Source organism: Schistocerca cancellata, chromosome 6, assembly GCF_023864275.1.
Source record: "Schistocerca cancellata isolate TAMUIC-IGC-003103 chromosome 6, iqSchCanc2.1, whole genome shotgun sequence".
Lineage (NCBI taxonomy): Eukaryota > Metazoa > Arthropoda > Insecta > Orthoptera > Acrididae > Schistocerca > Schistocerca cancellata.
Genome location: NC_064631.1, coordinates 74,600,226 through 74,672,314, shown reverse-complemented (window position 1 = coordinate 74,672,314; position 72,089 = coordinate 74,600,226). Strand labels below are relative to the sequence as shown.

Genomic DNA, 72,089 nt, shown 5'->3' with positions numbered 1-72,089 from the left:
CTAAGTATATGACATGTTTGACTTAATTTTTTGTTCAATGATATTACATGCTTTTCCCATCTTAAGTGTTCATCAAACCACACTCCCAAGAATTTAGTGGAGGATGCTTGTTCAGTCTTACACTTGCCCAGTTCTACTGTAAGGTTAGTTTTTATTTTATTTGTAATATGTCTGAAGTTGATTAACGTTGTTTTTTGGCATTCACAACGAGTCTGTTTTCATTAAACCATCTGTCTGCTTCATCTGTTGCTAATGTGACTTTTTCCTGTAAGTTAGCTTCACTATTTGCTTTAACAAACAAACTTATATCATCAGCAAACAGTACTGCCTCTGCTTCAGATAGTTGACTTGGTAGGTCATTGATAAATATTAAAAACAGTAATGGCCCTAATACAGATCCCTGGGGTACTCCGTACAAAACTCTCTCGAATCTTGATTAACATGTTCTACCTGCATAGCTTATCTCCACCTTCTGATATCTGTCCGACATGTGATTCAAACCATTTGTGGGCAACTCCACGTATCCCATAGGCATATAACTTCCTAAGCAGTAACTTTGGTTGATGACATCAAAGGCCTTTGATAAGTCTAGAAACAATCCACAATTTAATTCCTTTCTATTTATGGAATTTAGAACAAGTTGCAAAAAATTGAAGATAGCTGTTTCAGTTGATTTACTTTTATGGAAACCATTTTGCGCATTAACCAATATTCTATTCTAAGTAAGAAATTTGTATAGTCTATGGTACATTAGCCTTTCTATTATTTTTGAGAAACCTGACAACATTGATAAAGATACTGTTTATTATACTTACAAGAGCGACGACAAGATACGAACGTTTACTAAGTTAATATTAATTACAAAGGAAACTACTAATTTCAGTTACTTTACTCGTCAGCCACTTCTACTTCAATGAATATTCCGCCGATTGTATATGGCACTGAAAGCAGTCCTTGTTTCCTGTAACTTAGGTACACTCCAGATATGTTTCTGAGGAATATTGGGTGAGTCTCAAAAGTTAGAATTCTCCCATGTAACCGCAAACTGTGGAAGTGCAGATGTTGGAAGAGGTACAGTTCGTCCCTGTCTTCCGATCGGCCCTCTCTTTTAATGGACAACTCCACATTTTTTCCACAAATGCTCTATATTCTGTGTGTGGCCGTGTGGATAGTCAAAAGAGACAAATACCACAGAATGATTTACAAATTCATGTTTCAATCCTTCTTTCTTCAAGTTGTTGTAGGGCTTAAAGCCGTATGTTATCATTTTGGTCCCAGGCAAGATGAATTACTTTATGAGAAACACTAAGGTTTTCTTGCTGCTCGAATAAGCTTAAACTATGAATTCTGAGATTCCCTTTCAATGTTACTGAAGTTCTACATGTGTTAAATTTCGTTTTTTAGCCTTCGTCCTTTCTTGTGTTTCCAAGTGACTATATGCAATTCGTCTACTTCAACTATCTTTTTTTGTCCACCGATAGGAATATGAGAGTAAAGCACTACTCTATTCGATGGTCATCTTACAATATTAAACCACGTGTTTTTCCCTAGCAGTGACCTTTTATGACACTACACACAACACAAATGAAATGGGTAATCAGCACTGACACCTTCCTTACAAAGTTTCACACAGCTGTCTCCATGCCAATTCATACAATTCCTGAAATTGATGTTCGTTGCCATCCATATTCCCAACAGCAGGCGAAACAAGACTGTAAACTACACAGGTAAGAGTATCGGAATTCGAGATTGCAGCGGATGTGTATTGATTGTATGGAACTGGGGACCTAGAAACGATGGAGAGGCTTTGTCCCCGCCATAGCCCTCAGTGGTTCACAACCCCACAACAGGCGACAGCAATCCACTCACCACACCGCCGCCCCACACCAAACCAAGGGTTATTGGGTTATTGGATTATTGTGCAGTTTGGCCCCCAGGCGGACCCCCACACCCGGCGAGTTTAACCTCAATGTTTGCGTGGTAGAGAAATTATGGTGTATGTGGAGAAAAGGGTTTGCGCAGCAACCGCCGACATAGTGTAACTGAAGCGAAATAAGGGGAACCAGCCCGCATTCGCCGAGGCATGTGGAAAACCGCCTTAAAAACCATCCACAGACTGGCCAGCACACCGGACCTCGACACTAATCCGCAGGGCGGGTTCGTGATGGGGACAGGTACGCCTTCCTGCCCAGAAAGCATTGCGCAGCGGCTTTACTCATTCCTATTCACAACGCTAAACATTACATGATGTTCACTTGTCAATGCACTAAACTCTTTTTATATCTTCCGCCACCATGCATTCGATGTATTTCGTCGTTCTATGTATTTCGTTGTTCGATATACACTGACAGATAAAAAAATCACATCACCAGAAAGGAACTGTGCGACGTAAACGAAAGTAGGTAAGTGTGCTCCTACATGTAAAAGATGATGTATATTCAAATTTGTGCATATCGCATAAGAGTGGCGCTAGTAGCGCCATTATGGGGATGCAAATCCGATTTGCTTTAAACATACACTGTGTCGGTCGTGAGGTTGTTTACCTTTGAGATTGGATGTGGCGACTTGATGTTAGGCAAGAATGCCTTTAAGGCGATTAAAACTGTGTGCCGGACCGAGACTCGAACTCGGGACGTATGCTTTGGTGGGCAAATACTCTACCAACTGTCCTACCCTAGCACCCACTCACGCCCCGTCTTCACAGCTTTACTTCCGCTAGTACATCGTCTCCTACTTTCCAAACTTCGAGTCTCGGACCAGCACACAGTTTTAATCTGCAAGGAAGTTTCGTATCAGTGCACAATCCACTGCAGAGTGAAAATCTCATTCTGGAAACATACCCCAGGCTGAGGCAAAGCCATGTCTCTGCAATATCCTTTCTTCCAGGAGTGCTAGTTCTGCAAGTTTCACAGGAGAGCTTCTGTGAAGTTTGGAAAGTGGGGACGAGGGACTGGTGGAAGGAAAGCTGTGAGGACAGGGCATGAGTCGTGCTTGGGTAGCTCAGTTGGTAGAGCACTTGCTCGCGAAAGGCAAAGGTCCCAAGTTCGAGTCTCGGTCCTGCACACAGTTTTAATCTGTCAGGAAGTTTCATATCCGCGCACACTCCGCTGCAGAGTAAAAATCTCATTCTGGAAACATCCCCCAGGCTGTGGCAAAGCCATGTCTCTGCAATATCATTTCTTCCAGGAGCGCTAGTTCTGCAAGTTTCGCAGGAGAGCTTCTGTGAAGTATGGAAGGTAGGGGACGAGATACTGGCGGAAGTAAAGCTGTGAGGACGGGGCGTGAGTCATGCTTGGGTAGCTTAGTTGGTAGAGCACTTGCTCACGAAAGGCAAAGGTGCTAATTTCGAGTCTCGGTCCGGCACACAGTTTTAATCTGCCAGGAAGCTTCATTCCACAGGGTGTTTTCCAACGCTCGCTCACATAACGCTGTTGTAACTCAACATGGTCTACACAGCTTCGGCATGTTGCATCAGTCTGCTCGATCACCAATATGTCTCCAGTCGAGTACATAAAGGGCATCATCGGATGACAACTCCAGTGTCATTCAAAAACAGCATAGACTGTCCCTTTACTCTCCAACCAAGTGCAACAGGTATGTAACTCCATCCCACAAACTGACATCTGCATGCACGTTTGCATGCTTGAATCCAGTTCTGGCGTTTTCACCGATTATTAATGTACCAGCATTTCAAATTTGCAGTGTCTTATCTCGCACTTGCATTAACCTGTGATCTTGCAAAGTTAGTCACTTAAATATATTACGTAGACAAACGTATTTCCGAAATTTCATTCCTCTACGTTAATTATTTTTTAGTGTTCCGATTTTTTTCCATCAGTGTATATCGGTCGGCGCCTGCGCGTTCGATAAGCAACGCTTCTTGGAAATTATCCATTTGAAAGTCAGTATATTCTAAGAAGTTAGAGGTGTGCTCAGTGAACTATAGTTTAATTTATTTGTGAGATTGGTGTTTCAATTCTCTGCCTTAAGTCAACCAGCAACCAGTTATAAACTTTTACTGCAGAATGTAAACCTCCGTTCTGAACTCTAGATGTGGATTCATAGAATATCTAGGAAGTTTTAGTATTGTGATAGTACATTCTACAGTTCAACTCTAATTGGCCCTTGTTAGGAATCTCGTATTGTATTACGATTTCGTTATTTTGCTTAGCCCTTTGCACTAAACTGTCCGCAACAAATTTTATTCTTATTATTAGCGATTCCCTGTTTGGCGTAGTGTTCACCGCTCGTATTTTCTCTGTTAATAAATATAAGTAGCTGCCTTCTTACGTCAATCGCTGTATTCCTTGCTCTTAATGTTCCGAAAACATGTATGACTCCAAAACATTTCAATATATTAACTTTCTAGACCACTGACGTGTATTTGCCACTTTAAAATCGACGGCGCACAATTAGCTTACATATGAGAGGCACGTTTCGTGCTTCAGGTTTGCGGCCTTTTCTGTTCACACGACAGGATTTATCTGCCCAAATACTGTTGATACTCACAGATTTTTGCGATTTTTCTCAACCAACCAATTCCAGTTTCCAGATTTACACACGACACGTAGCGTCTTGAGCAGACATTTATGCAGAAAGACCGTTGGGTGCTAAATTTCCATTGAAAATAGCGACTACGTATTTCCGCGTCTTCGTAATCTGCACTAGCGTCTAGATACTCAATAAATATTTCCAATGAGGCTACCATAACAAAATGGCTAGGAAAAAGTCCTTATGCATGGAACAATCACTATCTCTAGTAATCTATATATTAATTATACTATCTTTGCATTGGTTTCACGCACGTGTTGCGTGACGTAACAGAGGAATTGTTTTTATGTAGTTTTAGTACATGTGTCTCTATGTGGACGCATTTGTGTTCTGGAGGGAAATAGCAATAAATCTCCGAAAAGATAATTACTATGGCTAATGAAAAGAGAGCTATGCCTAATATACTTGTCACTGGTATGTGTCACTGTTTTATTATATTAGCAAAACTGACCTCTATTAGGAACACTACACAGTTTGTTTTGTTTTTACCAGGGACTCCGGGTGTTGGGAAGTCAACACTTTGCCAACAATTGCAGGAACGCACTGGTTTTGAATGGTTGGACGTAGGTAATATTGCGAAGGAGTTTGAATGCTTTGATGGTTTTGACGAAGTATATGGATGCCCTATACTCGACGAAGAGAGGGTGAGTTTCAGTAGAGAAAAAACAACATTGAGTGAGTTGAACAATGCAATTTAACTTCAGTTTGTGTTTTGGTTGTTTTTGAAAAAAGCAGTTAACGAACAAATCTTTGGAAAGTGTGTCGCTGCGTGGAGTTGGCTTAATTTGGCTCGCTATGAAATTTTGTGTTTTGGAATTGACTGTCAGATTTCGCATATTATCGGTTTCGGTTGTCACTGTCAGCTATTTTTGTATGATGTTTCCACCAGTTTGGATTATTGCACATTGAAGAACATGTCTTGTAACACGCTACATAGAGTAAGTTTCGACAACATGCTTGAATTAATAAATGTATGCCTTGGTATTCATTATCTGACTATGAAGATTCATGATCAGCTAATATGTTGGTGTGTATATAAAGCTATACAGGAACGCATTAGCATATTATAATTGCTCTACAGTTACAACAGAATTTCCTTTGATGATAGGTCTAGTGTCAGAATACATAGGTGCGTGTATTATGTGATCTAGCACCAGTTGCATCTACACCCATACTCTGCAAACACTGGGAAGTGCAATGCAAAAGGTATGTCTCATTGTACTGTAATTAATCAAATCTTGTCTTCGCGATCCCTACGAGAGCTATGTAAGGGTTTGTTGTCCATGATTCACGACTTGAAGTTAGTTCTCTAAACCTTCGTAGCAGATTTTCATCGTATAATCTGTGTCCTCAAAGTGATTGCTAGTACAGGTTTCTCAGCCTCTCTGTGGCATTCTCCCATGGGTGAAACAAACATATGACCATTGATGCAGCCCTTCTTTGTATACATCAGTATCCCCTGTTTGTCCTATTTGGTATGGTTCCCTCACACTTTAACAATATTCAAGGATAGATTGCATGAGTATATTGTAAGCAGTGTTATTTGTAGATTAATTGCATTTCTCATAATATTCTACCAATGGACTGAAGTCTTTCAGGGCTTTACGTGTGACTGATTGTGATTGTTCCACTTCATATCCTAAGTATTTGTGAGAGTTAACAGATTCATTGATGCTGTATCCATCAGTTACTATGTTTTTCCCATTTGTGAAATGTACAGTTTTACATTTCTGTGCTTTTAAAGCAAGTTTGCAATCTTTGCACCAGAAGTATTTTTTTGCAATTATTTCCAGCTTCATAATAGATGACTGCATCATCTTTGATAATTCTGACATTGCTAGTGATGATAATTTCTGCAACTTCATTAATATACAGCATGAAAATCAAGGGTCCCATCTTGCCAGGGTCACACTTGAAGTCTCCTCCTTCTTGTGTCAATTAATCCATTCGAGACAACATATGTCCTCCCTACCAGGAAATTCTCAGTCCAGTCGCAGAGTTCACTGGATGCTCCATGTGATCATACTTTTTATAAGTATGGTACCGAGGCAAATGCTTTTAGGAAGCAAAAAAATAAAATAAAATAAAACATCTACCTGAGTGTCTTGCTCCACCACTTTCAGGATGTGATGCGAGAAAAGTAGCCTAGTTCAGTTTCACATGACTGATGTTTTCAGAATCCATGCTGTTTGAGATGGAGGTAATTGTGTTTGAGGTGCCTGGTCACATTTCAGTTGAGACTGTGTTCTGAGATTCTACAACAAATGGATATCAAGGATATTGAACAGTAGTTTTGTGTGTCACTTCTGCTACCCTTATTGTAGATGGGTGTGAGCTATGCTTACTTCTAAGCAGTGAACAGTTTTTTTTGTTTGATGGATCTATAGTAGATTTTGGTTAAAAGTGGGGGTAACACAACAACAGATTATTGTCTCTGGTACCAGTTTGTATGTCAACATCCTCAAAGAGGTCTAGTCTTTCTTGCTGCCATTGGATCCTATAGGGGGTGTTCAAAAATTTAGTGCCCAAACAGGGATGATGATAGTGACAAAAACAAATATGTTTCGTAAAGCAACCACATGTTGGAAATATTGCTGGAATACTGAGTATGCTGGTGGTTATTGTGTGAGATTGTGAATAAAACTTTTTTTTTTTACTAATGTGTTACAATAAATGTTCAACCCCAGTGCAGAGCCAATTTTGAGGTGAGGGGTGCCCTGTTTATATGGTCTGTATTTGCGGCATGTGTGGCTGCTGTAAGAATTCTTCCAACCAAATCTGCTTCCAAGTCAACAAGGGTAGAATACACTTTGGCTTTCAGAGAAAGAAATCTAATGGGGTTAGGCCTGGGGCTCTTGCAGGTCATTGTGCATGCTCTCCCCAGCCGATCCACTGATTGCCAAAAGTTCTGGTTATTACTGCTTAGACTGGTTCTGCGAAGTGCACTGGCCCCCCATCATGCCAAAACCACATCCTATTATGTCGGCCTGTGAGCTTCAAACAACACTCTTATAAAACTTCCTGGCAGATTAAAACTGTGTGTCCGACCGAGACTCGAAATCGGGACCTTTGCCTTTCGCGGGCAAGTGCTCTACCATCTAAGCTACCGAAGCACGACTCACGCCTGGTACTCACAGCTTTACTTCTGCCAGTACCTCGTCTCCTACCTTCCAAACTTTACAGAAGCTCTCCTGCGAACCTTGCAGAACTAGCACTCCTGAAAGAAAGGATTTTGCAGAGACATGGCTTAGCCACAGCCTGGGGGATGTTTCCAGAATGAGATTTTCACTCCGCAGCGGAGTGTGCGCTGATATGAAACTTCCTGGCAGATTAAAACTGTGTGCCCGACCGAAATTCGAACTTGGGACCTTTGCCTTTCGCGGGCAACTGCTCTACCATCTGAGCTACCGAAGCACGACTCACGCCCGGTACTCACAGCTCTACTTCTGCTAGTACCTTGTCTCCTACCTTCCAAACTTTACAGAAGCTCTCCTGTGAACCTGGCAGAACTAGCACTCCTGAAAGAAAGGTTAGTGCGGAGACATGGCTTAGCCATGACGAGGAGACGAGGTACTGGCAGAAGTAAAGCTGTGAGTACCGGGCGTGAGTCGTGCTTCGGTAGCTCAGATGGTAGAGCGCTTGCCCACGAAAGGCAAAGGTCCCGAGTTCGAGTCTCGGTTGGGCACACAGTTTTAATCTGCCAGGAAGTTTCATACCAGCGCACACTCCGCTGCAGAGTGAAAATCTCATTCTGGAAACATCCCCCAGGCTGTGGCTAAGCCATGTCTCCGCAATATTCTTTCTTTCAGGAGTGCTAGTTCTGCAGGTTCGCAGGAGAGCTTCTGTAAAGTTTGGAAGGTAGGAGACGAGGTACTGGCAGAAGTAAAGCTGTGAGTACCTGGCGTGAGTCGTGCTTCGGTAGCTCAGGTGGTAGAGCACTTGCCCACGAAAGGCAAAGGTCCCGAGTTCGAGTTTCGGTCGGGCACACAGTTTTAATCTGCCAGGAAGTTTCATATCGGCGCACACTCCGCTGCAGAATGAAAATCTCATTCTGAACACTCTTATACCTTGCCAAACTGAGCTGATCAGTTAACATGTAAGGCCCAAATAAGTAGTCGCCCATGATACCACCCCACATATTTACTGCAGAACGTCTCTGATGATGTTGCACAACTGCAATAAATGGGTTTGTAGACGATAAGGATGAAGCAGCTGTTCACGCAACACATCCCATACTGAGCTATGCGGAATACCAAGCACAGCAGCAATTCTTCGTGCACTTGCCTCTGGATTGTTCTCAAAGTGTAACAGTACTTCTACCTCAATATTGTGTGTATGCACTGTCGTTAGTCTGCCTGCATCAACTCTGCATACCATCACTGTGCTGGTATTTCCAAGTCGAGCATGGTCTGCAGTAAATGTCTGATAATGTGGACATCTGTATGCAGGGAAACATTCATGGTACATTCTCTTGGCCCTTGGAGTTTTGCCTTCGGCTGCATTATTAAAAAAGTGCATGTTTCACAGTTCTCCCCATGTGTAGTGCTGCGTGTTGACCCTGCAAGTGTCATGCAGGCACTAGCACTACCCACTGTTCACTGATTGACTGTCAGAGAGCACGCCATCACAACATACTATGTATCTCAAATTAAGATTTGGTGTAAAACACTAGACAAGACTTTTATCTTCTCCACTCATGAATTACCTACATATGCTCAGTGCACATGCAATATGGGTTTCATACTAAAGATTACAAAAGAACTGCTCAGTATTCAGATAACAGTTGCTAGCCTTCTATGCGAGTTTGAATAAAGTTAAACGTGTCCCCACTGGTATAGCACTTCTGTATTTTCCTTTACTATCCATGGCCCAACAAGATGATTTATTACTTCAAAATAATGAGTACAGTTATTAAACATCTTCCACCACACTCACATTTGGATTATGCAAAAGGTATTAACTATCTCAGTATGAGAGCTTCTTTCTACGATTTTGTCTTTGTTTCGAAATTACCAGCTGCAGTGACAGTTGCTGTTGGCAGGGCATAAATCTTGATCACTGGAACATTGTATGTAGTTTTGTCTAGGCCTAAATGGATCATATGTGCACAAGTGTCGAAAAAGAGTGGTGCACAAACATATGTGCTTCTTCCTGTACATGAGGCAAACATAGGCGAAAGGCAATGAGGCAGAGGCACACAGGTGTAAATGCACCGTAACAGTGAACTTTGGGAACACCATGTGTTACCAATTGTAAATTAGAGCAGACACGTATTACTAAAAATTTTGTACCTCTAATTCATCATACTACTTTAGCCTTGTTTTTATTTTTTTCTGTGAACTTCTAAATTGATAAGTAACATCTTTATTTCTTTATTAGGTGCTGGATGAAATGGAAGATAAAATGGCAGAAGGTGGGAAAATTGTGGACTATCATAGTTGTGATTTCTTCCCAGAAAGATGGTTTGACATAGTATTTGTATTGAGAACAGACAACACTGTTCTATATGATCGTTTGGTCCAGCGGTAAGTATGCAGCAGAAAGAAAGTCAGTTCTCTTTTTTATGTCCTGATTTCTATATATAAATGCTGGGTAGTGGTCAGTGATGACTCATGAAAAGCAGAATAATCTTTTAAGCCATTAAGGTTACTACCCACTACAGTGAACGTATTTTTGAAAGATATGGCCTGTAATTGCAACTAGAAACTCACAAATTAATTTTAATTGAGTATTTCACATCTACTGCTGGCAGCATTAATGGATTCATATCTACCCACCTGTTCTCTGTTGTCATGTACATACCTTCCATTAGGTCATCATCATGATCTTTTCATCTTTTGAAATTGAGTAAAGAGTTTCCTCTGTCCATTTACCATCCATTCACCTGATTACTAAATTTCATTTTCACCAGTTATAGTTACGTCAGGGGCATTAAACATCAAAACACAATAATTCAAGGATTTGTTACCCTCTGTCTTAGATTTTCACAAAACTTTGCACACTAGCTGATACTTATAACATAGGAACTTCTGCAAAACCTTTTAGGTCTCAGACTACAACTTTATTTTATATCAGATTTTAAATGTAATGGTTTTCTGATTACTGAGTTCTGCAAGAATGTCAATGCAAAATGGTACTTATCTATATAAATGCCCATAACTCAGGTATTTATGAAGCTTTTGGTTCAGTTATTGAAGCAGTGAAGTACAAAGAAAAATTTAAAAAAATGTTAATGTATGCCAGTTTTCAATTTCAGAAAAATTGTGAGATGTCGAAAAATGCTTATATCACGTTTCTCCAACTTGCTGGGAATCAAAATACTTTTTGCGGTGATAGAAAAGGGTCGTTTAAAGTAAGTTCATCCACTTACTGCCTCAGATGCAAGGGTATCAAATTAGCACATTTAAGTATAACTCATTCTAGGCAGGCAAGTCAACTTTGTGTGAAAATGTATTTCCTTTCATTTGACTAATTCAGTAATTTTTTAAAGACTATAACATATGTGATTCGTGTGTTCAGCCAGTGTTCAGCCAATCACGTGCTCACAGTGATAAAAAACTGTTCTTAGGCAGCAGTAGCACGTTTGAAACCTTCTTGATGTGCGACCCTATCATTCCACTTGTGTGAAGTATGTTTTAAGTGAATTAGTGCTCAGTTAGCTGCAATGGAAAATGTGAATTCATGCAATGTTGGAAAATTGCTAGAAACACCATGTCATTTGACAATCTGTAACTTAGTAAAAGCTCTACAAAAAATCGAAGAGCTGAGCAAAGACCAACGAGATTTGATATTGCTGCGATCCAGTGTAAGCTTTCCAGAAGAGCAAGAAAGTGCTGCAATATGTGGTCATCACAGATACTGTTACTTAAAAGTTTTTGAAAGTCATCAAAGAATTTGTTGTAAACCTTTCAAAAAGCACAGACAAACAGCTAAAAAAATCTTTGAGGTCAGTTTGCTTGTCTTATCGTGTTACATGATTGGTGAAAGTAGACGCCCAAAGCAGCCTTGCCATCTCCACTGCATCAGCCCGAGATCATCTTTCGTCGACTTTACTATAGTCAAAAGTAGAAGTCTGCGTGGGTAAGAAAAATGCTATCTGCAGAACTCTTATCTGCATCTGCAGTTTAGTAAAGCAATTTAATCTGCTGCTGCTGTGGCAAAAGACTTGTACCTGGCCTGAATTTTCATCTTCTCAACTCTGCACTCATTTGATTGAATCAAGGCTGCATATTTTCAGTGATACATTAAATTTAAACATTCATTATTATTATTATTTCCCCTATTTTCATAAGAGTGTGGCACAAAGTGTATTTGTTCATTATTTACATAGAAATCAATTTGATGAGATGAAATTTTATGCCAAATGTTTAACATTTTATGCACAGGATTCATAATTTAGATAACTATATTGTAATATAACATGACCTGCCACGTTACTGATATGGTTGGCAAATAATAACGTACTGTCAGTTATTGTTGTGACGGATTGTCACAAATGAATTCCAAACAGGTGGTAAATGATATGATCATTGCACGCATAAAATGTAAGAATTGAAATATATGTACAGTTAAAATGCACACTTACCTTTTGTTGTCTGGGTGTATACACTCAGAGACAACTGAGGAAAACTCAGGAATTGTTTCATCTGGGAGAAAACTGGAAAAAACCCAGGAGTTTTTCATTGTTTTAATCTTCAGTTACATTTTTGTAATTTGGCTGGTAAGAACTGACATTCTCACCAAGAATTTTACTGTATCCTGCTACTGCAGAACAGTATCACAACAATAAAACTCAAAACTAGAAAAACTGAAGTTACAAAGGAAATGTGTCATTTACAACAACAAAACACAGTGCACATAACAAGTATTTGCTAACAGCAAAATGTGTCAAAGGCTTTAGGACAAAGACAGTGGAATACTTCATAACAACAAACTGCTTCCAACGAGTGTGACATCACAAGTGTTTACATTAAGTTCCTTTGAGCAGTTGACAGCAGGCTTATGTGAGCGTGCACAGTTGAGTTGCATGTGAGCAGTACCTTCTCCCGATCCTGGCTACTTTAACTGTGTATCAGCAGTAGCAACAAGCATCCAGATGTGATCCAGAAAAATTTTTCTGGCATGTCCAAGTAGCCAGATTAGCATGTGTGCAGATTAGTCTGAGTTGTAGTGGGGTGAGGGTAGTCTCCACATGACCGATGTATATGTTTAGTGATTTTGCTGTTTCTTATTTGTTTACAGTTCTCACGTCAAATGAAAACTAAATGGATTCCTGTTGCCAGGAGCTATCAAGGAAATTTAAATACATTCTTATAATTATGGAAGGCTAAAATATTTCAGTTTTCTGATTTTATTTTATTTACACGTTTTTGGCAGTCTGGCATTAATTGCCTTGCAGAATAATAGTTATTTTTGTCAGTTTTCTAAATAAATGTCACTTCTGTTCATCTTTTCCGCAGAGGCAGTCAGTTTATCAGAAACTAAGTGTTTCATTTCTCATTGTTGGCTAGTTTAAACTGTACACAGAATTTCAAGTGCAAATTTTCATCTTCTGGCATGTGTGGCATTATGCCATATTAAAGAACCAAACATTAGATAATACAGTACTGGTACTCCAAGAAAAGATGCATCTCAAAAATTGCAGTGAGAAGCTAAATATCAAGTTGCAACCTACTTCATTGTGAATCTGGACATATGAATGTGCACTTTAAGCTGAATTATGCATTTTAAAATGGTTTATGAAATTCTAATGTCCTTAGTTTCCTTTAATATCTTATTTCTTTTATGATGTAATGTAAGATCTCTTAATGCTATATGCGTATGAACGTACAGGCTTCCTACATCACTGTAGCTGCCCATGCGCAGTAATGCCTGTTTTCTGGTACACTCTAGCAACTGCTGAAATGGACCTATTTCTTAACAGTTTGCAGGAAAATATTGCGAATGGTGCTTTGTAGAGATGGGAAAACTGAAACACGCAACTGTTTCGAAACAAATGAAACAGTACAATGTAATGTTTCGATACGCTGTTTCGAAACAGTGAAACAGTTTGTGTTTGGTAATCTAATAAACCTACACATTTTATCATCTTGAATGTCTACTCTATAAGTATGTCCATATAAACACAAATGAGGTGCGAGAGCGCTAATCATATCGCAGAAAGCACGAAACTATCACTTAGGCGTCTTGGCAGTTTCGTATTTCCTGCAGCAAATGCACTGCTTTCGTGTCGTGTGACTTTCATACTTTTCAATTGGCTGAGGAAAGCCATTGCTGAAGACAGAAGAACCACCACGAACGGAACTGGAGGTAGGAGCAAACTGCAGAAACAACTATTCCGTTAGTATGGGTAATATACCCATCCTGCTAATTTCCATTCACACAAAGAGAATCATTGTGGATAATAGGCACAGTGACTATAGACTCACAAATAACGCCAAATAATTCGAATAAATAACAAAGTATAACAGAAAAAATTTTTGTCTTTCAAGGTTTTTCCAACCGTTACTATAAATTCACCATGCTTCCCAGCCTTTCCTGTTCACCATTACACTATCAGTGATACGTCAAACAGATTGCTTGCAATTATACCTACATCAAATTTATGTATATGTCTAATAACTGTCACTCTACGCCTTTTTTTATTCAAAATGTTGTAGGCTTATTTGCGTTTCTTAATGTCATTACTGTACATGAACAGAGAAGCTTATGTTATAAAAAAGTGCAATTTAACTGAATGATTTTCACATATTTATTATTTTGAATGTGAATAGTATGCGTTGTTTTATTGTTTGGTTAGTGTTTATAAAGCAGATGTTACGCCATTTCGTAATAGGACAGTCAGCTAGAAACGAAGCTTTATTTTCGGATATCTTCAGCTTCACGTTATTGCTTCTCAAAAAGATTTCGACACTCTTGAAAGTGTTTCATGAAGTGTTATGTTGTGTTTCAGTACCTGTGCCAAGCCCGAATCTCGTCCGACACAGAGCGGAATGAAACATCACTGTTTCGATACAAGCACAGGTGGACTGAAACAGCCTTATTTTGAAACAACGATACAGTTTCTGTGTCTGGCTCGAGATCGAATCTGGTCCGGTTGTCCGAGACAGGGGCGGAATGAAACACCACTGTTTCGAAACAGTGAACCACAGCCGTTCCAAAACACTGAAACAGTTCCATGTATCGATAAACTGTTTCGAAACATAGAAACAGTGGCCAAGTCTAGTGCTTTGAAAGGCATTACTTTCAAAGTAAATTTACTTTTATGCAAGATTAAATTTTGTTCCTGTGAGACTGGGCAGTGAATTTCTTAAATCACAAAGCATTTGACTCTAATTTAAAACTTAACACTTTGAGGACGAGCCACTTAGAAAAATTTCGAGCTCAGAAGACTAGACATTAATGTCATCACTTGAAATTTCACTGGCACATTTGTCTGAGGTATCTTAACTATACCACATGCAAAAAAGACTAATATTATATGTGAAAGCTTAGCTTTTCTTGTGGATTCTCTGTGTACATTAATTCAAACTATTAACTTTTCCTATTTTTATGTTCATGCTACTTAACAATGATGTTGCTATTCGCTAACTACATCACGTGTCCCAAGTTCTGAATATCTGCTGTCATTGGAGGCTGATATGATGTTTTGTGAGCTATGACTGGCTAAAAAAAGTGTATTGCAATCTCGATTTCAGTGCTTCGGAAACTAATGTGCTATGTTTGGTGGAATTCGAATTTATACTTTCATAATATGAAAATTTGCATGATATCATAATATAAAAATATGCAAGGTACATGTGCATTTTTAACCAGGAAATCTGGGACTTTTTTTCCCCCCATGTCTGTGTATACACCCTGGTCATACAACTTTTTCCTTGCCGTGACTGTGGGCCAGATTGTAAGTACATTTATAGATATTGATATAACCAGTCTAACACTTGTGATGTAGGCTGTTGTTGGGAATACAACTTGAAGTACTGTTCAGTAGAAACTCTTTCTCATAGCACTGTTCGAAGGCGAAGTTCACAGACACAAGCAAGGATTTGCTGATTAACTTGAAGAGACTAACTTTTTGTCTTGAACTTGGTTTTTGCGAGACAGGGTACTCTTCTGCTAACTGTGGACTAGGCATTAACTGGATTGTGGTCTGGCATAGAACTAACCAAATGTCCATGTGTTGGTCTGTTTGAAGACAGGCCACTGACAGGGGTGCGGAGAACTTCTGTGGGCATGTCTTGCTACTTTCGCCTCATTGATGTGGCCAGTGACGCTCTGAGAGTGAAGAGCATCTTTGAGGTGTCAATAGCAAGTGCCAGCACTATGCCTATTGACTACACCACAATTACTGAAATATATTTTGCGAAGCCCCCAGGGAGCTAGCTGCTTGTGGGTTTGCGCTTGGTTACCACAGGGCCCCAGCCTTTGCAGCATCTTTTCCCTTCTGTGCTGCTTGTCTATCCTCTTGCTATCCTTTTTGCCCTCCCTTGGGGAACATGTCTAGGATGTTGTTGGAAATGTGTTTCGCACATTCAGTCGATATCAGAACAGTCTTTCGCTATCTTTCATTTCTTCTTTCTTTTTTTGTTCCCCTCTTTTGTACAACTTCTTGCACTCTTCAGCAAAATAATAAAAAAAGGTGTCCTGAGCAATTTGCATGTGGATAATTTGAAGTAAAGTTGACAAAAAATAGATGTTCGGAAAAAAAAGTGAAATTCAACATTTTATATCTCTCGAAGTAATTGCGAGATGCCCTCGATACTTGGCATGTAGTACTTATCAGTACAAGGTTTTAGCATATAAAATTTCACTCTCCTACTGCTTGCCAAGAGTTTACAAATTCAGGGCAAAATTGATGATTTTTCTAAAAAGGCCAGAAATGTCATCGATGATGTTGACCCACAGTAAGGCAATATTTTTTAAGAGAATAAACTGCCATGTGACTATATTACTTGTACTATCTAGATTTTGCCTTTCTGTCATCAAGTACAGTACTAAAAGTTATTAGGCCATTAACGTGTGCCAGCTGCTGTGGCCCAGCAGTTCTAGGCGCTTCAGTTCGGAACTGCGCTGCTGCTGCGGTCGCAGGTTCGAATCCTGCCTCGGGCGTGGATGTGTGTGATGACCTTAGGTTAGTTAGGCTTAATTAATTCTAAGTCTAGGGGCTGATAACATCTGAGGTCAAGTCCCATAGTGCTTAGAACCATTTTTAACATGTCATATATCTGTTAAGGCAGCAATACACAGTCAAATAGCTGTTTTTATTCTCTCCAAAAATGTCTGATTTGGCTCACTTTTACAAAAAGACTTTTCTGCAAACTATTTTATACTGTTTTTATTAGAAAGAATATGTTCTAGATCACCTGAAAAACTATATTTGGTTTTGTCGTGCAAGCATACAAGGCCCTAAAGAAGAACGACAAGGTGGAAGTGCACTGAAAATCGGCCCATATTCTGCTGGTACTCAAGTTAACTCTGATGTCTCTTATAGAAGTGGATCATGAACTTGGGATCCTGTGTAAAGAAACACTCATGAGGTTTGGGAACCTGTGGTAAAAAAAAAAGTAACCCATGGCTGCTGTTGCACAACTATCGGGCAGGTCCCTGTGGTGATGGGAATGCTTGTTTTCTTATTTAAAACCGAACCAACAGTGGTTTAGCCACTATGGACCATACCAAAACATTTATACGATTTTTCATGTGTACACTTATGTTCCACAATAGCAGTAAACTTTGCTAATACTAAGTATGCTATACCTTAAACCAGAATTAAACTGGTATGTAGTATTGAATTAATGATCATGAAACTTTAACAATGTTCATTGGAAATATGTGCAGTTGTTCATGCAATATTTCATCAAAATCCGTTATGGTTACGCGGGAACCTCTAGGCCACTTGGCCCTACAGGAAGATAATATTGTCAGTTGCGCTAATTTGTCTGGCAATACAGAGCTCCTCGCAGACAGTGCAGTGGATGCTGAAATATAATGTTCAGGATCTTTATAAATTAGTTATACAAAAGTAACCTTTAATTGTGAAAATTGTTTGATACATCAGTGAGTGGAGTAAATCTTAAAGTTTCAGTCATTCCCCCTCTCCCCACCCCCCTTTCCCAACACTGTTAGTTTCCAACATACCTGCTAGGTAGGTGGTATGCACAAATGATTTACTCCCAACAGTCATGATTGAGTTGAATAACAGTGCAGTATTTGCACAACGTTGTTTAGCTTTCTTGAAACCAAATCCACTACTACAGTTCTGAGACAATTAAAGATGGCGTATTTATTCTCCTACTTATGGGGAACATCAGTGAGCTGCAACGTTGGAAAACACAAGCAGTTGCCCCCATCTACACATAAAGATTTGCTTTGTAGGATTTGCCTTGAAATTGATTACAGGTGGAACATTCGTCGTGCTACGAAAGGTAGCTACATTAAACATTGTAAATAAAACTTGGAAGATATACTGCAGTCAGTGCCGTATCAAACATTTTTGCAAGTTATTTACCTTTTTCACAATTAAAAGTTAGTTTTATATAATTAAGTTATAAACACCCTGTGTAAAGCATACCAGTTTGGAAAGAGATGTATCTACGTTTTACACCACACCACCAGGCTATCGGGTTGCAGTCTTCCACAAATTCGAGTTTGCTGTTGATATATTTCAAAATTTCCTCTTTGGAAATGCCAGTGTCTCTTGCGGATTCTTCCTCCAACAAATCTTCAGATTCACCAAAAAAACCCATTAAGTTTCTGTTCCTTTGCAGGAATGTTAGATGTGATCTACTCGTTATATTTGAGTTGTGGAAACTTCCTTGCAGCATAATTCCCAGTGTGCTTTAGAACTTAATATTTCTTGGCTCTGCCAAGAAGTTTTAAGCTTTCGTATTTAGGATTAAAAAACATTTGTGCGTTGTTATTGTTTCCCAAATGTTGATTAAATGTGATTTTATAGTCTTTAAATCTTTCAATCTCCCCCCCCCCCCCTCCCCCCTAGTAAAGAGAGTAGTTCAGACTTCTACAATACACCTAGGTCGTTGGTGCTGAGGTGGCTTAGAGATCACATGGGACATGTTTAAGTGCTATCAGAAAGTTTACTATCTCTTCCAAATTTTGTCAGCAATCAGTTAAATTGTCTTGATTTTTCTCGGGAGAAATTCCTAGAACTTGTCGTAGATTGCTGTTCCATTATGTGTGCCCACATTTCCTTGCAACTACTTCTGTGAAGGGTTCTTTCAAAAAAAATTGTGACAGTTTGACAAGAATTTATTAATCGCTGCTCGTAACTTTTTATTATTATCCTAGAGTCGTGTGTTCCAGCACAATGTTGAGGATGTATGCTGAGAATGAAAGCCTGTTATATTGATGAAGTATGGCTACACTGTGTGGATCTCTGCCTTTAACAAACATGTTGTTTTGTACAGTACTGAATAAACTGAATGGCTGTAGTATTTTTATCAGTTCATCTTTAACATTTTCTCCAGGTTTTTTAATCCCTCTCACCATCTCTGGTGCACAACACTCGATCCTCAAGTTTTCCGTCTTCACTACTAATGTAATGTGTAATCACTCTGATGCTGTTTACTTTATGGTGTGAATCACTCTGTAGCTTCATTGTTAGTGCATATCCTACATCTTGGAAAACATTCCTCACCTCTCTAGAAACAGCTTCATGCGGACAATCAATAGTTTCTTTTAAGTTTTTGAAAATGTAGCAACCAAGTAATACACGAAACCGATCCAAGTAATACAAACGTGACTTCACTCTTAAACCTCTGAACAGTAACTGAAATAAGCTTCTCATGACTCCACGTGTAACAGGAACAGAACTATTCATAGACTTCCGAACAATAACAGAAATAAGCCTCTCGTGACTCCACATGTAACAAGACACACAACAGTTGATGTGAGCAGTACAATCTGGAAGAACATAGAGAACATCAGTTAGCATTACTCGGTGAATATATAGGCAAAAGTCACTGGCAGATGGCTCAGTTGAGTCCATACATTTATAGGTCATTGGCAGATGGTGCGGCAGAGACCACATCGTGTGCATGCCTCCCATAGTCGGTCTCCAGTGGCTCGACCACAGAGACAGTTTGCAACTGATTCAAGCACACAGGTGCAGTGACACCACACTTGGTGTGCTCACACTCACATGCACCAGTAGCAGGATACAGAACACCTCTCCCTCCTGCAAAGTGGGTGCCCAAGCGGCAGAGGAGATGCAGGCTGCCTGACAAGAGAGACAGTGGGTCCAGAGCCAGTGTCGACTGCAGGGGCAGGACTATATGCTGAGCGGGCCCTGGAGCGTAGGGCTGGAATGTGTGAAGGTACGGGCATGCTCAAGGGTAGTAGACCCATGCGGCACCTGACGACAGTACCGGAAGAAGGGTGCCGTTGCCATCTCTGTCATCATCAGCAGGCAGGTCCCCGTATGGAGGAGATGGGGCTGGACCCACAGATATGATGGTGAGGGGGCCGGTGGAGACAGCCCAATGGGAACAGCAGGCAGCAGCAATGGACCCGAGGCTGAAGATGGACTGTCGTCCAGCGCCAGGGAGCTGGAACCACGTGGAAGAGGCAGGAAGTGGGATAGGGGTTGCCTCCACAGCAGGCAACGATGGGATTGAGGTGAATGGCGGCAAGGCAGGTTGTGACGACAGGGCTTGCACCCGCGAACCAGTAGCTTCCAGCAGCAAGCGGGTGCACAGCTGATCAAAGGGCATGCCACCAGCCCATCGGCCATATGGTTGGCGCAAAGATGGCACCCCTGACGGCAGACAAAAGTGGTTGGTAAGCACTTGGGACAGTGGTCAAACCCTTGGGTCCACACTGGCAGTCTCGGTGTGAAGCAGCAGGATGAACCCAACCGTGGCGGGTGCGACACAGACCAAAAGTGTAATGGAACAAACCACTGACTTGTAAGAGGCAAATGCCATAAATTGCCCCAACAGTGCTATGTTCTTTTTGGTATAACTGATCAGCTTCTGCATGACTGGTATCAAAGACAGCGAGCCTAAACTCTCATAGGTTTGAAAATTCAATAATGTCACTGCAGCTCTCATCTTGGTCTGGAGCACCCATGTTGGTCTGTAGCTGGAGCACTTGGTAAAAAACATGTAACTTGGTAAACAACTTGGGAGAAGTCACAAGCATTGGAGACACAGTTCACGGCCACATCCATATCCTGAGCAACGTTCGAAAAATGGCACGAAGGCGATGTGGCCTTTCTTCTGACAGGCATTACAAGTAACCTAGTGCCTAGGGCACGCCAAATGTTTTTGCTGGACAAAACGGAAAGGACAAGATGAAAATGGAAGAACATTGTTGGTGGTGCTGTGGCAGTTGCAGATGCTTGGGCTGGCCTTGCCCGTCACTGGGCCTGCATGTTTACTGTCACCACTACCGCTTCTTTGTGCAAGCTATCTGTTGTGGTAGTGGGCACATCTTGTGACACGACTGCCACATGACCCCACGATTCAGTTTGGTCGCCCGCTGCCAAGAAACTTCAAAAGATTATTCTGTTTGCAAAACTTTACCAATTAGATTTTTCATAGTGTAAACCCTTCTGGCACACTTCCTTGTCTGGAGCTAAACTGGTAATTGTGTTGCACATCATAGAGTCTGCATGAGAGCCATTACAGGCATCACTAACTAATTGACACTTGCAGCTAAGGCTGTGAAGTTCAGCCAGGCCCTGTGTGACTGGTTTTTTTTTTTTTTTTTTTTTTTTTTTTTTTTTTTTTTTTTTTTTGTGGCATTGGTAGAGTTAAACTCGCTCTGCTGTGATAGACGTTTGTTTGCGATGGTAGTTGGACAATCAGCTGTACATGTGATCAAAGTAAGAGCTGCCAGTTCTTGTAAAGGAAACTTCCCAATCCTTGACTGAATCATCATACGGAGGAAAAGTAGATGGAGAAACTGGTAGAACAGTACCTTGTCTTTTAATGGAAGCCGACAAAGTGGTCACTGCCGAAGAAAGCTATTCAATCATGGCCAGTAGCACAGCATCCATAATGACTAAACCTGATGAAACTGCACATAAAGACTATACGGAAATCATTCCAAATTTGTCGCCAATCGTTTAGTAACCAAGTAATACACAAATCCAATCCAGGTAATACAAATATGTCGTTTTTCATAAACCTCTGAACAACAACAGAAATAAGCCTTTCGCAACTCCACATGTGACAAGAAACAGAACGACTGATGTGAGGGGTACAAACTGAAAGAACATAAGAGACCATCAGTCAGCAGTGCTCTGTGTGTGTATATAGTGGGTCATCGGCAGACGACGGGGCGCAGACTGTGCTGCGCGCACACCTCTTACAGGTGGCCTCCAGCAGCAGGCCCATGCTGATACAGTTGGCAACTGATTCGAGCACACGCACAATTTGACACCGCACTTGGCACACTAACACTCACTTGCACTAGTAGCATGATACAGCACATGGCACTCACTGCACTATACTTTGGCTTCATATCAGTAAGGAAGTGTGCCATCTTTGGAAATTTTGAAAGATAAAATGTCTTTGCGGACAAAATGCCGTAACTTTCACATCTCTCTTACTAGTCAGTTATTCACCTCTGCTCCCCTCCTCCCAGCACAGCCTCCTGATGCTGCACGTAACAGCCCTATCCTGTCACCATCACATCCCTGCATGCACCCACAGGCAGCAGTATTAATTAGCTTTAATTTTTTTAGGTGGTGATTTTTATTCTTTTATATTTTTTATTAAGCTTGCTGTAATGATGTTGTCCAACTTTACAGACTTTATCAAGTTTTAAGTCCTAGTGTAAGAATACACTTTTTTTCTGTGCATAATGAGCCACTCTATCTTTGATTTTCTTCTTGTCATCAAATGCTTACCATGTTTCTGTCAAATCAACAATTTAAATTTGGTTTCATGGAATAGGGTGAAATCTTCTTGTCTCACCTTACATGAAATTAGGTCCATGGTGTTCATTTTATTAAAGCATACTCACCAGTGTTTGATGTAGTCACTCAGTAACTGCAAAGTGTTCACTGAAAGCAGCAAAAACTTGGCAAATCACAGGTAGCCAGTGGCCAGGGTTGGCATCCAGAATGTGTCCCCATAAACTGTTCGAAAGATAAGGGTGCAGCAACCTTAGTCACTAGATGCAGGTGCTGCACAGCCATCTGTGAACACTGACAGTGGCCAGAAATGGATCGATTTCATCACAAGTCTGATGCTGTAGTAGTGCAGCTTGTGATGCCCATTAGTAATCTTAAGCCAAACTTGTTTTTCAGTAACCATTTATTTATTGTGATTCTTAGGGACTCTGTCCTGTGTCCAGGGAACTTCTATTTTTTTTATGACTTTTGAGCTTTAAGTAGCTTATTTATGCCACTTGTATGTGTGCCTAATTTTTAATTGCGATTATGTCCTCGAATTTTCATCATAGTTATATACAAACACAAAAGGTATTTAATTGTAGGTATGTATCACTTAACAATGTTTTCAAACCATATTGTGGCTAAGATGGCTTGTTTTGTCATGTTCTAGTGGATACAGTGGAAAGAAACTGGAAGACAATATACAGTGTGAAATATTTCAAACAATACTGGATGAAGCATTGGGTTCCTACAAAGAAGACATTGTGCATGCATTGCCAAGTAATAGTGCTGATGACATGGAGAATAATGTAGAAAAGATCTTGCAGTGGCTGGAACACTGGAGAAATAGTTGAAAGTAAAACTATGATGTACTGACACTATCAGTTTGAATGTGTTGGAACAGTAAGATCAGTGTATTATAGTGGTACAGTGATGACAATATTTAAAGTGCCAGTGCATACTCTGCCAGGACGTGTAATGCAAGCCATTTCAGTGTAGTTCCAGTGTTACGCTCTCAAGTTGTTCTGTTATATTCTGTGCTCTGTTTCATTCTGTTGACGTGAAATACAGTGATTATTATGATTAACTATTGTGAGAAAGTATTGTATATTGACAAATTTTAAACAGTTTATAATATTGCAGTAACTTTTGAAGAACCGATTCAGTGTTTTAAAGAGCCATAAAATCAAGTGTGGGAGATAAAAGAACCACACACACACACACACACACACACACACACACACACACACACACACCCGCACGTAACAGCAGACGTGTGTGTGTTATAATATGTTATGTTTTCTCATATTACTTTGTATTTCCCACATTAGAAACAACTTTTGTGAGGTTCGATTTCGAATGTTGCTAGTATGTCATCCTGGAGATGTGTTTATTAGGTCTCCTTAATCCAGACAGCCAATTTTAGTAATCCCCCCCCTCCGGCAGGTGGCAGTCTGTCTTTTCCTACATTGTTGATATTCCTATCTGGAATTTCCATTGCTTAATTTATTCTTTCTTTTTGTAATTTTTATACTTAGAATTGAAATAAATTATTTATATTTTTGTATGATAATATTGTACCATTGCAGTGCAGTGACCAAATGTGAGCAGAGGTCTGGTTACTGCACTGGAAGCTATAGCACAGATAATACAGATAATGCTTTACACGGATTACCACAGAAAGTACAGTAGATTTAGCTGCAGTGACACTAAAGAGTACAGCCATCCCTTGAATATATGGGAGTTAGAACATGCCTCATCTATGATTTGTAATACAATGGGAAAGCCAGATAAAGTGCTTTTTGGTTTATATCTTTGAACCCATAAGGTTGTCCATCACCATCAGTGTGGTTTCTGAAAGGTTCAGTGTCCAGCCAGGAGCCCCTTCAATACTCCATATTTACAGACAACTTCTTAATCTGATTTTGGAATGATTTCTCAACAGCTGCAATTAATGTAGACTAGAAGTAGGATTGAAAACTGCAGCAATAATTTTTCTTTGGTAAATCAAGATAGCAGAGCTGGAATTCTCAGTAAAATTTAGTTCACTAGAAAAGAGAGAAATTTAGGATAATTCTGGGAGACTGTTAAGGGCATTGAACTGTTCATTGTTGTGAATGTAAGTAGGCTTCCACAACCAGTGTCATTTTGAATAAAATAATTTTGTGTATTGGGCTGCATCGTCATAAAATAGTAAAGCAATTACCGAAATTTTGACTGACCTGCTGCAGTCCTCTTCAGGGTGGTTAACTGTTGGGTGACGTTGAATGTCTTCCCATATATAATGGTTTATTTTTCGGGTATCTGATGTCTAAATACTTTTGCATCCAGAAAAGAAATACCTTCATCGCTTTCCATTTCTTGTTTGAACTGTATGTTCTGTCAAGTTGCTCATAAAACCTGTGTAGTTCTGTTTCTCCAGTTGACCATATGACAAATGTGGAGTCTTCGTACTGCAGCCAGTAGTGTGGGTGCAGTGGCATGGAATTTAGCACACTCTGTTTGAAAGCTTTCATGATTATGTCAGCCACTACATGTGAAAGGGGGGGAGGCCATTACCATTCCATCTATCTGCTCATAAAATTTTCCCTGCCAACTAAAGTATGTTGAAGACAAGCACAACCACACCAGGTCGCAGATGTCTGGCAGTATTTGTTCTTGTAGGATATTGATGGTTTCAGCTAAAGGCACGCTGGTAAACAATGATTTTACATCAAAGCTAACTGTGAGATCCATAGCTATTACTTGCTGTGAGCTGGTTGAAATGCACAGAATCCTTAGCAAATACCTTGTGTGGCCAACCAGGATATGTAATTTGTGGGCCAGGCATTTTTCCAGATAATATGTGGACAAGTTGACCCCATTGACAACAGGTCCCATAGAACAGCAATCTTTGTGAACTGTCAGTACTCAAAATATTTTTGGTGGCACTGGAATTTTCGACATGAGCCTCTTAGCTGAACAAATTTATTCTAGAAGTCGTGAGTGTGGCTTGCCTCTTCGCTGTGGGAGTTGTCGGCAACCGTGTAGGCAAGGTTCTGCGTCACGGAGGAATCAAACCCATATTCCAGAGTGACCACAAAATCTGAGATCTGTTTCAGCCCACTAAGGATCCCATGTATGTCCTCCACATTTCAGGCATCTACAAACTTCAGTGTGAATGCAGCATAGTTAGTGACGGTGAAACCAAGAGACCCCCTTAGCGTTCACATATTGGAGCGTGAATGTTACATACAACTGGACAGAGCACAAAGTCAACTATAGCTGAACATCACCAGGAATGTGGCTGTACTCTCAGTTTTCGAGAAGCTTGTGTTCTTGCTCGGCAGCCTTGGATGCAACAGTGAAAAATATGACACCATTGAAATAATCAAATGTCCTAACGAGGTGTGATTGGAAAGTTTTAAGATTGGATCTGCTACTGCTTATTGGTTTGGTGGGCAGGTGAATGAGTCATTGCCTTGTCCTTGAATGTCCTCTGACAGGAAACTGTTTCCTTTATTCAGTTCGTTGTGGCAGCTGGTTGAGTGTGGGTCTGTTACCGCTTGTTGCCGGATTCTGTATGCGTGAAAATGGACATTAAAATGGAGCAATGAGTTTGTGTGAAATTTTGTTTTAAAATTGGGAAATCAGCTTCGGACACTTATGAACTATTAAAAACAGCTTTTGGAGATAATTGTATGAACTGGTCAAATGTTTTTGTCAGGTTCAACAAATTTAAAAATGGCTACAAATCATTGAAGATGAACCACAGTTCCACTCAAAAACGAATGGAAATGTTGTGAAAGTTCACGACTTAGTGCACTCTGATAATAGACTTACAATTAGGGAAATTGCTGATGAACTTAAATTAAGTTTCTATGCAGTACAGTCAATTTTAACTGAAGATCTGAACATGCATTGAGTGTCCGCAGAATTCATTCCAAAGTGTTGTCAAGTGTCACTTGACTTGAAGTGTGCCAAGAACTGTTTAATCAGACTGAAAATGACCCAGATTTGTTAGCTAGGATAATTACAGGTAACGAATAATGAGTATATGGGCATGATCCTGAACCCAAAGTGCTGCCTTCGCAGTGGAAGACTCCAGGTTCACCATGACCAAAATAAGCATGGCAAAGTCTGTCAAAGGTGAAGACAATGTTGGTGATTTTTATTCTACTGGTATTGTGCATCATGAATTTACCCCTGGAGGACAGACAATTAACTGTGCTTGAGCGTTTGCGCGTAAAGGTACAGAAGAAAAGGCCTGCATTTTGGTAAGACAGGAGTTGGGTGCTACACCATGACACTGCTCCGGCTCATTGTGCCTTCTTCAAGCGAGCTGCCACAAAAGCAAGTCTGCAGCGGACCAATGACAATCATATCATAACACCTCAAGAAATGTCTGAATTCTGTAAAAAAACATATCATAGGAATTACCTATGTTTTTGTACAACCCCATTCATACAACTTACTGAAGTGTAAGATCAAATCAACTTCGCCTGATAGTGAACATCAGTGTGGAAAACTTGTACAATTGGTTCTTCAAAATAAAGACATAGTGGCTTGTGCTTACGATGAACAGTGGTGGATTGGCGAAGTTGATAATATTGACTGTCAGAACCAAGATGTACATGTTGTATTTTATCACCCTATATTACCAAGGACATCTTTTTAAAAATTTAGAAGGATCAAGTTTGGATGCCACTTTAAAAGTGTACGGAGGAAGCTGTCTCCCATGGAATTTACAACTGTGACTCGGCAATCTTATAATCTAACACCCAAACTGAGTGAACAAAATCCTCAAATGTTCAATGGGCAATGTACTAAAAACAAATAACAAGAGAACAATATAACTTAATTAGTTGGCTAATTTTCAATAAAAAAGTAAGTAATCATAGATATGATTAAATTATATACTGTAACTGATATATTTTATTCCATAAGCCTTGATATCGCAGATGTTAAAAAACATATTTTTGACTCGTGTTTGTAATTGAATCTCAAAGTTGAAATTTATACTGAAATTTGATATCATAAAGGTCTATTAACTGTGAAATTTTCAGATTTTTATCTGGTCCCCCAACAAAGATATTGAGAGCCACAAAATGGAAAAATTAAAAATCCATTTTTTAAGTGTAGCTGCTCACCATTGATACTCTATAAAAAGTAACTATACTATATAGTGTAATAGCAGAAAAAATATTAAAGCTGAGAAATTAATCTTTCTTTGGAAAACTACCATTCAAATATTGAGTTTTTTTTAATTTGTGGCTGATAACTTTGAACTATTAAAAATATATTAAAGAATGCATCATAATGATGTTAATTTGTAGTGCAGAGTATGTTGAACTAAATGAATTTTACCTGAAAGGCTTAGGACAATCAACTACTGAATTGTAAAAAATGTAGATGCTTGCGAATACAAAAAAAATGCATGCGGCCTGGAACAAATATGGCTGCCATTTCAAAAAAATGAATTTAAAAAAAATTTTTGTGACTACTAAACTTTGGGGAATTCACCCAGCAAATATAAATTTTTTCTGAGATGGTCGAGGAACCAATTATTTTTTTCTTGGACAACTTGGTATGGATTGGCCCTATTTAGATCAAGTGTGGTTGATCCGCATGGATGCAAAATGGTACAAATAACACATGGAAGTAACAAGGACTTGGAAAATGGATTATAGAGATGTTCATGTTCAGTCTCACTTGTTACAACATTTGATATTGCTTTGAATGAGCCAGTACTGATATGTCACTTCAGGTGGCAGAAATCGAAAACCGAAGATAGTCAAGAAAAAATGTTCAGATTTGTGTAATCTTTTCCAGTCATACCAACTGTACTGTTCAGTGTTCACACACGTCGTCATTTGCTCCTAAAGTGGATCTTTTTCATTATGTGCTCTCGCAATGAAAAACAAAGTATGTCTCAACTGTCACCCATTCCAAGGAAAGGTGATGTAGTCATCCAATTGCAATATACTGCAGATAAATTTCCCTTGAAACAATGATCAAATGTAGATCACCCTAATTATCAAAAATAAGGAGGCTAATGATATAACACAAGACAACAAATTTGAACTTAGTGTCTCACTGTATTCTGTACTAAATCACAATTTCTAAAATCTAATCAGAAATGTTCCATCATGTACCAATTTTTCTGGAGTAGATACGCCACACACATCTATTTCGAGATCATGTAATAAAAGTAATTGTTTGTTTTACAAAATGAAAATAGTATGAGAAAGCTGAATAAAGCTTCAAATACAGTTACAGGTTAGAAACTGTTCCGGGATGCTTTCCATCTGTGGGTGGGTGGATGGATGATGAAACTTCATGTCTAGCATTATTATCTTGGGGAAATCACTCACCATGTTCGTCACTCCCACAAAGAGTTCATGTGTGCGCGCGCGCACACACACACACACACACACACACACACACACACACACACACATGGATTGCAAATGTCTCTCAAAGGCCACTCTTTCACTACATAAGGCTCTTTCCTTGCCCTACTATGCCAGTGACAAAGAAACAGCAATATTTTTTGTAACCAGTCTGCATTCCCAAAAGTAGTCCCCGTACATTGATCCTGTAATTGAAGGGAATGGGCCACTGGTATCATAGGTATCTTGTTCCCATTACGTAAGAGAACAGTTTTGAGACTACTCTTTGAGGAATCTTTAAATTCCTTTACTACTTCTGGATTGTGAATCATCCCAAATTTTGTAAGCAGCCCATTTGTCATTATTGTACCGCGACCTCTGTCTTTGAGAAAGAGAGTGGATAGACCAAGCTGTCGCTTACAGAATGAAATACTAGTGTTTGGTTGTAACAGGTTCTTGAAGATGAGTCCCAAGTAACTCTTCTTTCCTCTTTGAAAGATTTAGATCTCTTACACGGTTGTACAGTTCTGCCTGCAACAGTGGCTGCGGTTGCTGCAGATGGCATGTACTCAGGATCTTCATGATCTATTGGTCTATCACTTGTTGGTGATTTTGAAATGGCAAATTGCAAATTTGTATAAGAAACTGTGTGTTTCTATTTACTTGAGACTTCTTTTACTTTTGTTAAACAAAAGTAGCAATCTGTAATGTGGTATGACATAGATGGATGGGTTCCATGGAAGCAATGAGAAACAACTCTTCTGTGTTGCCCAAGAGTTTGACAGATGTCAGACTTAGTAGTATCCTTGCCACACACTTGCAAGCCATCGCTGAGTGGAAGTAACGTGATCATGTACAAACAATATTCTTCATGTCAGTGAATGCACACACATCAAGAATCAATACTGTTTGATCTCACAGTGAGATAGTAGACGGACAACTGCATCTTTCCTTTACCCCCCCCCCCCCCTTCCCCAAGTAATAATATTCCTAAAATAACAACTGTGATAAGTGCTGCAACAACATAAAGAACATAGATAAGCAGATAAAATTGTGTTTCCAGAAGAAAGTTTAGAGGATAATGGGTTTCACCATGGCATCAGGGAACGTAACTCTGTAATCACCACATATTTTTGTTGTGTGACAAATTTCATTGTCACACTGTGCAATGGATGATGAGGGAACTATTCTGCTAACTGAATCAATCCTAAACAACATGCAGGAAACACCACTCCAATGTGTGTCGTGTCACTTTAGAAAGTGAGGCAGACTGCTTATTAAAGAAACTTTCAGACAACTGTATAGGACAAAATATTTTTATTTTCTCAGATACAAAACTTTACAAAAATCAAGAAATGGGAAAGATAATATGCACCGCTTTTCTGGACAAATCTGCTGGCGGCATCTATTAAATAACAGATTCACAACTGAGAAATACAAAATATGCCTTCAGCCATTTCCCGATTCTTATTTGCATGGCAATTATAATGCATGAATATCAGGTTATCCTTTCTTTCATTGTGGAGATCTACAGTCTTCTAAGTGTACTAGTTGCTGCTGTAGCAGTGAGTACTGCAACAAAAAAAAGCACAATTAAAATTTTTGGCATAGAAGAGGAATGTCTATTTGCTACCATATTTTAACTGGTTTGGCCAAAACACAAATTAGTATGAAATTTTGAATAATTTCAAAAGTATGGGCAATTTAAGCTTTGAAGCTATTAAATAGCGGACAACATATATGAGCAAAATTTGTTATCCACACTGAAAACTATCATTTGCAAATACATTTGCAAAATGAGTTATTATACACTAAATTAACACTTCCCTTTGCCCTTGGTCTTCACCCAACTCCTGCCAGTCATAGTGACTATGAAACTGAATTTAAAAATGCTAGTAAGTTGCGTAAATAATACACATTAAGATGATATTGAATCCTTTATGGTACTCACAATGCATTTCAGGCATAGCCCATCATTGGATAACCTGGTAACAAATAATAAAGAGAAATGCAAATAACGCTATACAATACAGCTTTACCAAAGAAATGAGGTTATATAAATCTCTAATGAAATTAATTGTACACAATTTTGAAGAATGTAAGTACATACCATTTAAGATCATATGCACCGACAACAATGTTGAATAATATCCGTACAAATGTCAAGCAGAACATATGCTGTAGTATGCAAGAAGTAAACCTAACCAATAGCTGACTACAGTTACAGTGTGAAGACACCACTAATGGAGCCATAGTGTAAGCTCATATCACTAGAGAGCAGCACTTTTGATGTTTAAAACAAAATGTTACTTTAAAATAATAAACGCTCAATCAACCCTAATATGCTATGTCAAATGTACAACCATTATAATAGTAGTACAAGGCATTACATTTACAACAATGTCACTTAGAATCACATTCGGTATGTATGATTTGTTGATAATTTCAGTAGAAAGCATTTCATATCAACACCGAGTTAATTAAAATAAATATTTTGTTTTTACCAGCAAAGCTGAAAGTAAAACACAATGCAAGAGTGCAGGTTTCACAAAACAAACTTACTGTTACAAGTCATCTTTACATTTGCAATATGACTTACAAACAAATCATAGCGAATCCGGTTCTATTGACATTTTAAGTCTAATGTCTTGTGCTATACTTGGTTTACAGCTGATCTTGCACATTAGTGCTGACTGAGCTTTCATTTTACAGTAGCATTTTAATTTTAAATGTCATCAGAAGTGCTGCACTCTATCAATATGAGCTTAGTTATTGCACCTTTAGCAGTGCCTTGACACTAACTGTAGTCAGCTACTGGTTAGGTCTACAGCCTACTTCTTGTATACAACAGCACAAGTTTTGCTTGACACTTACAGACATTATTCAATGTGCCTGACAATGCATATAATCTCAGATGGTATGTACTTATAATGTAATTGGATAGATAAAAAGTCTACTCGCCAAGCTGCAGCAGGAGAACACACACATAAAAGGTTATACTTATGCAAGCTTTAGGAGTCAGTGGCTCCTCCTCCTGACACAAGGGGTGAAGGGAAAAGGACTGGAGAAGTTCAGGAAAAGGGGTGGATATCAGAAAAATCACACAGAACTGCAGGTCAGGGGAAACTTAACGGACAGAATGAAAAGGAAAGACTGATTGTTGCACTGGGGACAGTGGCATGGGTAGGAGCCATGTGTGCAGAAGGAGCATAGGGTCTGATAACTATACTACGTGTAGTGGACAAAATCTCAAACAGAATGGATCTAATTTCTGGGCTTGATTTCAGAAAGTCATTGCTTTGTTGAAGTAGCTGATTAATACATTCAAGACCAGTATAATACTGAGTGAGAATTGGTGTGCTCCGACTTGACAGATTAGCAGTACTAGGATTGGATGTGATGGCAGGGAAAATCTGCTTTGGAACTAGACTGGTGGAGTAATTCATCCGGTGAAGACTGAGGTGAAAATGGTAGTGTATTGCTGTAAAGAATCTACATCCAAACAAATATGTTTGCTTTGAATGCCAATGTAGTATGTTTGACATGGAAACAACAGCAACCTTTCCATGTCAAACATTCCCTCTCATACAGCATTGACATTCGAGGAAAAGGTACTGTTGTTTGTAGATGTAATGCAGACATGTGTGTAGCTGGCCTTCAGTACTACATACATAATAGATCTGATATTCAACTTGATATTTAACAATTGCAATACACTTATTATCTTTGACATTTCATGTTCTTAGATTTCTTGAAGCTCTTTCTTCCTCACTGTCCATCCTATGGAACTCCTATCCCCACCTCAGCAGGTAGTGTCTTCTGACTACTATCCACTTCCATACAGTCACTGGATTGTTAGCTTGGTACCAGCATCTACAATTTAAAACTCCTTACCACTTATTAAGTACTCAGCCACAAACACCTTTTCTCCGAATATGTATTTAGGGACGTTTTACCTCCCATTCAAGGAACGGGCTGTATCACTACACTTTTGCGCTTATCTCTCGAACCTGTGGCTCCTACCCCTGTGTCTGTCCTCGTTGCAAGACTTGCCTATGCACCATTCTACCACCACCTATACCACCTCCTACCACCACCTATACCACTGGCAAAACAAAGTTTTGCAGCACCTTGGTTCCAAGAGTACCGGAAACTGTACAGAAAGTTGGAATAGAGATAAACATAAACATCATTTCCGCCGTTTTTATTGCTCGTGAAAACCACACATTGCATGTTGTACCACCATACAGCAAGACCTTCAGAGGTGGTGGTCAAGATCGTTGTACACACCAGTACCTCTAATACCCAGTAGCACGACCTCTCGCATTGATGCATACCTGTATACATTGTAGCATACTATTAATAAGTTCGTCAGGGCACTGTTGGTCCCGATTGTCCCACTCCTCAATGGCGATTTGGCATAGATCCCTCAGAGTGGTTGGTGGGTCATGTCATCCGTCAACAGCCCTTTTCAATCTATCCCAGGCATGTTCTATAGGGATAATGTCTGGAGACATGCTGGCTACTCTAGTCAAGCAATGTTATCATGAAGGAAATCATTCACAAGATGTGCATGATGGGGGGCACGAATTGTCGTCCATAAAGATGAATGCCTTGCCAATATGCTTACGATATGGTTGCACTATCTGTCAGAAGATGGCATTCACGTATCGTACAGCCATTGCTGCGCCTTCCAGGACCACCAGCGGCATACATCAGCCCCACATCAGCGAACCTCCACCTTGCTGCACTCGCTGGACAGTGTGTCTAAGGCGTTCAGCCTGACAGGGTTGCCTCCAAACACATCTCCGACGATTGTCATACAATATCCAATTGTGATACAATATCCACATGCCCATGGAACACATATGCAACACTCATCGGTGAAGAGAATGTGATGCCAATCCCGAACGGTCCATTCGGTATGTTGTTGGACCCATCTGTACCGCGCTGCTTGGTGTCGTGAATGCAAAGACGGACCTTGCCATGGACGTCGGGAGTGAAGTTGCGCATCATGCAACCTATTGCACACAGTTTGAGTCGTAAAACGACGTCCTGTGGTTGCACGAAAAGAATTATTAAACACAGTGGCATTGCTGTCAGGGTTCCTGTGAGCCATAATCCGTAGGTGGCGGTCATCCACTGCAGTAGTAGCCCTTGGGCGGCCTGAGCAAGGCATGACATCGACAGGAACTCACTCTCTGTATCTCCTCCATGTCCGAACAACATTGCTTTGGTTCACTCTGAGACGCCTGGACACTTCCCTTGTTGAGAACCCTTCCTGGCACAAAGTAACAATGTGGATGCAATCAAACTGCAGTATTGACTGTCTAGGCATGGTTGAACTACAAACAACACGTACTTCCTGAAGGAATGACTGGAACTGATCGGCTGTCGGACCCCCTCCGTCTAATAGGCTCTGCTCATGCATGTTTGTTTACATCTTTGGGCAGGTTTAGTGACATCTCTGAACAGTCAAAGGGCCTGTGTCTGTGATACAATATCCACATTCCCATGGCCCGGTTAGTGGCTGACGCTACAGATCTTTATTTATGGAAATATAAAGTACAATCACCAACAAATTTTACATATTCACATACACCTTTACCTTTTATCCAAATAAATACAGATTCATTAGGATTAAGTTTTCTTTTGTTACGTGTATACAGTACAAGTGGAGAAGTAGAGTCATAAACAGATTTACCAAAGTCTTTATTAGCAATTTCAAACATGTGATAGGTACGATACGAAATTATATCTCCATCATTAAAACTTTCTAGTCCAGGTACACTTGGAACTCCGATACCATTTCTTACTATGGCAATGGTGAACCATCCATCCCCATGATAAAAAGTATCATTTATGTCCAAACTAAAATTAAGAGTACATCCAAGAAACACACATGGTCCATCAACAAGTGCATTTGCTGCAACACTCTTCACTGGACTGTGATTTTTCTTGTCGCCTGTAGTTGTTAGTTAGGGGACCGGGGGCTCAAGGTTGCAACAGTTTTGTTATGTACACACTCTTATCTCTTGGCGTTGCCGGCGCGCCAGCGGGACACGCACACCTAGTATGTGCTAGTGTGCGCGTCCGGGATAATGTTCTGCTGGCCACTGCGAAAACTCTATGTCCTTATCTAAGGTCAGTGTCTTCCCACTCTATATAAGCGAGTGCGCTCTCGTGCTACGCTCAGTCTCTGTCTTGCTGCTGCACAGGCAACTGCATTGAACGCCGCCAACATGTCTTACAGGAGATAATGGCCCCGTCATCGCACAACAGTTTACAAAAATATAGAAAATATTGAACTAACAACAACTACAGGCGACAAGAAAAATCGCATTCCAGTGAAGAGAGTTACAGCGAATGCGCTCGTTGATGGACCATGTGTGTTTCTTGGATGTACTCTTAATTTTAGTTTGGACATAAACGATACTTTTTCTCATGGGAATGTATGGTTCACCATTGCCATAGTAAGAGGTGGTAGCGGAGTTCCAAGTGTACCTGGACTAGAAAGTTTTAATGATAGAGATATAATTTCGTATCGTACCTATCACATGTTTGAAATTGCTAATAAAGAGTTTGGTAAATGTGTTAATGACTCTACTTCTCCACTTGTACTGTATACACGTAACAAAAGAAAACTTAATCCTAATGGATATTCAGGAGTTCTGGGAACCAGGGTGACGCAAAACTTTTTTTGATGTGTGCACTACCAATAAAACATACTATACCAGCTGTCACGTAAACTTTGTTCAGCCTTTTACATCGCCATGACTACCTCCGAGTTATCAGTTACTGATGAATGGGCATAGGCAGAGGATGTACTCCAGCAACACACAATATCCTGTTGCAGAGAATGCTCTACAATGTGACAGTTGTGACCTTGGTGCCTGTTTCACCACACACGCCATCTGGATTCTTCCCCCAGACACGAGTTTCTCAGAACTCTGCAGGTGGGAACTAGCACTACATGTCTGTGGTTCTTGCCATCCACCTGGCCCTGGTTTAAATTAATTTCTTCATTCTTGGCATGTCTTCAGAATAACTACTCCTTCCTTCATTTTCCGACATGTCTGTTTCACCACAACCACCCTCCCACCTCTGTTATATACAATGCACTTAAGCTTTTTCACTCTTATGAACTCATGTACAATGTTTTTGCAATAATATCTGCCTTGCATATTACAGTGCCTTGCACCTTAAAGCTCTAAGGTTTTCAAATCTCATCCGATGTAGTCCCCAACAATCAGTTTTTCCTTCTGATCCCGTCCGTTAAGTCTACCTGACCTGCGGTTTGGGGTGACTTTTTCAGAATCTACCTTTTTTCCTAAACCTCTCCAGTCCTTTTCCTTCATACCTCTTCTTCCCCTTCAACCATCCTGCCAGGAGGAGGAGTCACTGGCTCCAAAAGCTTGCACAAGTTACTCTTTTACGTGTGTGTTCTCCTGTCGCCCTTTGGTGAGTAGATTTTTTTTTATCTACCCAGTAACATTATACTGTGAAAAATTGGTTATTTTCAATGGTATGTAGTTACATTCTTCAAAACTGAGTACAATTTATTAATTTCATTAGAGGTTTATATAACCCCATTTCTAGGTAAATCTGTATTGTACAGTACCATTATTTGCATTTCTCATTATTATTTGTTGCCAGGTCATCTGATGGTGAGCTTGGCCTGAGGCAAGTCAAAAGCACAATAAAGGATTCTATACCATCAGGATCTGTATTACTTACACGACTTGCCAACGTTTTTAAAATCATGTTCATAGTTACTCTAATTACAGTTGCACACTTCTACCAGGATTTCAGGTCCATTTTACAAGTCATAGTGACATTTCAGGGTACCAATAGACAGAAACTATCACAATGAAAATTCTCAATCTACACATTTTGATGTAAGATGGCAAAATAGGTATAACACATTCTTCATATTACATTAGGAGGAAAACCTCATTAAACAGACATTTCAAATGATACAATACAAATAGGATTGTTATCTCTGTGATTTTTGAAGTTGTTTCAGTACAACAAAATTCTTATTTTCTAAATGGCTTACCTTCACAACAGGAAGAGCTGATATTTATTACTGGCTGTTTTAATACCAAGATTTCAAATAACTCATATCAGTCATTCATAACCGAATTCTTGCCTTTTTTCCTTTATTTTAGATTCTGCTGTCGAATAATATTTCATTCTCACAAGGATGCGCTTTGCTTTCTCCATGTCTCCTTCAGCAAATGAACTTGATAAATCTCTGTAAACAAAATTTCTCAGTTGAAATACTGAGAACCTAATTATGATGTTTATTTACATTGCAAAAAACATGAAAGTTTAAAATGGAAGGTGAGAAATTCATTACATAGAAAGCACAAACTTAACTGCCAAAAAACTGAATCTTTGCCAAATAATCCATAAGTTGTTTCATTGGTGCCAGTTGAAGGATAAAAAAGAGAAAAAAATTATTACAGTAATACACACAGTAGGGCATGGAAACTTTCAACTTCTATTTGACTATGACGCAATTCACAAATGACGCCTAGCAGTCAACATTTTCTATGTGACCATTCCAATTTAAGCTGTTCATAATTGTAGTTCCTACGTATTTACACCTTTTAATTTGGGGGTTGATCATATAACAGACTGCTTTTAGAGCTCTCAAGATTGGTTCTGATCTTCTGATGGCTTTACTAGACCAGGATTTCCCATACTGTGTTCCATGGAATACTGGGGTTTGTGAAAAGTGAATTACGTCCTCACAGAAAAACTATTAACAACATGGCTTTTTAAAATTTTATTATTGCTTTGTTATTAGTTAAGATTTAAAATTGAAGTAATCACAGAATAAAACAAGTTCATTTTTTAAAAATTTATTAGCCTTCAAAATAAACCAGGTGTTCCATCAAATACATCGAAGTACCAGCACTCTCAAACAGTTCCATCAGAGGAAAATTTTGGTATCTCTTGTACTAGACAGTCAATGACAGCATCCTCTGCAAACAATCGAAAGGGGATACTCAGATTTGTCCTAAATTGAATTATAATCACCCCGTATATAAACAAGTTAAACTTTCAAAATGTAGAAATAACACCACTGGTCAGAATAACGTCAAACTGCAACGGAATATTATTGGAGAGGGGGGGGGGGGGGGGGGGGGGGGGGGGGAACTGTATGGGGGGAAAAAAAAGAATAGTGCAGAAACTGATCAATAGATGCCAAACGTAAATGAAAACACCTGTCACGCGCATGACTCATTGAAGTTGGCATAAACAAGCCAAGTACACAGCTTTTCCTCCTTTCACGTCTGCGACGTTCATCATGACTGTCTCAATGCAGGATCACACTCTGCTTGTAAAACTGTATTACAAGAATTATGACTGTGCACATGTTGCTCTGCAGATGTTCCGGACACTGAAGGGTTTGAAAAAAGGCACTGGTCTGATAACTACCATGGGTCTGGAGAAAATGATTCGGAAATTCGAAAAGATGGGTTCTTTTGGTCTGCAACCTGGTACAGGGAGGAACCAAATTGATTCGACGTCAGTGGAAGCTGTGGCCACAGCAAAGCAGGAGGAGACGAGTGGTTGTATGCAAACATGTAGTGCACGGAGAATTGCCTGAACATTGGACATACCCATGAGTATGGTGCTTAAAATCCTATGAAACATCCTTTTTTACTATCCGTTCAAAATTACCCGTGTGCACGAGATGCTTCCTGTTTACCTGCCAGCAAGCAAGATCTTTGCTTTAGAATTTCTTGCTCACATGGAACTGGACAATGATTGGCCGTGGAAGATTTTGTGGACAGATGAAGCCCACTTCCATCTGACAGGATATGTCAGTACACAGAATTGTCGAATATTGACGACGGAAAATCCACACACAAATCACCCAGTACCACTTATCCTGAAAAAGGCCACTGTGTGATGCGGGTTTACAGCATCATTTATCATAGGGCCATATTCTTATTGAAGTGACGACAGGTGCTTCCGGTGCTGTTATCTGTACCATCACTGGTAAGCGCTACGAGTGTCTTGTGAAACCAGGTCATTCCAGCTCTCCAACAGTGTGGATGGGATCATTTTTATCCAAGAGGGCACACCTCTGCACATTGCAAATCCAGTTAAGCAGCTGCTGAAGCGACATTTCGGAAATGCTAGAATTATCAGCAGCCATTTCCCAGCAACCTGGCCGTCCCGATCACCTGATCTTAATCTGTGCGACTTCTGGTTGTGGGGCTCTCTGAAAGATGATGTGCTCAGTATTCCGATTACAAACTTAGCTGCATTGAAGGTATGCATCGCGCAACATTCTGAACGTGACTCTGGAAAAACTTCGATCAGTTGTGGAACATGCTGTTTCTCAATTTCAACTTGTTGCAAGTCATACAGAAATTAATAATCCGATTTGATTTTGATTGATCCTTTTTATTCAGTTTTTTGGCCTCAGGACAATTAAAAACTGATTTTCCCATCCGATGTGATATGACCTTGCCGTGGTGGATGGGCTTACGTAACTAACAGTATCACACACCTGTACACCCATGCACACTGAATAGTACAGTTTGTTTAACATCAAACGTACACCTTAGGCATTGTACGATTCATTTGCCATTTGTAGTCTACCGCTATTAAATTTTGATGCTTACTGCGCCATCGATTGCTACAGTTTGTAACTATTTATTTTTCTTCTGCCACATGTTTTCCCCCTTATTTCTACAGTGGTTTGAAAGTTTAATAATCATTCTGTAGGTTAAGAATAATACTTCCCTGGGAAACACCAGATATCATCACTTCTGCTTTACTTGAAGACGTTGCATATATTATTATATACGATATGATCTTTCCAAGAGGAAATCGCTAATCCAGTCACAATACTGAGATGGTATTCCATAAGCACAGAATTTGATTTGAAGTCCCTTGTGAGGAACATTGTCAAAAGAGTTCTGGAAATCTATATTCAATTTGAGATCCCCTGTTGATAGCACAAATTACTTCGTGTGAATAAAAAGCTATTTGTGTTTCACAAGAGCAATATTCTCTGAATCCGTGATTACTGATTGTAAGTAGATTGTTTTCTTAGAGGTAATTCATGGCGTTCGAACACAGTACATATTCCAAAATTCTACTGCAAATCAAAGTCAGTGATATGGGTCCAGAATTCAGTGGAAGATTCATTTCCTTTCTTGGGTGTTGGTGTGACCAGTGTAACTTTTCAGGCATGGATCTTTCATAAAGCGAGCAGTTGTGTATGACTGCTAAGGATGAAGCTGTTATATCAGCATACTCTGAAAGGAACATAACTAGTACAAACTGAGGTGACCAAACTCATGGGATACCTCCTAATATCTTGTCAGACCACCTTTTGCCCAGCATAGTGCGGCAACTCGATGTGGCATGGGCTCCAAGTCGCAGGAAGTCCCCTGCGGAAATGCTAAGCCATGCTTTGGAAAAGTGTTGCTGGTGCGGGAGTTTGTGCACGAACTGACCTCTCAATTATGTCCCTAAGTGTTCAACATCGGGGGATCTGGGTGGTTAAATCATTTGCTCCAATTATCCAGCATGTTCTTCAAACCAATCGCAAGCAATTGGGACCCAGTGACATTGTTATTTTGGAATATGAAGTACACAAATAAGAATGGTCTTCAAGTAGCCAACCATAACAATTCCCAGTCAACTAATAATTAAGGCTTCAAACGTGGAATAGTAGTTGGAGCTAGATGCAAGGGACATTCCATTTCAGAAATTGTTACTAAATTCAATATTGTGAGATCCACTGTTGTCAAGAGTATGCCAAGAACATCAAATCAGGCATTACCTCTCACTACAGGCAATGCAGTGGCCAACAGCCTTCACTTAACAACTGAGACCAGTGGCATTTGCATATAATTGTCTGTGCTAACATACAAGCAACATTGTGTGAGATAAGCGCAGAAACAAACCCAGTTACACCAGAGGACCCAGTCCATTCAATGTAAACAACAACCCACACCATTATGAGGCCACTTCCAGTTTGCACAGTGCCTTGTTGACAACTTTGGTGCGTGGCTTCATGGGGCCTGCACCACATTCAAACCATACCAACTGAAATCAGGGCTCATCTGACCAGGCCACAGTTTTCCAGTGTCCAACCAATATGGTCATGAGCCCAGAAGATGTGGTGCAGGCATTGTCGTGCTGTTAGAAAATGCCAAATTTCACTTCACTGTCCTAACACACATGTTCGTTGTACATCCTATGTTTGTTTCTGTGGTTATCTCACACGATGTTGCTTGTATGTTAGCACAGACAATTATACACAAATGCCACTGGTCTCAGTTGTTAAGTGAAGGCTGTTGGCCAATGCATTGCCTGTAGTGAGAGGTAATGCCTGATTTGATGTTCTTGGCATACTCTTGACAACTGTGGATCTCACAATATTGAATTTCATAACAATTTCTGAAATGGAATGTCCCTTGCATCAACCTCCAACTACTATTCCACGTTTGAAGTCTTAATTGTTGTCATATAGTCATAATCATGTTGGAAACCCTTTCACATGAATCTCCTGAGTACAAATAATAGCTCCCCCAATGTACTGTCCTTTTATACCTTGCATAGGTGATACTACCACCATCTGTATTTGTGCGTATCGCTATCCCATGACTTGTGCCAATTGGACTTGCCTTTATTAACTGAATTAAATTGCTTCACTGCACTGAGGATATCTTCTAAATTACTCATAAAGGCAGCCATTCTTGGTTCAAATTGTTGAACAATTACTTCATCCTCTTCGGTAAAGGAATTTTGGAAAACCACATTTAGTAACTCCGGTTTAGTGGCACTGTCATTGGTAACAGTACCATCACTGCTGTGCAGTGAAAGTATTGAATGTATCTTACTGCTAGTGCACTTCATATATGACCTGATTTATTTTATTTATTTTTTCCCCCTGCCAGATATCCAGGTAGAGTTTTGTTGTGGAAACTGAAATCTGTCAAAAATTTGAGCAATGTTTAAAAGAATGTCTACATTTGGCATATTTTTCGTTGCTTCTGCAATAGTGTTCTGACCTGTTTAGTGTACCATGGGGGATTAGTTCTCTCTCTTATTAATTTATCTGGTATAAACCTTTCAAATCCTGTTAATACTATTTCTCTGAATGTAAGCCACATCATGTTCACACCAAGAACAAGTTCATGAACACCTTGCAATTAAGTGCAATAATGGAAATTCAGTGTCATTTTCCTAACTGAATAAATAATGCATTTAAACAAACACCGTACCTAAATACCAGGACTGAAGCAGCAAAATGTGTTTGGGTACTAGAGGAATGTAGCACAAAGCAAGTAGCCTAGAAACAGGAAGTTCAAAGTGCAAGTTTGCACCTTAACGTAATTGGCAGGTCGAACCAGTCACTGATACAGGTGGATCATTGTTGGTTGTGTTGGAAGGTGACTGCTTGCAACTTGGGAAACTCAATGAATGAATGGCCACTGTGTATTTTTACTTATTTATTTACTTTTTTTATTACACACATTCTATAATATTTCTCTATTTGGTCTATGCTTCATCTTTTTTAATATATTTGAAGACATTAATAGCAAGAACATCCCAATACTTTTACAGTTAAAATATGTACCATTTTATGTTGTCATAATCACCATATTGGTTGAAAGTGGCACTTGTTAAAGCTGATGGGTTGGACTGTATTTGATTAGGGCTTCCCAACGTGTGGTCTGCGGGCCCCTTAGGGGTCCGCCGGCTCTTTCTAGGGGGTCCGTGGCCACCCTTCACCAAATCGTGTAAAATAATGAGTAAAATTATTGAATAAAAATGTGAAAATCAAATTCATCACTACTTTTTTTGTGTGTGAAAAAAATGTGTACTTTTACTTCAGGTCGTATTCCCAAGCAGCCTTTGCGGTTCCTAAGTGAGAACGCATACACAGTTTAGTGCCAGAGAATGCGGCTTCTCTGATCGATTGTTTCGCAACAATACAGGGGTCGTTTGTGCGCTGGCTCACGGCAGTAGATGCGCTGAAACCTTTTACGCAAGCGCAGAGCGAGCTTTGTCGACCAATCACAGCACTCGCTGGCACGTATGCGGTCCCATACATCATTAAATGTTAAACTTGCTTTGTCCGTGCACTACCTATTTTATGTCGATTTTTGACCTTCAAGTTGTTTTCATTCATCTCTAAAGCAAAGACTTGATACTTCGGGGGAGGGGGGTTCATTGGGAACAGACTAGAAGTCCGCCATGGATTTTCGACTGAAGGAGGGATCCACCAGCTGAAAAGGTTGGGAAGCCCTGCTGTAATACTACCCTGACAACAAATATAACTTGTTCTAGCCTTGAAAGATGTCTCACGTGGGAAATACTAGTTTTGAGCACTAATACACTTTCTAGTGGCAGGTATTTGAGAACATGTATCTCTTTGATCTTAAGTACTTCTCACTTGAAAACCAGTTTACACAAAAAAGTATAAAAAAGAATACACTAACTGATGTTGAGCTATAGACCAAGTAAAATTACTTGATAGTGAACGTCTGTCACTTTCTGCTTTAGTGTTGCCAGGCCTGCTGCCGCTACCACTCAGGTGACACAAACATGATGTGTCACTTCACAAATGCAGTTAATGTGTAATGCAGAGTAATGTTGGAAGTCCCTGTTGCGAGGTGTGATGGAAATGAGAGCTGCTCTGTCAACAGCAGATTTGAAGTGACCAATGACTGAACTGCAGCAGACAACACATTTTGTAGCCCTAAATTTAAACTCATGTCCTAACTTAACCATGACCTCACAATTTTAAATGTATCCGAGAAAACAGCGATTAACAATCTGCAGCAGAACTAAACTGACAATCACTTTGTTCACAGCGGTTAAGGCTAACCTCTAAAAGCAAACACAAGACAGAAAATTTTAGTACTAAGTTTGTAGCCCTCTTCCGCAGCAAAATTTCAGTTTCAATGGTGAAAGCAAAATGTAATTTTTCTGTGAAACTATTATCACACTGGCTACATAGTATGCCGCATTACCATCTGATGAGCAGTCCTGTTTGGCACTTGGTTGCGGATATAGGCGACATGAGCAGATTCCAAATGGGGGAAAAATGATGGAAAGAAAAAAATTAGCAAATAAAGTCAATACAGTGATGAAAATGACACGACAAAGCATTAGAACTAAAACATTACATTTAAATCAATTAACTGAATATAAATGATGATCAAAGTTCTTTGATTAGATTCCAGCATTCAACCTTATACGCAACAGGTTTATACCCTAAGCACTATGATATGCCATCCTCTATGATTATAATAATGGTTCATGTAACACAGAATCACGCCTTGTGCAGAGGGATCCAGTAGTGATTGAGCATTGCTTGAACTGTGTGTGTGTGTGTGTGTGTGTGTGTGTGTGTGTGTGTGGGGGGGGGGGGGGGGGGGGTGCGCGTGCGTATTTTGGTACCTCAATAGAGGAAATGGTTGGTATCTCTTATATAAGGGGGTTGTTGTTGTTGTTGTTGTGGTCTTCAGTCCTGAGACTGGTTTGATGCAGCTCTCCACGCTACTCTATCCTGTGCAAGCTTCTTCATCTCCCAGTACCTACTGCAACCTACATCCTTCTGAATCTGCTTAGTGTATTCATCTCTTGATCTCCCCCGACGATTTTTACCCTCCATGCTGCCCTCCAATACCAAATTCGTGATCCCTTGATGCCTCAGAACATGTCCTACCAACCGATCCCTTCTTCTGGTCAAGTTGTGCCACAAACTTCTCTTCTCCCCAATCCTATTCAATACTTTCTCATTAGTTACGTGATCTACCCATCTAAGCTTCAGCATTCTTCTGTAGCACCACATTTCGAAAGCTTCTATTCTCTTCTTGTCCAAACTATTTACCGTCCATGTTTCGCTTCCATACATGGCTACACTCCATACAAATACTTTCAGAAATGACTTCCTGACACTTAAATCTATACTCTATGTTAACAAATTTCTCATCTTCAGAAACGCTTTCCTTGCCATTGCCAGTCTACATTTTATATCCTCTCTACTTCGACCATCATCATCAGTTATTTTGCTCCCCAAATAGCAAAACTCCTTTACTACTTTAAATGTCTCATTTCCTAATCTAATACCCTCAACATCACCAGACTTAATTCGACTACATTCCATTATTCTCGTTTTGTTTTTGTTCATGTTCATCTTATATCCTCCCTTCAAGACACCATCCATTCCGTTCAACTGCTCTTCCAAGTCCTTTGCTGTCTCTGACAGAATTACAATGTCATCGGCGAACCTCAAAGTTTTTATTTCTCCTCCATGGATTTTAATACCTACTCCAAATTTTTCTTTTGTTTCCTTTACTGCTTGCTGAATATACAGATTGAATAACATCGGGGAGAGGCTACAACCCTGTCTTACTCCCTTCCCAACCACTGCTTCCCTTTCATGTCCCTCGACTCTTATAACTGCCATCTGGTTTCTGTACAAATTGTCAATAGCCTTTCGCTCCCTGTATTTTACCCTTGCCACCTTTAGAATTTGAAAGAGAGTATTCCAGTCAACATTGTCAAAAGCTTTCTTTAAGTCTACAAATGCTACAAACGTAGGTTTGCCTTTCCTTAATCTTTCTTCTAAGATAAGTCGTAAGGTCAGTATTGCCTCACGTGTTCCAGTATTTCTACGGAATCCAAACTGATCTTCCCCGAGGTAGGCTTCTACTAGTTTTTCCATTCGTCTGTAAAGAATTCGCGTTAGTATTTTGCAACTGTGACTATTAAACTGATAGTTCGGTAATTTTCACATCTGTCAACACCTGCTTTCTTTGGGATTGGAATTATTATATTCTTCTTGAAGTCTGAGGGTATTTCGCCTGTCTCATAAATCTTGCTCAACAGATGGTAGAGTTTTGTCAGGACTGGCTCTCCCAAGGCCGTCAGTAGTACTAATGGAATGCTGTCTACTCCCAGGGCCTTGTTTCGGCTCAGAGACTCCAGTACTCTGTCAAACTCTTCACGCAGTATCGTATCTCCCATTTCATCTTCATCTACATTCTCTTCCATTTCCGTAATGTTGTCCTCAAGAACTTCGCCCCTCTATAGTCCCTCTATATACTCCTTCCACCTTTCTGCCTTCCCTTCTTTGCTTAGAACTGGGTTTCCATCTGAGCTCTTGATGTTCATACAAGTGGTTCTCTTATCTCCAAAGGTCTCTTTAATTTTCCTGTACGCAGTATCTATCTTACCCCTAGTGAGATAAGCCTCTACTTCCTTGCATTTGTCCTCTAGCCATCTCTGCTTAGCCATTTTGCACTTCCTGTCGATATCATTTTTGAGACGTTTGCATTCCTTTTTGCCTGCTTCATTTACTGCATTTTTATATTTTCTCCTTTCATCAATTAAATTCAATATTTCTTCTGTTACCCAAGGATTTCTACTAGCTCTCGTCTTTTTACCTACTTGATCCTCTGCTGCCTTCACTACTTCATCCCTCAAAGCTACCCATTCTTCTTCTAATGTATTACTTTCCCCCATTCCTGTCAATTGTTCCCTTATGCTCTTCCTGAAACTCTGTACAACCTCTGGTTCTTTCAGTTTATCCAGGTCCCATCTCCTTAAATTCCCACATTTTTGCAGTTTCTTCAGTTTTAATCTACAGGTCATAACCAATAGATTGTGGTCAGAGTCCACATCTGCCCCTGGAAATGTCTTACAATTTAAGGAACCAGGTTTTAAATCTCTGTCTTACCATTATATAATCTATCTGATACCTTTTAGTATCTCCAGCGTTCTTCCATGTATACAACCTTCTATCATGATTCTTAAACCAAGTGTTAGCTATGATTAAGTTGTGCTCTGTGCAAAATTCTACCAGGCGGCTTCCTCTTTCATTTCTTAGCCCCAATCCATATTCACCTACTACGTTTCCTTCTCTCCCTTTTCCTACACTCGAATTCCAGTCACCCATGACTATTAAATTTTCGTCTCCCTTCACTATCTGAATAATTTCTTTTCTTTCATCATACATTTCTTCAATTTCTTCGTCATCTGCAGAGCTAGTTGGCATATAAACTTGTACTACTGTAGTAGGTGTGGGCTTCGTATCTATCTTGGCCACAATAATGCATTCACTATGCTGTTTGTAGTAGCTTACCCGTGTTCCTATTTTCCTATTCATTATTAAGCCTACTCCTGCATTACCCCTATTTGACTTTGTGTTTATAACCCTGTAGTGACCTGACCAGAAGTCTTGTTCCTCCTGCCACCGAACTTCACTAATTCCCACTATATCTAACTTTAACCTATCCATTTCCCTTTTTAAATTTTCTAACCTACCTGCCCGATTAAGGGATCTGACATTCCACGCTCCAATCCGTAGAACGCCAGTTTTCTTTCTCCTGATAACGACATCCTCTTGAGTAGTACCCGCCCGGAGATCCGAATGGGGGACTATTCTACCTCCGGAATATTTTACCCAAGAGGACGCCATCATCATTTAATCATACAGTAAAGCTGCATGCCCTCGGGAAAAAATTACGGCCGTAGTTTCCCCTTGCTTTCAGCCGTTCGCAGTACCAGCACAGGAAGGCCGTTTTGGTCATTGTTACAAGGCCAGATCAGTCACTCATCCAGACTGTTGCCCTTGCAACTACTGAAAAGGCTGCTGCCCCTCTTCAGGAACCACACGTTTGTCTGGCCTCTCAACAGATACCCCTCCACTGTGGTTGTACCTACGGTACGGCTATCTGTATCGCTGAGGCACGCAAGCCTCCCCACCAACAGCAAGGTCCATGGTTCATGGGGATGGAAAAATCGTGACCAGTGGGAATCGAAACCGGGTCCACTGCTTGACTAGTCTTTACCTAATCAATAGCGCTACGCATAGGGGGGTAGGTTGCCGGTAATAGGCTGAAGGTGTTGGTCTATAAGAGCAGAGATTCTCTCAGTGGGGGCACAGTAACCCGCCTCAATGGAGTGTCCTGGGTGTTTTGGGTTATGGATTTTACGAAGCATGCAGAAGGTAGGAATGCGGGGAGTGGTTGGGATGAGGAGAGAGATGGACACCAGGGAGAGCTTCTCGGATGGGCCTAAGGATTTGAGGAGAGAGTGGAGATGATGCTGGATTCTGAAATGGGATGACTGTGGCAGAGTTTGTCAGTAGATGACTTTGACAGCTGGCAGAGTCCTTCTGCCAGGTAATCCTTGCAGTTCAAAACAACAGTGGTGGAGTCTTCTCAGTAGGTAGGATTATAAAGTTGGGATCACTTTTTACATGATGGATTGTGGCTCTTTCTGTGGATGTAAGGTTAGTTTGTATGTTGGGGGATTTGAGGAATGATGGGGACTCAAGGTTAAGACACTCTGGAAAGTTAACAGGGGGTGCTTTGGGGGCAGTGAGGGTGGATCACAATTGGATGGAGGAGTGAATTGAGTCAGGGAGGGTTCAGCATTGGTCTTTCGTTGAGTCTGATTGATAAGGTTGGTGGCAAAAAAGTACTTCCACTGTAGGGACTGGGAGAAGGAGAGAAGGTATTTAACAAGTCCTGCATGATTGAATTTGGGAGTGTGGCAAAAGGTGAGGCCTTTAGAATGGACTGACACTTCTGCATGGCTAAGGCTTTGTGCATTTGGGTGTGCGTGAGTATGCGCACTTTATTGGAAAAAGAGCAAAAGCCTACATAGCTTGCAGCAAAGATGAAGATGCCATATCCCTGCAGCAATCAAGCCTGTGGAGCCAGCGAGAAAAGATGAAGAATATGAATTTTCTTATGTTTGTAAAAAAAAATCCTACTGGATGTTTCATCAATTTTGTACTGTCAGTCTTTTCCCATCCTTGAGAGAGAGAGAGAGAGAGAGAGAGAGAGAGAGTGGACGTTGATTTCCATTTAGTTCACTAATAATGTGAAATACATTAATTCTTATAGTACGAAGTCAGTTTCATTTACTGGTCACTAATTTCAGTTTATTTATCTGCATTGCAGATATCTGTAATGCTTCGGAGATGCAAGAAATTTAAGCAGATAAAGCTGGATGCTGTAACACTGTCTTCAAAGATGAAGAGGTGGTAAATAAGTTCAAGGCTCTAAGAACTATTGTCTAATAATCCAATATTGTGTTTTACAGATTTTTTGTGTATATGAAAAATCATAAGCTTGACTGTCTGGAGTGTGCATCACTGTGCGTAAATTAGCTGAGACACACACTCTTGGGTGAATTCATATTGTTGCGCCTCTCGTATGGCACAAGCAAACTTCCATCGCAATTATTATTCTTAAAATTATTAATCAATCAGCAGACATGGTAATTTTCTGCAAAGTAGCATTAACATACTCTTTTCTGACATCTGGCCTCTTATGTACTCTTAGTACGATTTCACGTTTGTTTCTTTCCTGGCTGTCATGGAGAAGCTTGCATAAATTCCTGTAATACTTCATCCTGTTTATATACAGATCAGTATTTCTCCTCAAACTTATTTAAAAACTCTTCTTAAGTCCCGCAACTGTCCATAGTGTGGACTACCCAGCTACTAGATTAGATTAGATTAGTACTTGTTCCATAGATCACGAATAAGACACTTCGTAATGATGTGGAATGTGTCAGGTTAATAAAAGTTGTCTATACAAGATATTACATTACACAAAATATTACATTACACTTAATATTTTTTTGTGGGCGTTTGGGAAATTACCCACTAACTATATCCAAAAATTGATCTAATGAGAAGAAGGAGTTGCCATTCAGAAATTCTTTTAATTTCCTTTTAAATGCTATATGGCTATCTGTCTGACTTTTGATGCTATTAGGTAAGTGACCAAAGACGTTTGTGGCAGCATAATTTACCCCTTCTGAGCCAAAGTTAGATTTAACCTTGAGTAGTGAAGATCATCCTTTCTCCCAGTGTTGTAGCCATGTACACTGCCATTACTTTTGAATTCGTTTGGATTGTTAATAACAAATTTCATAAGTGAGGCTACAGTGAAGATCTCTAGCTCTTTAAATAAGTGTCTGCAGGATGATCTTGGATGAGCTCCAGCAATTATTCTGAAATAATAGGCGTGGTAAGCTAATTCACCGAGATGAATATCGCCAAAATTTGCAATGACCCTAATAGCATAAGTACCTGAACTCATACGTTTCAGCAGATCCTCAGTGTGTTTTTTCCAGTTCAACCCCTCATCAATGCATACACCTAGAAATTTTGAATATTCTACCTTAGCTACCAATTTCTGATTGAAGTCTATATTTATTAATGGTGTCATCCCATTTACTGTGTGGAACTGTATGTACTGTGTTTTGTCAAAGTTTAATGAGAGCCCATTTGCAGAGAACCACTTAATGATTTTCTGAAGAACATTGTTTACAATTTCACCAGTTAATTCTTGTCTGTTGGGTGTGATAGCTATATTTAGTTGGCTCTGAGCACTATGGGACTCAACTGCTGTGGTCATAAGTCCCCTAGAACGTAGAGCTACTTAAACCTAACTAACCTAAGGACATCACACACATCCATGCCCGAGGCAGGATTCAAACCTGCGACCGTAGCGGTCGTGCGGTTCCAGACTGTAGCGCCTTTAACCGCTCGGCCACTCCGGCCGGCCAGCTATATTTGTATCATTGGTAAAAAGTACCAGCTTTGCATCTTCGTAAATATAGAATGGCAAGTCATTAATATATATTAGGAACAGAACTAATTTTTTTGCATAATTCTAATATGATCCTCTTCAGGTAATGCTGAAGAGATTATTTCCCTGCATGCATCCACAAAAATAACAGGATGACCTCTGCCTTTTGGATGGAACTTTTTGATTTTGAAATTTGCACGACTGGATTAAGCTCCTCTTGCTCTAAATGCAGCTGCCAAATTTTTCACATTATCATGGTTTTTCATTTGTTCTTTGGTTTTATTAGTTTCTGATAGCAAACTCACTAGTTCTTTATTTTTAAATTCCACAAGTTTGTGATTCCAGCTAACTTCTAACGTCTGAGTTTCACCCTACACATCAGTGTTAATAGCAGATATGGTTTCTTGGAATTTGGTGTTTGTCTTGTTTTGAACTTTCATGACCTGCCCTTTAAAAGTTTTTACAAACAGATCTAGTTCGCTATGAGTTGTTCCTTGCTGATGATTTACTATTTTCATTTCCAAGTCTACCTTCGTCTTTAAATCCTCACGAATAGCGTTAAGATCTATTGCTATTGCTAAATGCATCGTACAATTCTCCTCTTTGCTTTTTGATTTCATCACTTACAGACTTCTTTAAAGCCTTCATTTTACTGTCCAATTTACCATCTAGCTCTCTTCTTTTCTTATTGTATGTTTGTTTGGTCAGAGTTTTTATCTGTTCACCAATTTTGGAGCCAACGAAGTTATTTTTATTATCCAATGTCTGACTTGACAAAGATATTTAATTTTTCAAACCATTATTCATTGTTAATATCACTTGTTTCAATTCATTTAGAATGCCCAGTTGCACATCACCCATCTGATTCACTACTGGTTTTATTATTTCTGTTCTCATTTCAATCTCATGGGTATGAGAACATCTGTTCCGTATTTCCCTGGTATGAATCGTCGATCTCTTGTTTTATTGTCACATTACTTAGATCTGCCATGTTTGCTGAGCTACCCATTTCATTGTCATTAGTCAGCTTGTTGTCAAACAATTTTGAGCTCAGCTCATGCTTTTGTTGCTGCCATTCTGACAGCTTTGTCAATTTCAGCATTTTTGCTTTCTCTGCCTGCTTGCTCCCAAATTTGTACAAAAACTTGCCTTATCTCTACAGTCACCCACCGCCTTCTGAAATCCTTTGCTTTCTCTGCCTGCTTGCTCCCAAACTTGTACAAAAACTTGCATATCTCTACAGTCACCCACCACCTTCTGAAGTCTTATCATCTGGCCTCTTGACTCAGTACCAGCCAGGACTGGAGCAACTGAACCGCATTCTCGCCAGGGTTTCAACTATCCGAAATGCGGAATGTCTTACCCACTATTATTCCTCCTCCCTCCTCCAATAGTGGTATTTCACTAACCATCAAACCTACACAATATCCTCGTCCATTCCTACACAACTCCTGCTCCCAACTCCTTGCCTCATAACCCTGTAATACACCAAGAGGAAAGCACTGTCCTATACATCTTCCCAACCACCACCACCTACTCCAGTCCAGTCACAAGATCACCTAACCCATCAAAGGCAGGGCTACCTGTGAAACCAGTCATGTGATATATGAGCTAAGCCACAACCAGTGTGCTGCATTGTACACAGCCATGACAACCAACAAGCTGTTTGTCCGTATGAACATCCATCGACAAACTGTCCGAAGAAACAACTGAACCACCCCATTGCTGAGCATACTGTCCAACATTAACAGTCTTTAATTTCAAAGATTGCTTCACAGCATGTGCCATATGGATACTTCCCACCAACACCAGCTTTTTCTGAATTGTGCAATTGGGAACTCTCCCTGCAGTATATCTTAGGTTCATGTAACCCTCCTGGCCGCAACCTTTGTTAGCCATTGTCCCATGCACTGTTCGCACTCTAGCACTACGTAGCCCTCTATTCTTTTTTACTTCTCTCCTTTTCAACTACCTCCCCCCCCCCCCCCCCATCGCTGTCCCTCTAACCTCCTAACAGCACCTAGCTGCCCTACTCTCTCTTCACCTCATCTCAGCACACTCGCCATCAACACTTTACCATCCCCCAACCCTACCCTGGTATCCCTCCCCCACACCACAACAGCCTCCTCCTTACCCTCACCCAGTTTCCACTCCCATCATGCACTGCTGCTACTCACAGTGTGGCTTCAGCTCCCAGAGACTGTAGTCGTGTATGTGTCTATTGTCTATTTTTGACAAAAAGTCTTGTTGGCTGAAATATTATTTTGTGACTGTCTTTTTGTTGTGCCTATCTTGAACTCAGCATCTCCACTATATCGCGGGTAGCAACTATCCCTTTCATAATATTGCAGGAATTAGTGAAGTGTGGTGACAAGAAAACAAGACTTCGAGTCAGGTGAGCATCGGATTCCCAACATAGAATCAAATAGAGGCAATGCACAAATAGGCCAAAAGAAGAATAATAAAATAGGCCTGTACATAAGCTACTATGAACAACATAGTGATTATATTATCATAGCGAATACAGTCAACAAATTAACACCCACCACAGGAGTTCAAGTTTGGTGAGACATAAGAAATTATTCTGACTTTTAACCCTCAAGCAGGTGTGCCATTCTTCATAACACAAGTGGACGAGCAGCACGCTTTGTACACATTTAAGGAATAGCTGTCTTTCTGTTATCAAGGTAAACATGTAAGAACAAAATTACAGTTTAATAGTAGTTTAATTAAACAACAATAAAATGAACTAAAATGGTATGAGCTAAATAACTGTGTAATAAAACAGTAATAAAATAAACCTTTCATTGTTTCCCCATGTTCCTGCACACAAGTGTTGACCCAAGTAATGAACCACTGGAAGCATTAAACAGCACAGTTGCATCAGATCCTTGCTGACCGCTTATTTAGTTATTAATTATCTTTTAGATAATTGCCTTGTTGTGGATTTGTGTGTTTAGCTTGGAATCCGGGTCACTTTCCTGCACAGATCTTATATTTTTTCATCTAGTTTGCTGTTTCTTTTATATTACTGCTGCTCACTTTGATGTATGACTACACAAGTTATTACTGTGTTAGCTGAAGTGGTAATGAAGAAATAGGTATGGAGTCATCATTGTATAACAACAATGAATTACACTCATGCTCTAAGGACAATGCTGATACATGGTGAAACAACACTCTGGTGGGCGATTTGCGGGTTTAAATCACCTCGGGGTATGACCATGCAGTGCATTTGACATGCGGTCATCGCACGGTGGCACTGGCAGCAGTCCACGTATGCAGAGGTGTGTTGGTGCATGTCAGAGTACGGTGCAGCGAGTAAGTGTGCAGACATTTTCAGATGTGCTAATGGTGACTGTGTGTTGAAAATGGCTCAAAGAACATATATTGATGACGTTATGAGGGGTAGAATACTAGGGCGACTGGAGGCTGGTCAAACACATCAGGTCGTAGCAAGGGCCCTCCGTGTGCCACAAAGTGTGATCTCAAGATTATGGCAACAATTCCAGCAGACAGGAAACGTGTCCAGGTGCTACAGTACGGGACGTTCACAGTGTACAACACTACAAGAAGACCGAAACCTCACCATCAGTGCTCTCAGACGGCCACAGAGTACTGCACGTAGCCATGCTCTGGACATTACCAGCCTCTGGAACAGTTGTCTCCAAACGACTGAACAGACATGGTTTATTCACCCGGAGACCTGCAAGGTGCATTCCACTGACCCCTGGTCACAGGAGAGCTCATAAAGCCTGGTGTCAAGAACACAGTTATGGTTACTGGAACAGTGGTCCCAGGTTATGTTCACAGATGAGTCCAGGTATAGTCTGAACAGTGATTCTCGCTGGGTTTTCATCTGGCGTGAACCAGGAACCAGATACCAACCCCTTAATGTCCTCGAAAGGGTCCTGTATGGAGGTTGTAGATGACGGTGGGGGGGGGGGGGTGGTTATGATTGGTACACGTACACCCCTGTATGTCTTTGACAGAGGATCTGTAACAGGTCAGGTGTATCAGGACATCATTTTGCACCAGTATGTCCACCTTTCAGGGGTGCAGTGTGTCCCACCTTCCTCCTGATGGATGATAACGCATGGCACCACCGAGCTGCCATCGTGGAAGAGTACCTTGAAACAGAAGATATCAGATGAATGGAGTGGCCTGCCTGCTCTCCAGACCTAAACCCCATCGAGCACGTTTGGGATGCTCTCATCGACATATCGCTGCCAGTCTTCAAACCCCTAAGACACTTCAGGCGCTCCGACAGGCACTGGTGCAAGAACGGGATGTTATACCCCAGCAGCTGCTCGACCACCTGATCCAGAGTATGCCAACCCGTTGTGCAACCTGTGTACACGTGCATGGTGATCATATCCCATATTGATGTCTGGGTACATGCGCAGGAAACAGTGACGTTTCGTAGCACGTGTTTCAGGACAGTTTTTTCAACTTATTACAAATACCATGAACCTACAGATCTGTGTTGTGTGCATTCCCTAGGTGCCTATGCTATTAGCGCCAGTTTTGTCTAGTGCCACAAAACTGGCGCTAATATTCTGCAATTATCCTTAATTTACGAGAATGAGTGTAGATTAGATTCGGTTTTCGTTCCATAAAGCCAAAAATGAGATGATCCTCAGGAGTGTGGAACATGTTAGCAAGTGTAACATGAAAAACATAGAACATTTGAATATAATACTCACTTCCCTGATCATTTGTCAGGAGATTGTCAAAATATGTGAATACATTACAGTAAACTGGAACTGCTAATATTTGCAGAATTAAACCACTGTCAGAATGAAACATAGTTTTGTACTTTTAATAAATTTATGATACACAAAATACCTAATCTTGAATTTTGTGACCATGTGCTGCCAAAACTGAAATCTAACAAATGTTTTCCTTTAAGTTGGTCTAACAGTCCCTGTCAAGATATTCATTTATAGAGAAGTAGGAGCTGTCTATCAAAAAGTATTTCAAGGTCTGTTTAAACTGGTTTTTTTTTTATCTTAAACCAATTTTTAACTGTTGCTGGCAATTTATTAAAAATGTGTGTTCCTGAATACTGGACCCCTTTTTGGACCAAAGTAAGTGATTTTAGGTCTTTATTGTTGGGGATATGTGAACAAACATTTTTCAGCGTGCATAGTGGCGCACAAGATATGATGTGCAGAGTGCATTCGACTCTATGGAATATACATGTTCCGTGTTTGTTGATGGGGCAAAGTAATATAATCTGGTAGTCAAATGTATTAATATGTGTTGTGCGAATAAAGCATAAGTTTATTTTGCCCCTTAAATAGTTATTACCTGTCATTTATCTGTGTTAATCTGCATAAACTACAACAGGTTATGGGCCCAGGTACTGGGTTATAGCGAAATAATAAGCTTTAAGGTGACGTGTATTTGCGCAAAAGGTGCGCAGAAATTCGTATAAACTTGGATTGTGTACGCTATACGAAGAAGAAAACAACTGTAAAATGAGTACAACACAGATACCGCAAATACAGCGGCTTGTAGAGCGTGAAAATTACATGACCTGGAAATTTGCCGTTGAGGCATATTTGCACTTGGATGACTTACGGGACGTCATAAACGGTAAATTGGCACCTACAAAATCAAGGATCGGAAGGCGAAATCAAAACAAATCCTTTTAATTGATCCAGTGAATTATGTTCACATAGAAAAGGCTATGTCAGCAAGGGAGGTATGGGACAAACTGAAAAACACATTCGAAGATGGTGGTTTAACCAGAAAAGTAGGATTACTTCGTGAGCTGATAACCACAAGATCGAATAAGTGTAAAAGCGCCGATGAATATGTGAATAAAATAATTTCAATCTCCAATCATCTGAGGAATATTGGTTTTGAAATTGCGGATGGATGGATTGGAACTTTATTGTTAGCTGGACTAGCAGAGAAATATTCGCCAATGATTATGGTTCACGGTAAATGATGATAGCCAAAAATCTTGAAATGATTATGGGTTTGGAAAGTTCGGGAATATCCATTACAGCGGATAGTGTTAAAGTAAAGATTCTACAGGACGTGAAGAATGAACCAGACTCTAATGCTTCAGAAAAAGAAACAGTGTCGCCTTTATACTATAAGTACAAGGAGAAGAAGCCAATAATATGTTTCAGATGCCAGAAAATTGGGCATATTGCTTCAAAGTGTAATGAAAAGTTAAGTATAAAAGAAAATAAGCATGTTAATTTTAGTAGTCCTGAGAGGAAGTCTACCGATAAAGGTAAGGCATTTTTTGTTTTTTACTCTTTTAATTAAGCAAGTGACGATCATGCAGAATGGTTCCTAGATTCAGGAGCATCTGTGTACATTACCAAAGCTCCGTCAGGTTTGTATGATGTTCAGTCAAGGCCCAACATTGGAATTTCTACAGTTGACGGATCTAAGTTAAGGTGTGAACTCGCAGGAAAAGTGGATCTTAATTTGCTTGTGAATGGGGAAAAGGAAATTGTTACTGCTCATGCTGTACATTATGTAAAGAATATCACAACTAATTTGCTGTCAGTAAGCGAAATAGTAAAGAAGGGTAATAAAGTTATCTTCGATATAGAGGGAGCCAAAGTGATAGACTCTTGTGGTGATATTGTAGCTACTGCGAGTAATGTAAGAGGTATTTACAAAGTGAATACAGTTCAAAATACTGCTGACACAGGAAATCACTCTGTTTTGCTGACACAGGAAATCACTCTGTTTATGCTGCAAAAGGTTTCTTGTGGCGTAAGAGACTTGGATATTTGAATAGGAAAAGTATGACTTTACTGAAAAATATGGCAACTGGGATGGAAAATTATGGAATGAATAAGGTTCAATGTGAGGTGTATTTGCAAGGGGAGCAGGCTAGATTGCCATTTAAATCGAGTCAGCACAGATCTACCGAAGTCTTGCGACTCATACATTCAGATCTCTGTGGACCTATGGAGAATGAATCCTTAGGAGGTAGCTTCTATTTCCTGACATTCATAGATGATTTTTCTAGATACATGCATGTTTATTTTATAAGTAGCAAGGATCAAGTGAATGATGTATTTGTTGTTTATTGCAAAATGGTCGAAAGACAGACTGGGAAGAAAATTAAAATCATTAGATCAGACAATGGATCAGAATATGTAAACAGACGGTATTCGGCATCAGACTACTATTCTACAGTCAGACTACAGTCCTCCTCAGAATGAAGTTGCAGTACGAGCCAACAGAACCATTGTAGAAAAGGTTAGAAGTATGTTAAGCGATGCTGAACTACTTAAGTGTTTTTGGGCAGAGGCTGTGTTAACAGTAGTGTACTTAATTAACGTATCACCTACCAAAGCTGTAAGACACAAGACACCTTATGAAGTATAAACTGGGAAGAAACCAGATCTAAAGCACTTAAAAGTCTTTGGGTGTGAAGCCATGGTTCAGATTCCAAAACCATTAAGAGGAAAGTGGGATGCAAAACCTCAAAAATATATTTTTGTTGACTAGTGTGAGGATTCAAAAGGCTACAGATTTTATAATCCTGTGAATAAGAAGATAATGAGTAGTAGAGATGTAGTATTTTTGGAGGATTATAGACCTAAAATAAAGGAAAGTGATCAAAAGGACACAGTAATGCAACCAAGCATAGTGTGCGATAGTGCTGAAACAGAGATGGAAACTGAAACAGAGGAAGACGAGAATAAAGAGGAAGCTGATGTGCTACCCGAGAATCAAATTGAGGAAGAAGATTCAACAGAGGAAGTCAGTTTAAGGCGGTCTTCACGTACAGCAAACCAAAAGAATATCCAGATTATGAAATGTATGCCCAAAAAAAATCAAAAATGAACCAATCACAGTTGATGAAGCTTTAGCAAGTTCAAATGCTCAAGATTGGAAAAAGGCTATTGAAAAGGAGCTGCAATCTTTTGTGGATAATGATACATATGAATGGGTTAACATGTCTGAAAATAAAAAGCCACTAAGAACAAGATGGGTGTTTAGTGTTATAAACCCTGAGAGTGCAATACCAGAATTCAAAGCCAGATTGGTAATTAAAGAATATTCCCAGAAAGAAGGAATAGATTACAATGAAACTTTCTCACCAGTGGTGAGACTGGAAGAGGAAATATATGTGATTACACCTGATGAAGTTAAGCGACCTTATCAAGGGAAAAAGAGAATTTGGCGTTTGAAGAAAGGCATATATGGATTAAAGCAAAGTGGCCATTGCTGGAATAAATGTTTGCATAAAAGTTTGATAAAACTAGGTATGTTACAGTCAAAGGCAGATCCCAGTATATATCATAAAGGGAGCAATGAAGAAATTGCAATCATGGACATATGGGTAGATGATTATTTTATTTTAACCAATAGTGAAAACCAGATGAATTTTTTTAAAGAACAGTTATGGTCATAATTTAATATGCATGACTTAGGGGAAATTAATCAATACTTAGGCATGAAGATTGTAAGACGTGCCAACAGAGAAGAATTATGGACTGATCAATCTCTGTATACAAGAAAGATCTTTCAATATGGAAAACTGTAAACCTATTTCTACTCCTATGGAAAACAATGCAAAACTGCCAATAACTGATGATGACAAGAAATGTAAGGAAAGTGTACCCTATTTGGAAGCTGTAGGAAGTCTACTGTACTTAGCACAGACTTCCAGACCAGACATTGCATTTGCCACAAATGCAGTAAGCAAGTTTTGCAGTGATCAGAGAGAAAAGCACTGGATGGCAGTCAAGAGAATATTCAGATATTTAAATGGAACTGCTGATTATAAGTTAAAATAGTCTAAAACTGGAAATGTAAATTTGGAAGGACTCAGTGATGCAGACTGGGGAAATGAGTTGGAAAGCAGACACTCCATCACTGGAAGTTGTTTTAGACTAATGGGAGGACTGATATCATGGTCTTGTAAGAGACAAAGAACTGTGCTTTGAGTACTGTAGAAGCTGAATATATGGCCTTGTCCTCCACTATCCAAGAAGCTCTTTGGATCCGTGCACTGATGAGTGAAATAGAATCTCCTCCAACATTAAAGCCAACTGTGATATTTTGTGACAATATGGGAGCTATTAAACTTGCAAAAAATAATGTCACCAGTGTGAGATCCGAACATATTGACATAAGGCATCACTTTATAAGACATCATGTGGAACAGGGGCATATAATTCTCAGTTATTTATGCACAGAAGAAATGTTACCTGATTTCCTAGCCAAGCCTCTCAGTAAGGACAAATTTCAGAAGCTGGTGAAACATTATGGTTTAACCTGGGGTAAATAGTGTTGAGTATCTGAAAAATATTTGTTCAAGGGGGAGTGTTGGGGATATGTGAACAAACATTTTCCAGTGTGCATAGTGGCGCACAAGACATGATGTGAAGAGTGCATTAGACTCTATGGAATATACATGTTCCGTGTTTGTTGATGGGGCAACGTAATATAATCTGGTAGTCAAATGTATTAATACGTGTTGTGCGAATAAAGCATAAGTTTATTTTGTCCCTTAAATAGTTGTTACCTGTCATTTATCTGCATAAACTACAACATTTATGTAGACTGTTCTTATTCCTAGTATTGATACTATGTATTGAGCTATTGGTTGGAAACATACATTATTTGCAACAAATTTCCCAATGGATTAAGTATACAGAGAATCAGTCATTAAAATATTCAGTTCCTTGAACATGTTTCTATATAATGGTCTCAAATTTACATGACAAATGACACACTTTTGCACTCTTACAACTTTTTCTCGTTTTGACGAGTTACCCCAGAATATGATCCCATACAACATAATAGAATGAAAGTAAGCAAAGTATGCAAGTTTTTTTATATTTCTATCTCCTAAATCTGACCTCATTTGCTTTGCAAATACAAACTTGTTTAGGCACTTCAGCAACTCTATGGTATGCCATTCCCAACTGAGTTTATCATCATATTCTAATCCCAGAAATTTAACACTGTTAACCTCTTTCATTTGCATGTCTTCATATGTTGTGCACATGCTGGAAGGAAGTCTCTTACAGGTTCTGAACTGCATATAGTGAGTCTCAAAATGTAATTACAGTTAATTAGCTTTAAACCATTTATTAATACCAGTGAAATTTTGATTAGCAATTATTTCTAAATCCGTACTTGATTTGCTATTCAATGCAGTGTTGGTATCATTTACAAACAAAACAAAGTTGGCATCTGGTAATGTAACAGATGAGAGGTCATTAATGTACACAAGAAAAAGCAACTGACCCAAGATGGAACCTTGAGGAACACTGCAACTACAAAACAATGTTATTTGTGGTTGATGCATTTATACACAGGCGTGCCCACTCGAGGGTTAATGGAGATGAAAATTGAAATATGATGACATACTGGAATTTGGCAACACAAAAACAAAGATGGAAAAATATAGAACATGGATTGGTAAAAAGAAAGGAAAAAGGAGCCACGAAGAGAAAAATTTAATTACTGCCAATACTTGGTTTAAAAATCATGAAAGGCAGTTGTATACATGGAAGAAACCTGGAGACCCAAGATGATTTCAAACAGATTACATAATGGTAAGACAAGACTTGAGATTTTCAACCATACCCAGGGACTGAAGCAGATTCAGACTATAATTTATTGCTTATGAATGCAGATTAAAACTGGAGAACGTTAAGGAGATGGGACCTAGATAAGTGGAAAGAAAGGTTACTGAGAATGTAGGAAAAGACTGATTACTACTTACCATAAAGAGGGCATGTCAAGTTCAGACACGCGCAATTAAAAGACACTTACAAAAAGCCTTCGCCGACAGCCTTCAGCAGTAGAAAACACACACACACACACACACACACACACACACAAAAAACCACGCACCCGTGTACACACGCACACACGACCGCCAACTCCAGCATCTCAGGTTGGAATCAATGATGGTCGTGTGTGCGTGAGGTGTGTTTGCTTGGGTGTGTGAAGCGTGTGTGTGTGTGTGTGTGTGTGTGTGTGTGTGTGTGTGTGTGTGTGTGTGTGCGCGCCTCTTTTACAGGTGAAGGCTGTGGCTGAATGCTTTGTTTAAGTGCCTTTTTAATTGTAACAACATTATGAAAAGGAACGTTGCTACTCACCAGATAGCGGAGCTGCCGAGTCGCAGATAGGCACAACAAAAAGACTGTCACAAATAAAGCTGTCGACCAGTAAGGCCTTCATCAAAAATAGAGGACAGGCATATACACTCACGGAAATGCAACTCACACACACGTCTGCAGTCTCAGACAACTGAAACTACACATTTGGGTTTTAATTCTGCCTGTCTGCAAATTGACGTGTCGTCTTTACGGTAAGTAGCAATCTGTATTTTGTTACCACTGATGATATTACTACCTGGAGATTCCATTGTTTTAAAGATTACTGAGAGTCTCAGAAAGAGCAGTAGGTAATGATTAACTGAAATGGGGGAATGGAATACAATAAGGCAATAAAGGGTACATTTGACAGGTGAAATAGTGAAGGCAGTAGAGGATCAAATAGGCAAAAATGCAGGGCCCGATAGAAATCTTTGGATAATACCCAAAATACTGAATTTTAATGGTGGAAAGGGGAAAATATAAAAAAGCAGCAAGCAATGCAGGCACAATGGAATAAATATGTCTAAAAAGTGAGAGTGCGAGAAATGCAAAGCAGGAATGGTGAAATGAGAAAAACAAAGCTGTAGAAGAATGCATGACAATGGAAAAGATTTAGGCCCTTCAAAATTACCAATCAATATCCTTCAACGCTGTTTGTTGCTGAATTCTCGAACACATTCCAAGTTCAAATATAACAAATTTTCTCGAGGCAAAAGAGCTTGCGTCCCAAAATCAGCATGGATTTAGAAAGCATCTCTCATGCTAGTCAGGTCACCTTTTTCTCACAATATATCATATAAACCATGGACGAAGGGCAACCGGCAGATATCACATTCCTATATATCCAAAAAAATGTTTGACAAGGCTTGTTAATAAAGATACGAACATATGGAATATGTTGCCACATACACTATGTGATCAAAAGTATCTGGACACCTGGCTGAAAATGACTTACAAGTTCGTGGCACCCTCCATCGGTAATGCTGGAACTCTCAATATGGTGTTAACCCACCCTTAACCTTGATGATAGCTTCCATTCTCACAGGCATACATTCAATCAGGTGCTGGAAGGTTTCTTGGGGAATGGCAGCCCATTCTTCATGGAGTATCGCCGTCGGTCAGTGACGCCTGACACGAAGTTGGCGTTCCAAAACATCCCAACGGTGTTCTATAGGATCCAGGTCAGAACTCTGTGGAGGTCAGTTCATTACAGAGATGTTATTGTCGTGTAACCATTACGTCGCGGGCTGTGCATTATGAACAGGTGCTCGAACATGTTGAAAGATACAATCACCGTCCCCAAATTGTTCTTCAACAGTGGGAAGCAAGAAGGTGCTTAATATAGGCCTGTACCGTGATAGTGCCACGCGAAACAACATGGGGTGAAAGCCTCCTCCATGAAAAACACGACCACACCGTAACCCAACCGCCTCCGAATTTTACCACAGGCACACACACCCTTGCAGATGACATTCGCCGTACCCACAGCCTGCCATCGGATCGCCACATTGTGTACCATGATTTGTCACTCAACGCAACATTTTTCCACTGTTCAGTTGTCCAATGTTTATGCTCCTTACACCACGTGAGGTGTCGTTTGGCATTTACTGGCGTTATGTGTGGCTTATGAGCAGCCACTCGATCATGAAATCGAAGTTTTTTCACCTCCCACCTAACTGTCATAGTACTTGCAGCGGATCCTAATGCAGTTTGAAATTCCTGTGTGATGGTCTGGATAGATGTCTGCCAATTACACATTATGACCCTCTTTAATTGTCGGCAGTCTCTGTCACTCAACAGACAAGGTCGGCCTGTACGCTTTTGTGCTGTATGTGTCCCTTCACGTTTCCACTTCACTATCACATTGGAAACAGTGGACCTAGGCATGTTTAGGAATGTGGAAATCAAACGTACAGATGTATGACACAATTGACACCCAATCACTTGACCATGTTCAAAGTCCTTGAGTTCCACGGAGCGCCCCATTCTGTTCTCTCACAATGTCTAATTACTACTGAGGTCGCTGATATGGAGTACCTGGCAGTGGTGGCAGCACACTGCACCTAATGTGAAAAACGCTTGTACGGATACTTTTGATCACATAGTGTATGAAAGTGGCTCTAAGACTTAAGTAATTGAAACCACTATGTTGTCCTTAATGTGTCAATGTGTTCACCAGAGGCAAGGGTATCAGCAAGAGTACATCAGGGAAGTGACACAGGACGACACTCAGACATCTGCAACTGTTTGCTGACAATGCTGTGGTGTATGTGAACAGGCAGCACCTGCATAGGGGCCTAACACAACCTCCAGCCCCAATGAAGTGACCATGATTGGAAGCATCCGATTCCACTCGTTAGCTCTGACCTACGGCATAATGTTGTTGTGTGTATCACGATGGTGCGGTGGTTTTGAGTTGGTTCATGTTTGTACATGTTGTGTTGTGTTGATAGTGCCCTCTGGTGGTGGATGTTGATGTACTGAGTTTAACATGTGGTATTGGGTTCATTTGAGTCTTTGTTATCATTATGGTGACATGGGTTTATTTGAGCCTGGGTAGTCAGTGCTGTAACATAGATTTAGAAGTGATTGCTTTGTTTTCCGTGAGGTTTTTTTAATTGTGTGTTTCACGTTTTTGTTAGGTCTGATTACTGTGTGTGTGCGCGAACTACAGAGATTTTTTTTTTTTTTTTTTTTTTGCAGGCTTTGGTTGGTAAGTAGTTTTTGTTTTGGGGTCAATCCCAGTGAAGTGAGCCAATAAAATTAAGTGCACTGGGTTAAGTTACAACATTGCAATTGACATGAATGCTTTTAGGAAAGGATCCTTTACAACATTGTTTATTACTCCAAATATGCTAAATTAAAAAATAACCAGTCAAAATGATCTCCAAAGTTTGGCATTGAAAATGTAGAAAATCCACTTTTTAGACCCAAAAATATCAACCAAGGAATGATTTATCAGAGTGCATTTTTTCTGTAGTTAGGTATTGAAAAACTTCATATAGAGCAAGAGCACTAACATGTTTCCTTTACTTTTTACAACTTTTTGAAATTTGAAAACCTTTAATTTTTGTAAAGTTTGAGGCTAGTTATCTGTGGAGTGATTGAATATAAAAATCTAATTTCTGCACATTTTGTATACCTATGCGTTAAAGAAATGTACAAAATTAAACACTGCTAACTGACTGAACAAAGATATGAATTTTTGAAAATGAGGAAATAATTGACATTACACTACAGTTGATCTTACAGCTTTTGCCTAATTCATGAGGGATATTGGCTACATGTAATCAATTGTTACTGAAGTTGAGGTACTGAATTATATGGCAAAACTCTAAAAATTACTGGACAAAACATTTACATTATCTTGACAAATTTGAAATAAATATTTTCAATTAACATACTTTTGAGAAGAAGTGCTTCCTAATCCTAGTGGTGATTTTTAAAAACGCTTATTTCTCCACACAGCTTTTGTGATATAGAATAAGACCTCTTATTCGCTGTGGTAAGTTCAAGCACTGAAAGCTTCCTAAATATGTTTTTCATTGGCATCCAAAATTTGTCACTAGTAGATTTCCTGAATGCCATTCTTGGGCCAGCAGGGTGGTAAAATTGCACAAAAACATGTTTTCAAAACTTATTCTTTCAATATGTGCAAGTCACCACAGTCCATCATATACACATGCCCCTCGTAAAGTTCGGTGCCTGATGTTACATAGCATCGAACTAAGTTTTCTGCAATGCCAAGGAATTTGTAGAATTGCTTTGTTCCTTTTATTGCTATACATTTTCATATCTGATTTGAAATGTTGTTTTGATATGAAGAACTAACTACCTCTTCTTTCTTGATGAGAAAGTAGGGGATGCCTTTAACTTTATCCTTGGGGAAGGCATACATGTCCTCTAGTGGAAGAATTAGATCTGTGCTCATTCTCTGTAGGTTGGTTTTACTCCCTTCACATTTTGTTGTACCTGCTACTCCATCACATGCATTTTTACCATGGCAAGAGGCAAAAAACGGTCATTCAGCCTCCAACCCGAAATCTACTTTGTGGTTGCAAAAGATCTGAAAAGGTCTCTTTGTTCTTGTATTGACTATCCCTTCCATCTGAAAAGTATGTGGTATTATGAAAAGGATAGTTGCTACTCAGCATCTCCACTGTAATATGAGTAGGAACTATCCTTTTCATAATATTGTTACATTATTCCGCCCTGGATTTTCCATTGTTTGAAAAGCATTCAAGCTTCTCAACCTTGGACAACTTTCCTTTTATGTAATTTGTTACATACTTTTGAAAAACATTGATATCTGAAGTGTTGTGCTCCAAGTAGTCGCTTAGAATCCAAAATGAAGAATTGCAAACCTCATCTTCTTATTTCTGAAGTACAGAATCAATGGATGCATTGTTGCCCATTCACTAACTCAGTGATACCCTTGTATTTCATCCTGAACCACAAATGTAAAGTTTTCTGCAAAAATAGCTAAGACTATGCATTCACTTACATGAAGTTGTGCTTTTTTTTACCTATGTTGTGCTTTTTTTGTCCTTCAAAAACTTGCTTTCGATTTTAGAAACATAGTGGTAACTTTTGAGATTTTCTAAGTTGTCTATTAAAGATTCAAACCTTCCTGAGATTTAACCACTGTTGTTATTTCAGCCCTGTTAGTTGTGACCCACTGTTTGACGGTAATGTTAAATAATTCAAGAGCACTTTTTTTTTTTGCCAAGGCATTTACTACATAAACTCATGATGCAGCCATAATTATTAGTGTCACAAACGATTAAATCTAGTATATCTTTGCAGTTAACATCGTTAAGTTTTGCACCCACACACATTAATTTGACATTCTGATGATATAAACAAACGCATACAGAGTGTGTTCCTGAGGAGCCGGCCAAAATACACCATTGAGGTCGAAGGTCACAAAATTCTACATTAAGGATGAACATTTCGGAAAGCTGAGCAAGTACATTTAAATTAAACAGCACCAATCGTTCTTGCTTTGTTACCTTAACCCACTTATAACAGCTCTTTTGTTATCTTTGTTACCTGGGCACATCCTACTGTTTCATCATCTTCAAAAAACTGCTGGATCTTTTCAGTTGTTTCTTCACGTATACCTACTTCTTTCTTCTTTCCTGAAACTGTTTGAATGCCTTCCCCTTCACTAATTTTCGGTTTAGTCTAATCAAACAATCATATACAATGAATTTGTGAACTATTTTTTTTCTTGACCATGAGACAGGAAGCAAACTTGAAATTTCAACTTTTTCCTCTTTAGGCGTCGCTGAACACTTACTTTTTAATTTCTTAATCAAGCTCAAATATTCAGTTTTAGAGATTCTGGAGGTAGATAATTTTTAAAAAAAAATACTGTTGGTATATGCATTATTAAAGAATGATTCTAAAAAGCATTTTCTAATTTTGTTTGAAATTCTTTGTACCTTACTTTCAATAGCTGCTTTTCTTTTTCCGCTATACAATTTTCTTATTTTCGAACCAGGAAATACCTCTGACTTAGAACAAGCGAACTCCGATTTGCTAATAGTTTCCTCATTATGAATTAACAAGATTACACGATTCTGGTTCTGGATTCACAATAGTTATTTTTGGGTAACAATTTGGGCACAGGGTATTTCCAGGAATCACATTAAGTTTCACTCAGGAAGCTGTTTTACTCACACTTAACAAGGGCAGATGTTCAAGTTTTTGTAAAATTGAACTATAAACTGTTTTAAGACACACTTTTTTTACTATCAGTCCAGCAGAGCACTGTTCATACATTTTATTGCATTCCAGTTAGTCGCTCAACTTTATTTATTATTAAATTTTAAAATTAGTTTGGTTAATTAAGAATTACACTCACTACAAAGACATGAAAACTATTCTACTCTCTCAATGAAGTGTGTGCATCCACTTTAACAGAGGTTTTAGAACAGACTGACTACAACAACACCACACCCAGAAATTGCAGTGGGGGTACACAGTTCATCTACAGACTTGTCAGTGACTACTGGGCTCCTGTGAGATTTGTTACTCTGTCCACTGAGCCCTTATTCACACTTCTCTCGAAGACTAAACTCTTGCACAAAACTGTAGCCTCCTCAACAATTGAGAAATTTCACTTGTTTGCTTTTATCATTTTGAACTTGTAATAATGTGCTACTTAACTGAGAGTAAGCTACATGTAAATGGACAATTTTTTAACATACAACTAAAGCAAAAGCTCCTACTGTTTAATATTTTATTATTAAAATAAGTAATACTAATGAAATACAGGGTGATAGTGTTAACTAAATACAGGTTAAAATTAAATTTCATTACAATGAAACAATAAACCACTTAAATAGGCAACAACCATAAGATCAATTTTAGCCCAATGTGAATTTTGTACTCATTTTCAAAAATTCATATCTTTGCTCACAGTTGATTATCAATGCTGAACTTTTATAGCACTTTGTTACCATACAGATGTACAAAATGTGCAAAAATCAAATTTTTATTTTCAATTCCACCAGATATAAACAGTTCCATAGCCTACTTTACAAAAAAAGTGTTTCAAATTAAAAAAAAAAGGAAATATTTGTCAGTTTCTTGCTGTATATAAGACTAGTAGCTTAACAATATCCAACTAGAGAAAAAAAAATTGATTCTGATAAATTACTCCTCAGTTGTTATTTTGGAGTCTAAAAGATTGATTTTCTAAATATTCAATACCAAACATTGGAGATCATTTTGACTGGTTATTTTTTAATTTAGGGTATTTTGGACAATAAACAGTGTTGTAGAGCAGACTTTTCTAGAAACATTCATGTCAATTGCAATGTTGTATAACTTAACCCAGTGCAGAGATATTCAAATTAACACTAATGTCACCTAATTGAAAAGCCGTCATGTGCTTTTTAAAAAAGTGAGGAGGAGAAGAAGAAGCCACCATTCAGTAAGGATGCAGCCAGGTTTTTTTTTCTTTTTAACTTCTCAATTATGGGGTAATCACAAATAAAAATATCAAAATATTTAAAAAATGGTCAAGCAAACCTCATTGGATCACTTCATATGGATTGACACTTTTGTGTTATTCTACACTAACTGATGTTTTGTCTGTTTTATATTTATGGTAGTTGCTTTAACTGATGAAGAGAACATGGGGGTTCTTGAGCTATTGAGATTTTGGTTCCAGTGGTGTTTTGTGAGTTATGTAGGTGTGTGAAGTTTATGGTCGGTTTTGCCAGTATGTATCGAGAGCTTCATTTGAGATGTATGAAGATCACTGGAAATTTCCTATTCCACTTTTCAAAGTTGGTGTTCATTTTTTTGTATCCAGTATTTTTGAGCCATGAAGGTCGAGTGATGTGTAGATTCCTGTCGATTTTGTAGCTGTAGCTTTGTGTCGTATCTTGAGCTGTTGTCGTTTTTTCTTATAATATTTGTTTCAGAATGACGTATTTTGTATTGTTATATATTTAGCTTGTCTCTGCCCTAAGCCCCCAATTTCCCATGGTTGTCCCATTAGTCTCATCATTTTATTGTTGGTGTGAGACATTTTTGTGTCGTTTTTATGTTTGTTCCCATTTGTTAGCACAAGTATGCAGTAACATCGCCAACAGTTTGTATACGCTGGAAGTAGACATTTCCACGACACTGATGACATCATGGGTCAAAGAAAACGTATGGAATTGGACACTTCACTAATGCCCAAGTGCCTTCTGCATATGAGGTGTTCCTAAAAAGACATCCCAAAGTGGCATCTTGTCACAGTTCTGAGACAATGCAAGTTGGCAGAAGAAGAAATGACAACAATTAGGGTTTAATACTTCACGAAAGAGATCATTAATAACACTGCGCAAGCTCAAGGTGGGGGAGGAAATAGGTCTAGTCCCATACAACCAAAACATCTCATAATCTACCTTGTGACATTTCGAAAAATCATGGAACCCTAAATATGGTTGGCTGAGCAGTGAAATGAACTCTCATCCTCATGAACGCCCAAGTCTGAATTGTTGGGCTACTTTGCTTACACACACACACACACACACACACACACACACACACACACACACACACACACACACACAGAGAGAGAGAGAGAGAGAGAGAGAGAGAGAGAGAGATTCATCTATGGTGTAGGAGTTGTAAAGGAGATATGATATCAATTTAGTTTTGAAGCTATTACTGCTGTCTGTCAGACAGACATTTTATTTCATTGTTGAAAATTTTTATGGCAGCATATTTTACCCCTTTCTGTGCCAAAGACAGGGTGAGTAAAGGATACGTCAAGAACATTTGAAGTAGCTTTTCACATTACATAACACCTATCATTGAATAAGGGCAAGAAGTTTATGGTTTTTCTAAATGGGAAATAAGCAAAAGGCTAATGCACTGTGCCTTTGATTCTCTTTGCATCAAATTAGTCTGGTAGCCTGACTTTGTGTTGACTAGCATACAGTTGAATGCATACAACAAAACTCTTACCTTAAATCATTGTATTGTCTCACCTTTCTCGTCTTTTTGAGTATTAACTGTTTGAGTTAACGACAATATGCACTACCAGTATCTAATTTGCTATATAATGGAAAGAACACATCTCATTATGTACAACTGACCTTGAAAGTTGTTGCAATGTTTCCTTATTTTGCTCCTCTATGACGTTCAACTCAGCTGCGGATGATGCCATTTCAACACTTTCGTTTAACTCCATTATTTCCATAAGAAATTCTGGATCTGAATGCTGTGTTGATTCACTGATTTCTGACCCCTGTAGTTGGAGCATGTACAAACCGCGAGACAAAGGTTGTTGCAGAGTTGAGTATGCTTTATTCACCAGTGAAGAATAGTCTTCTGACAACATACGCTCCTCCTGAAATGGTCATGCTCAGATGGAGTAACTCCAAATCTGTAATTACAAATTAGCGAGTCATTACACTCTGCCAAAGTTCCGAAACCTATACATAAAATGGTCCACGATTCACATCTCACCTTTGTCCTGTTGGCAAATCTATCTGGATGTAGGACGTTTTGTAACTGTCGGTACTTTGTTGTCAATTCGACGGTGTCTAAATCGTAACTAGGTGTGACTCCTATCACTTCAAAATAATTAGATTTATCGTCCGGTTGTTGGATGGTGTTACAAGAGTGGCAAAATATCTGTGCTTGTTCACTACCACATTTCCAACATTTACGTGACACCTCGCTCATATGACGTACCACCAATGAAAGCAATTTCGGACATTTAACAGCTGATACACATTTAAGATCGTGCGCTTTCGCACGATGATAGTATTTCGCTGACAATCTCAAACCTAACCTTGAGAGCGACATCATAAACATTACAACTCGGTACTCCACACGTAACGTCATTAAAATCTAATCCAAAACACTTTAACCACTAGGGTATACGCGATCTTTGGCTCCAAAACAATATCACATAGACAATCTTTAGCTCCAAAGTTCAATCTTCGACCTGTTCGTCAACGAAAGAGTAAGCCTTCGTTTGCCAAATATGAAAGATGCAGATTACACAACTTCCTACATCGTTACGTGGATTTTCAAGATTCCACCGATTAAATTTTAAATGCATGACAAAAATATATTTACTTTATCATCACATTTGTCTTCGTGTGCGGTTCTATTTCCATATTAATTCCGCCACTTTAAACTTCTATGAACTAAATTTAACACTTGGTAACAATGATTCAGTATGTACACAATTCGTCCAGGCAGAGATGATCAGCAACAGAGACCAGTGAGCTCAATACGAAATCTTCCATTCACTTTCACTACAAAACGGGCGCACCCGTCATTTTGACGGTTGTTCTGCTTTAAAGATAGATTCGCACGGAACTTCCTCGTACGCCTCGTCACATGAAAAGTTTCTCCTCTGTAGTTCAAATAGTGGCATTACACACGGCGTCAACGGAACGTCACCGACTCATCACTTTACTTTAGCGTCACATCAAGGTCTCTCGGGATGAATGTTTCGAGGGGCCACAGTGTGGCCTACTTGGCGAGCAACATTAAACCTTTGACTGCGGCTGACTGCTACAGCAGTCCAAGCGCGCCGTGCACCGGGTGCGGCTGACTACCACAGTAGTTCAGCACTGCCGTGTCCTAGGTGCTGCCGACTGCTGTAGAAGTTCTGAGACGTTTGTTCGCCAATTGTTTAGCTGTGCTTGAATAAGACGTCTGTTTGTTTGCAGCGCTACTGGCGGACTCTCGCCATACCTTACCGCTTACTGTAACTGCAACAGATAGTGTTTCAATATGCGGAACACGACTACTTTTGAAGTCGATGTAAGCGCTTTTGGCGGACCGTCACAGCACTTGAACGAGTAATTTGCTTTACCACAGGCGGCCGTGGGTTTACGCAAAACAGATGACGCTACTGTGGTTTCTGTCGACTGTAGTTTCGCGCCTTTCTGCGAGATTCTATTCTTGGTTCAGACTTCAGTCGCCTATTATTCGCTTGTGTTTGCACAGTGAATTTACTTATTGTGAAGGAATGAAAATAGCTCCTCACCTCCGAAGAGATAATATAGATGTTGATGGAGAGTGACTCTGAAGAATCGCTGTGCTCTTCAATAGACAGCGATTC

The 72,089-nt window shown here is 39.6% G+C and overlaps 2 protein-coding genes across 2 annotated transcripts; one reads left to right on the top strand and one right to left on the bottom strand.

Annotated features, from left to right (window-relative positions):
* The first annotated feature begins 4,783 nt into the window (after positions 1-4,783).
* On the top strand, positions 4,784-23,498 carry LOC126191536 (adenylate kinase isoenzyme 6). Its single transcript, XM_049932440.1, has 4 exons — positions 4,784-4,965; positions 5,044-5,195; positions 9,931-10,076; positions 23,082-23,498. Exons 1-4 carry the CDS (start codon positions 4,923-4,925, stop codon positions 23,263-23,265), a joined length of 525 nt encoding a protein of 174 aa, XP_049788397.1. The 5' UTR covers positions 4,784-4,922; the 3' UTR covers positions 23,266-23,498.
* A 6,594-nt stretch (positions 23,499-30,092) lies between these two features.
* Positions 30,093-71,156, bottom strand: LOC126191549 (iron-sulfur cluster co-chaperone protein HscB). The gene is made up of 4 exons (XM_049932458.1): positions 70,475-71,156; positions 70,102-70,355; positions 36,842-37,039; positions 30,093-30,354 (listed from the first exon to the last, which is right to left on the bottom strand). The coding sequence occupies exons 1-3, from the start codon at positions 70,853-70,855 to the stop codon at positions 36,913-36,915; spliced, it is 762 nt and encodes a 253-aa protein (XP_049788415.1). The 5' UTR covers positions 70,856-71,156; the 3' UTR covers positions 30,093-30,354; positions 36,842-36,912.
* Between the last annotated feature and the right edge of the window lie 933 nt (positions 71,157-72,089).

What these genes read in the sequence shown, in the direction of transcription:
- LOC126191536 (XM_049932440.1), top strand. Translation starts at nt 4,923, where the DNA reads ATGGCTAATGAAAAGAGAGCTATGCCTAATATACTTGTCACTG. An exon ending in GCCTAATATACTTGTCACTG is followed by an intron (nt 4,966 to 5,043) that starts GTATGTGTCACT and finishes TGTTTTTACCAG; the next exon opens with GGACTCCGGGTGTTGGGAAG. An exon ending in TATGATCGTTTGGTCCAGCG is followed by an intron (nt 10,077 to 23,081) that starts GTAAGTATGCAG and finishes GTCATGTTCTAG; the next exon opens with TGGATACAGTGGAAAGAAAC.
- LOC126191549 (XM_049932458.1), bottom strand. Translation starts at nt 70,855, where the DNA reads ATGACGTTACGTGTGGAGTACCGAGTTGTAATGTTTATGATGTCGCTC. An exon ending in GATTTGCCAACAGGACAAAG is followed by an intron (nt 70,356 to 70,474) that starts GTGAGATGTGAA and finishes TGACCATTTCAG; the next exon opens with GAGGAGCGTATGTTGTCAGA. An exon ending in ACATTGCAACAACTTTCAAG is followed by an intron (nt 37,040 to 70,101) that starts GTCAGTTGTACA and finishes TTTTGTTTACAG; the next exon opens with AGATTTATCAAGTTCATTTG.